Source organism: Pinus tabuliformis, chromosome X, assembly GCF_031772625.1.
Source record: "Pinus tabuliformis cultivar Carrire ecotype Pingquan chromosome X, CPIR1, whole genome shotgun sequence".
Lineage (NCBI taxonomy): Eukaryota > Viridiplantae > Streptophyta > Pinopsida > Pinales > Pinaceae > Pinus > Pinus tabuliformis.
This window is the reverse complement of record NC_142308.1, coordinates 318487543-318559631: the sequence shown is the minus strand read 5'-3', so window position 1 is coordinate 318559631 and position 72089 is coordinate 318487543. Positions and strand designations below refer to the sequence as shown.

Sequence of the window (72089 nt, the reverse complement as noted above, 5' to 3'; positions counted from 1 at the left end):
TGAAATAAGCATTTGTAAATTCATAAATTCATTTACTAAAATCTCATTTGAATATAATTTTTTTTTTTTAAATATATCATGTGAAACATTATTGATGGAATTTTAAATCTATAAATTTACAATCTTTTAATGTATGATATATTTCAAAAATTGATAATTAAATTTAATATATATATAGTTCATCTATTTTACTTATAATCAATTTACAATATAACACATTTCAAATTTTAAAAATAAAAATACATTTCAAAACATCAAACATAATTTCTAAATTTCATAATTTGTTAATCATGGAGGAACTTATCAGGGAAATTCTTAATATAAACAACGTACTTCATAAGTAAAATATTTCAATGCCATATTAAATAAAATATTTCAATGTCAACTAATATGTACACTGAGTCGAACTTTTAACGGGATTCCAAGAATACCTGGAAAGAAAGAATCACGAGTTAAATGTTTTCCTTTAGAGAGAAATCTGAACTTGAAACTGATTGAACCACCAGAGTATTGAGAATCCATACTTGCAAGCATCTGTAAGCCAATGGAATCTCATTAAACTATCTATGTTCCCTCAAACTTTCGACTCCTTAACACCATAAGAAGTTCCTTAAAATCAGCTAAAGACCTTGGGACCCTAAGGATATGAAAGGCATTTATGTAATCCCATGCTCCTGTGGAACATTGTACATTGGTGAAATAGGCCGATCCATTAATCAAAGGATTAAGGAACATGTTTCCGATATCAGGCATGGAAGGACCCACTCTTCGGCCTTAGCAAAACATGCTGAGAAGACCAATCATCATATATGCATTGAGGAGGTGAAGGTCATTGCGAAGATTTCTCTCTTTCATCACCATAAATTTAGGGAAGCCATAGAAATTTAAAGGCGACCTAGTAATCTTAATAGGGACGACGGTTGGAATATCCGTAGTTGTTGGATTGCAGCCCTTTCCTCTCAGCTTCCTTCATTTTTTTCCTTCTCCTCCCTTCGGTTTTTATTTTTCTTAATTGGATTTATCCCTCTTTTTATTTTTATTTTTATTTTTATTTTTTTCTATTATTATTATCTAATAACTAAAAACATTATAATAATAAACCACTAAAATTAAATAAAATTTGATTATACATATTTAAATTTATTGTATAACCAATTTAATTATTTTTTCCCTTTTTATAACTAATTAATTCCTCCATATTCCATTTAAATTTAATGTTTGTCTGCCTGGGGTAGTTCAAGTGGTGATGGTCGTGCAATGAAGTCTCACCGAACCGGAGATCTTGGGTTCGAATCTTGTGCTACGCTCCCCTCGTAGCAGGGTGAATAATGGACATGTAAACTCGAAAATCGGAGAGTCCTACAAAGCTTACAAAAAGTTTGCATGGGTTAGCTCAAGTGGCGATGGTCGTGGAATGAAGTGTCACCGACCGGAGATCTTGGGTTCAAATCTTGTACTACCCTCCCCGTAGCGGGGTGAATAATGGACATGTAAACTCGAAAATCAGAAAGTCCTACCAAACTTACAAAAACAATAAATTTATGTTTAACCTTTTTAATTATATTTTTTCTCTTTTTATTACTGGTTAGTAATATTATTTCCTTCTTATCTATATTTTTCCTTTGACTTATTGTTGTTTTATTTGATTATTTTCCTTTATCCTATTATTTTAAGGTTCAACTTAGTTAGATATTATTATATAAAATATTTATTATTGATTCAGTTATAAAATAAAATAAATATATAAATAAGTATATATACTAATATTAATAATAATAATAATAAATTAATAAATAATATTATATAAATCAGTGTTTCGTCCTTTTTTCTCATCCAGCGAAAATTAGTCGTTTACTAACTGTTTTTTACCATAGTTGTTAGAAGGCCCTCACTCCCTATTTATCTTATCACTAAAATCTGATTTTTTATCTTATCTTGATGATGAACCACACTGGTTGGTTCGAAATGGATTGGCCTAAATATACCAATGTGATTTCTTCCAATATTGTTTTCAAATTGCAATAAAACCTCAAGCAAAAAGCATAATGGGTAATAGGACGAAAAATACCTATGGAAAAGTTGCTTGGTCCTTGACACAACCAAAACCTGTGAATGAGGAAAAACACCTCTTAATTTCACATTTAAACAAAAGAAAACATAAGTTGCAGGCATTCATGGCTACAACAATCAACCTGCAAATAATAATATTAGATTCCATGGCTATTCGAGTAGTCATGCACGATAACCTGTCAATGGTGCAAAGACAAAACTCAGTGACAACAATTTAATAAGAATCCTCAGTTCTGGTGGAAGACAAACTACAGAACCCTAGTTGAGACTGGTAGTTGAGTGTTTGACACTGGATGTGAGGCTTCTGTGTGCATGAAGGTGAAAGAACAGAGCTTGTTGCATTGCGGCGCCATCACCCGAAACAACAGAATAAACACTTCCGCAAGGGTTTGGGGCGGGGTTGTGATACACTAACCATCCTCCTAGCCATAAAGATCATAGGATTATTTGCAAATCAATGGTGTGGAGTACCCCCAAATGTTCATCGCTCAAGCAGCTAGAAGGTGTTTTAGAAGCTTCTGATAGACTTTGACACATGTTAAATTGTTCACAGAATAATGAAATGTCACCGCTTATTAATTGGATGTTAGTTATGATAATGATAATAAACCTTAGCCAAAGTTTAACATAACACATGTTAATCCTCCTCGAGCGTGTAAAAGGTTGGTACCTAAGTAGGCTAGTTAAATTGAATATGGAACTAGATCTAATGCGAGGTGGAATTTAATATCGTGTTCCCCATCTTAATTTAATGAATTTCATGAATGCCTAATAGAAGTCAAAACCATTTTTTCTAAAACTTTAAACCCGGAGTGCCATGAAACTGCTAGGCTTCACCACATCTTTGGGGCCATGTGGAACCATGAAGGAGGAACATACTTGTGGGTAGGAAGAAAACAAAGGTTCTCTAAAACAAGTTGAGCACCTATTGTTTAAGAGGATGTCGTTTCCACTCTAAGTGGAACAAAGTGTCTAGGTTTGGCTCTTAAAACTAAGAAGTTTGTTAGTTACCATCATTGTCCATCTGCTACATCTGGTATAATTACTTCTATCTGAGAGAAAAATGATTTCAAAAGAACATTTGCTCAGTTTTTCCTAGGTTGCTTACCCACTATTTTCTCAGCAAGTACCACTTGGAAAAATATGATAGTATGCTAAAGTGAAGCATTGGGTGAGAGTTTTGTTATATCTTGCCCAATTATGAACTATAAAAACCAAATCATTATTTGAAATTTCCTAAAAAATCAAGTAAGGCCCGACTAATTTGGATTTATTTTCAAAATCTGTTTACAAGCTTCCCTCCTTAAAGGGGCCAACATTCTTCGTAAAACAATGTTGTTCAAAGGGACAAATATTTTCCACCTCGCATATCAATATTCAATGTTTTCAAACTGACCATGTAGGTCATACAAATTGGAAGTCATCACTTACTATCATGGCTAATTGAAGTTAGTGAAGACATCTGTAACTTTTGATATACTCTGTAAACCTTGAAGCAGCCATTACATTCTCAGCCTGTTAACAACATAAGGTAGAATCTTATAATCATATCAATCCAAAATAATCAACTAACACATGAGTCGATCACATATGTAACTCATTATATTAATAACATAACAAAATACAATAAAGTACATAATAGATATGGGTCATTTGACAAGTAAACCTGCTCCTGCGCAAGACGTTACAAACAATAATAATTAATTACAACGCTGCAACTTGACTTCAATTACCATACTTTCTAGTGTGATGTCTACGATTAATTTTCAGTAGTGTGAATAACTGGATGGCTAATTGGATTTAATTGTATAGGAGAGGCATCATAGCTCTCTTTATAATTAATTGAAATTTGTTGTGTTGTTGAAAATAGTTGACTTGTGTTGTTGAGTTGTAGAACTAAATTAAAGATAAGGTTATCTTTTATTTGTTTTTCATATTAACGTATCATGAAGAATTTATGTTTTGTTTCTCAAATTAAGCTAGCTTGAGGAATTTTTTATTTAATTGTTTGGGAAATATTAGTATGTAAAATTGTGAAAATCTTGATTACTATTTAAAAAATTCTATATTTTGAATGTAAGATTTAGAGTTTTTTTTAATTACAAATTTTGTATGCTAAGAATGAATATTTTTTTTGTAAATCATTACTTTGAATTTATTGATTTCTAAAATTTCTAAATAAAAAATTATGAGTATTTGTGTTATTAAAAAGTTTTTGAAATTATGTAGTCTATTTCCAATTCTAAAATTTAGTTGGGTTTATAATTTAGTTATGAGCATGCATTCAACAATGGGATTTATTTTTTACAAGATGATGACTCTACTTAAGTAACAAGTGGTTTTAATTGAAATTGGAAGCAATTTAAGGAAGTTTCTTGTTTTTCAAATTTTTCCTTGTTCTTATACATTAGAATGAACATATAAGATAATACAAATCATGAAAGTTATAAAATTGAATTACTTATTATTCCACAATAAGCTTTTCGTCCACAATTTATCTTTTTTTCAATGTTATCATTCTAATTGAGTTTTTGATGAAGATATATTCTAAAATAATTTAAGGAAGTTTCTTGTTTTTCAAATTTTGCCTTGTTCTTATACATTACCACGAACATATAAGATAATACAAATAATGAAAGTTACAAAGATGAATTACTTACTATTCCAATGTTATCATTCTAATTGAGTTTTTGATAAAGATAGATTCTAAAATATTTATATTTACTTTCTCTGAGTCATTATTCTCATACAAATTTAGTATATTTAATATTTTTAAATTTAATTATTATAATCTTTACTTTGTTAGTGTTAACAAATAAAAATTTAAACATCTTTTTAAAAATATTATTACTTATTAACATAAAGCGTTTTCAGAAAATAAAAATAGAAAATATTTAAAAAACACTTAAATGATATATATATATATATATATATATATACCCCTCCCCTTTTTCAATTATGGTGGATCTAGGGTGAGGGATCTTCTCAATGTTGGATGTAAATATGGTTTATCGAAAAGTGAGTGTGTGAGCATGTTAAGACTAATGGGAAATAAAATAGTTTTTAGTGTTTTAAATGGCTTACTTTCAACTCCTCTTTATACCCCTAAAATGTAACCGATCAATTTATATAAAATTTATTCTTCAACTTAAGGATTCAATTTAATATAATATTTTTTTTAATTAAGTCCTTATTACTTCACAATTTCAAAATACATCATCAAGTACATCACAATTTATATAATGTTTATAGTATTTGGTCTAAATATGCCTCAAGGAAAAACATATGTATTGATTATAGGCTAAAATTCAAATATAACAAAAATATAAACATTTGTTGTTGAGAACTACTAGAAATACCATGTACTAAGCTACATAAAGAAGAGAAACAACTACAAAAATATATATCATGATATCAAGAGTGTTAAGAGGTCATTGGAGTTGGGTCATGGGTACTTGCACTTGTAGGAGGAAGAGGCTCAAGTTCACACTCAAGGTGACTTTTCAGGTGACCTAGCCAGCCATTAAAATTAGCCAAACAAGAATGTTGAGATCATTGAACCCACTTAATTTCATTGAAGGATGAGATGATATTAGTCAGTCATTATGCTTTTATTTCAAGACACCACCCAAAAGAGTTTTCATCTACCATTGTAAGGTGTTGGAGTTTAGGTATTGGCTCTATTTTCCCCTCGTGTGACTAGGGTTAGGAATCTAATTAGCTACCTCTTCTAGGATTTCAGAGTCAAAATAAACTTGACATTCACAAGTAGTAAGGGCCTTGAGATAGTGGATTTCTTCTCAAATTTCAGGGGCGAGCAATATAATGAAAGACAGTTGGATCTTCTTGGGCATGGGCTTGGACACATAGCCTCCCCTAGGGACCTCTACCACTAGCTTCCTGATGATTGTGAATACATTTCTAGGGCATATTGTACCAAAACAAGAAGAACCAGTAAAGATGGCCATCCCACAATAGCCCACGAATTAGAGGAATGAGTCTGAAGAGGCTGAAAAGAAAGAAAAGCCAAGAGTTATTGGGGATTCTGGGCATCCCAAACTAGCAAGTAAAGGAGGACCAATAAATCAAATAGATGTAGAAAATCCTATAGATTCACAAGCTAATGCAATTTTCTAAAGAAAGAGACAAGAACCTACTTCTACACTTTACAGCAGAAGCCCATGAACATCGAGCAAACAATAATCAATAGAGGAAGGGAATCAAAGGCACATAACATAATAAATATCCGGGGAAAGCCACAACTCAAAAACCCACTATCTATTTTGTATTAATTAGAAAAATCAATATGAAATTACAATGTTTGTTCTCTCTAGAACAGTCCAAACACTCAACAAATTCAATCTCCAACTCATAAGCAAGCTCAAGGAAAAATTTTAGCCTCTTCACAAGCTCTCCAAGTCTCTATTCCAATGTGTAATTCCTATGGAGAATAGCTTGTACTTAAAGGGAAATAAAGCCTATAAAAATAGCGCAATCCCTCAAGGATCAGTTCCTGAATGCATGCGCTATCAATGCAACTTAGAAAAATCTAAAACAAATAGTACATTGTCCCTGCACTCTAGTCTCAACTGGGTCTTTCTAAGAATCAACATGCATGAGTTTCTGATGGTGGAATCTTCAGTAAACTAGAGTAGCACCAATTAGGTCACTAGTGTCCCAACTCACTGTTAGTTCCTGAAACTAATTGGAACTAATTTAACTGGGCTTACCTCAATAAACTGAGCTAACTAATTACAACTCATTCATAACGCATCCTTAACTCCTATAAGTTAGGGAGAACATATACATGTCTTCTAAAAGACTTCCAATTCGAATTTCCTAAATTAATTAAGTTAATTAAACTTAATTAATTATTTTCAAATTTCTATGAGAAAAGAATTCTATTTTAATTCACAGTTTAATTCAAGGAAAAATTAAACTCGATATTATTGTTGTCATTTCTCAACACTCCCTCTCAACAAGAAAGGGATTATCCACTACCCCAATCCTTTCTCTGTGAAACTCAAATTTACATCTTGGCAATGCCTTTGTTAAGATGTCAACATCTTTCTCCTCCCTTGGAATGTAATCTAACAACACGATCTGCCTCAATACGCAATCTCTGAGATGATGATACCAAATATCTATATGATTGGACCGATCATGGAAAACTTGATTTTCAAAGAGTTTGATACAACTATGATTATCACAATAAATCACTGTCAGATCCATCTGCTGACCAAACAAACCAACCAGGATCTTCCTCATCCAGATAGCCTCACATTCTGTTTGACTTGCAGCCATGTACTCTGCCTCTGCTGAAACTGAGTGCAACTGTTCTTTGTTTCCTGCTATACCAAGAAACTGCAGCTGGCCCAATACTATAGATCCCTCCTGATGTGCTCTTTTCGTGAGATGGACTCCCTGCCCAATCTGCATCGGTAAATCCTTGAAGCTTCACTCCCTCTGTCTGTCTGTACCACAACCCAAACTGAGTATTCCCTCTGAGGTATCTCAATACATGCTTTGCCGACTTCCAATACAGCTTGGTAGGCCTAACCATCGCTTGACTAAGCTGGCTAAATGCATAACACATATCTGGTCGTGTGTTCATCAAATACATGAGTGAACCCACAAGCTACCTCTAAACAATAGCTTCCACTACTTCTCCTTAAGTAGCATCCTCCTTCCTCCAGTTACTAGCTAGAGGAGTCTCCATGGGTTTACTCTCTCCATGTGAAATCTCTTGATTATCGCATTGGCATACTTTCCTTGACAAAACAAACAACTCCCCATCTCACATCCATACCTCCATGCCAAGAAATTAATGCACGAGCCCCATGTCCTTCATCTCAAACTCTCTTGTAAGGTCCTCCTTGCAAGGTTTGATGAGCTTCGTATCACCTATCAGTATGAGATCATCTACATAAAGTACAATGATCAAAATCTTACCTTCCACCACTATGTGATACCGTTTCACATCTTCTTCACTCTTCATGAAGCCCAACCTAGTGAAGTAGCTATCTATCCTGGTGTACCAAGCACGGGGTGTTTGCTTCAGCCCATACAATGCTCTCTTGAGTCGACACACATGCGACTCACGGTCCAATGTTTCAAAACCTTTGGGATGATCTATGTACACCTCTTCCTCATTGATGACATTGAGGAAGGTAGTGTTCACATCCATCTGATGGATCTTCCAACTCATTTGTGTTGATAGTGCCAAAATAGATCTGATTGACAAGTACCCTGCAATAGGAGCAAAGGTCTCATCATAGTCAATCCCCTCTACTTGTGAAAAGCCACGAGCCACAAATCTAGCCTTATGCTTCTCAACACTACCATCTATAACTTGCTTTACCTTGTAAATCCAATGAGAGCTCACAACTGACTTGTCCTCCGATCTTTGGACCACATAACACTATTTCGAGCTATGGAGTCATACTCCTCCACCATCACATCAACCCAAATTGACTGTTGCACTGATTCCTGAAAGGAAGATGGCTCTATCACAACACATGCACTAATAAGTTCCATGTATCCAGTGTACTTCTTTGGTGACCTCCTTTATTTGCGCTTAGAAGCAAGTGCTCCCACATTCTCCCGTGCATCATCCAACAATCTGTTAGCCTCTCTAGTGCGCTTTCATCCTTCTTTGGAAGACTCTGCCTGAGTGGATGTCTCCACTCCTAGAACCTCTGCATGTGGCTTCTCCACATGAATATGAGGCTCCTCAACCTTAGGAACTAAAATTTCCTCCTCTGCATATGGCTCAAGCTCCCTCTCAAGGGATACTCGCATGGCCTTCTCCTCATCAAACTTGACATCCCTACAAACCACTGTCATCCGACTGGTTTGCATGTACACCCGATAGTTTTGGGGAGTATGAGTGTACCCCATAAATATCCCTAACTCTATTGTTGGCTCAAGCTTCTTCCATGAATCTTTGGTCACATGGCAATAAACCGATGACCGAAAAATCTTGAAGTGACCAACATTTAGCCTCTTACCGGAATATGCTTCCTCTGGTGTTTTACTCTCAAGTATCCGATGTGGGCTACGGTTCTGAACATAAACCATTGTGTTGCATGCCTCAGCCCATAAGTGTAGTGGTATGCATTGATCATGCAACATCGCCGTTTCTGCCCCTACTATGCTCTTGCTCTTCCTCTCGGCATCCCCATTTTGTTGAGGGTTATGAGGTGTCGTAAACTCTAGTTTAATCCCTTCTACTGCACAGAAGTTATTAAAATCATTGGAGACATATTCTCCACCATTATCACTCTGTAGAGATTTAACCTTCTTTCCTGACTCTTTCTTGACCAATGATTTGAATTCACAAAACTTTGTGAATGTCAGATCCTTTCTCTGCATGAAAAATATCCAACATTTATGAGAATAATAATCTAAAAATATAACATAATACTTGTGTTTGGCAGTGGATACTACCGATAATGGTCCACACACATTTGAATGGACTCTCTCCATAATAGACTCTGCTCAACTATCTCTATCTCCGAAGGAAGACTTGGTATATTTTCCCAAAGTACAACCCTTGCATGTATCAACTTGCTCAAGTGTACCTTTGGGAAGACTGCTAGAGATTTGATGCAATATCTTCAAAGCCCCATGATGCAAGTGGCCCAATCGCTTGTGCCACAACTCGCTGATGTCTCAGCTCACCATCTTTTCCGCTTTTGAACTCAAATCCCTATCTTTTTTACTTGACCTGTGGCTATGTGTTGAAGGAACACCTTTCCTTTCGAAAATATCACATCATAGCCTCCATTCTCAAGAATAACATTCTTCAAGGTGAGTGGAGCCACATGCACCTTCTGAAAAGTAATAATGCCCACACCAATAACATATACTTAACATCATCACCCATCTCAATATGCATCTTGAGATATTTCTCCTCCAGTTCATTGAATAAATCTTTGTCGCCAGTCATGTGGAAAGAAGCTCCACTGTCTAAGCACCAGACACTTCCGATCATTGAAGACACCATGCATGCAATGAGGGAAAAGTTTAATTTGAATTGGGAGGCCAGAGCCTTACCTGCCACACCTCCTGAAGACTTCTCCTTGGACTTCTTCAATGGACAATTTGTAGCAAAGTGAACCATCTTGTGACAATGAAAGCATTTAAATTTCATTATGTCCTTCTTCTTACCTCCATGATAAGAATATGATTTGGAACGAGAAATTTTACCTTCCCCCTTCCTTGCCTTAATCGCTAAGGCACAGTTATCTTCATCATCAATCTTTGATGAAGAGCCATCCCTGGTGTTCCTCCTGATCTCATCCTGCATCAAATCTGACCATAGTTGTTCCCAATCTGGCAGCTTCTCCCGACCATTGACAGAGTCTTGATAACTATGCCAACTCTTTGGGAGTCCAAGAATAGCAAGGCTCACCATATCCTCCTTGGAAACTGTGATTCTAACACTTCCAAGTTCATCCCAACATTGAGTGAACTTGGTCAAGTACTTTGGAATCGTCTCGCCTTTCTCCATCTTGATTTTATGAATTTTATCCTTTAGTGCCAACTTCCTTTGATCAATACTATTCTGATACAAGTCCGTCAATGTTTTCCACATAGAATGCAGAGTTTCCTTGCCATGGAGACTCGAGACAATGTGGTCTCGAACTCCTTCAAGGATTATCCGCCTTGCCTTCGCCAGACACTTCTTCCATTTGGCCAAGTTCTGTGCATCCATAGCTCCTGGCTTGGGGATTTCTTGATCAACGAATTCCTTCAGGCCATTATCTTCTAACACAGCCTCCATCCTCTCCCTCTAGGATATAAAATTTAAGCTGCCTTCCACGACATACTCAAGCCTCAACCCATGGAATTCCATATGTCAATCCTGGAGTATGTATGCAAATTCGACTTTCACCTGTAACCTAGAAACTCAAAACTTCGAAATCTCCTCTAGAGAGTTGATTTTAAATCATCGATATATCCCTCATCCGAACTCTGATTTGGCCAATTTGTTTTTTGAATTTGGGTAGCTTTTCTAAGGGAATCCAAATCTGCAACTTGTTTTTGAAACTTTTTCACAGAAACTCTAAAAAATTCTTTACAAACTCTTGGCCCAAAAAACAATATTGCTCTGATACCATGTAGAAAATCTTGTAGATTCACAAGCTAATGGAATTTGCTAAAGCAAGAGACAAGAATCTACTTCTACTCTTTACATCGTAAGTCCACAAACACCGAGCAAACAATTATCAATAGAGGAAGAGAATCAAAGGCACATAACACAATAAATATCTGGGGAAAGCCACAACTCAAAACCCCACTATATGTTTTGTATTAATCACGAAAATCAAGATGAAATTACAATGCTTGTTCTCTCTAGAACAATCCCAACACTCAACAAATTCAATCTCCAACTCATAAGCAAGCTCAAGGCCAAAGCTTAACCTCTTCACAAGCTCTCCAAGTCTCTATTCCAATGTGTAATTCCTATGGAGAATAGCTTGTATTTAAAGGGAAATGAAGCCTCTAAAAATAGTGCAATCCCTTAAGGATCAGTCCCTGAATGTATGCATTATAAGTGTAACTCAAAAAAATATAAAACAAACAGTGTAATGTCCCTGCACTCTAGTCTCAACTGGGTCTTTCTCAAAATCAACATACATGAGTTTCTGATGGTGGAATCTTCAGTTAACTAGAGTATCACTAATTAGTTCACTAGTGTCCCAACTGACTGTTTACTCACTATTACTGTTAGCTCTGCTACAAACTTCAGCATTTGGAGGACCAAATATCAGCTCGGTCGTGTGTTTTTGCACAAAAGGGGCTCGTGGCAGTCTGTTTCCTTCTTCCCCCATTTTCCTCATACTCTCTTAGCTCCTCTATCTCTGTTTTTCCTCCTAAAAATCTCTCCATTCCCCGTGTAAACCCCCCCAAATCCCAACAAAGCCCTCTTTAGCCCATTTTCCTTAAGCCCCGGGTGCTTAACCCATGAGACCGTGGTCACGTGACCATGCGCTTTTCCTAAGCCCCTTTTTCCCTCATCACAATCGCAGCTTTCCGCAAGTCTTTCATAAGCCATGTCTTAACATCCGCCGATTTCCAATTACCTATTTCCCCTTCGGACGCGATATGGCTTTAAACGATGGCTAATTCTTTTATCGGGTCCGCAGTCTCGTCGCTATCGGCGATCGCATCTGTAAAAAGGCTTCCACTCCCCTTGTCTTCCCGATGCGATGTTGGAATCATTTCTCCGTCGTCTGAACAGTCCTGACAATCCAACGGCCCATGTCTGTTCGCGCCCGCTTCCGAACTGCCGATGCGATATTCATCGGCGATCGCAAGTCGCAGGGTCAGGGCTTGTTGTTAACATAAACCACTCCACTCCGCCGATGCGATATCAGGTTCCGGACCCGATTCAACTCGCTGCTCCCTTGTATAAAATTTCAAGTCCGCTTTTCCGCCTCCGACAGTGTATTTGCGTGTAACTCAATCTTTCTGCCTTTTGCGCTTCCCGATAGTGTATCCCTTCATCCGCCGATCATTCATTTTATCCAACGATAATCGCTGATCCCACTTCCACCTGTTTCCTCCCGCTGAGCTATATCTGTCGTCCGTCTGTTTCATCCAACGGCTCAGTTTCGTTGTTCCCGTTTCTTCCCGGTAGCCATTGCAAAGCGATCTCCGCCGCCGATCCACGATATTCAACGGTGGATCTTCCTCCATGTTGCCCGTGTCCATAGCCTGTCCTGTGCTCCCGAAGGCGGCCAGCGTTTACCACTCAACGCAGTTATTTTGCAACCACCGCATTTAACTAACAGAGTGGCCGAAGATTGAAAAGGATAGCCTCGAGCAGATCACTACATTTATCAGTTATGGGGCGTCTTTCAGTTAATACTCCAGCTGCCAGAGGGGGTCAAATCCATTTACAACACGGCCATATTTGTATCAGTGGCCCATATCTAATTGTAAATGTGGTTGGTGATCATTTATTGACTCCTCCACGCATAGCTTAGCAGAGCAATTTTGTAAACAAATTGTATATATACCCAGAACAGAGATGTAATAGGGGGATGAGTGTTAGATGAAGAGAACCCTGTTGTAAGGTTCAACTTCTGGAGACTGTAACTACTTTGTAACCTGCAGCGTCTGGTCTTCATTTCCAGCTAATGCAAGCTTCTTTTGCTGTTTATTGCTCACTTTCCACTTCTCTTTCTTGTTCCAGGCTGTGCCTGTTTGCATTTGTTCTATTGCTGTGAATGTTTAGCATCAGAGGGGCTGTCATCCCACCTCTGTGTTAGGATTTAGCAAGTATCATAGAACATGTGTGCAGGTTTTTGTTGTTTAATGCATAGAGAGCTGTCATCCTGTCTGTGCATTAGAAACTAGATTTACAAACCTCTTAACTGGTTGCAGCCGGCCATCACAGGGTCCTGTGCATCTGCTGGTGTGGTTAGTCTTCTCCATTATCACCTTATCCTCAAACTGTGAGTAATAGGTGGTTAAAAGCCTTGTAGTCTGGGGGTGTTCACCCATGTCTGGGGTCAATCATAGTAGAAGTGGTTATCTGGCTTGAATATGCAGCATTTGTTCCATTCATCCACCATTTATCCAACTATATTTGGTTGAATTTGTAATGTTCCTGAGCATCACCGATTTACAACCTAGGTGAGTTTCTTGGGGTGATAACATTAATTGGCGCTGTTGCCGGGGAGAATAGAATCGAAGCTCAGCTTCCCCGGGAGACGACACAACTTCAAGCTTTGATGACAGACAAGGTTTGAGCACAGATTTTGGTTGTAATCATCTGTCTGGCGACTCCACTGGAGGAAGGCCGTCCTTTGGCGACTCCACATTGAAGTTCTGGCGCAGTTTGTGAGGCATACTAGAAGAAATCCGCAGAAGTCTCCAGCTGTTCCAGTGCCTGACCCTGAAAAGATTGTTAACTCAAAGAAAACATTGCAGAAAGGAGCATCAGGATCAGGTAAGCCTTAAAGAATTTTTATGTGTCTCTGTTAGTGAAGTTCACCTTCAGAGATTCATACCGCTCCTGGTTATTCATTTCCTTTTCAAACCTCAGTAGAAAAAGTATCCCATACTGTCCGTCAATTTCCTCTGTTTCTATTATCCATTGCATCACTTCATACCACTCAGTCTACCAGTACCCTTTCATTTAGGCTCAGTCATGGCAGGCCAGCAAGCTCTCACAAAGATAGAACGAATAGTTGCTGCCAGGTATGGACCTTTGGTCTTGCCTTCTCCTCTAAATACCATGCCTGCAGGAGATTTTCGAGAATACATGCCTAAGTTTACTAGTGCAGAGGGAATATCAGCTCAAGAACATTTAGAGTCCTTTTATAGCTATGCTGATAACCTGGATATCTATGAAGAGGATGTGTGGATGAGGGTTTTTGTCCAAAGCCTAGATGGGGACGCTAGAAATTGGTTCAGATAGATACCCCCTAGGTCTATTGCACACATTGAGGCTCTAGATGATGTATTCCTAAAGCACTGGGGGAATAACTCAGTAATCAGTAAGGGAGAGGAAAACTCTCCATCATCTTTTGTTTCTTTGTATGCTCAAGTGACAAGCCCTCTAAGTTGCCCCATGAACACTAAGGCAGGAAATAGCTCAATGCCCAAGCTTGAGACTGATCACCTCAATCTTGATACTCTAATGCCTGCTCAAATGGCCCCCACAAAAAATGAAAAGGCAGCTTGCTAGATAACAGAGGGAGAGGACGTGCAGTTTTGGGAATCCTCCTTGGAAGAGGACTGTCCTAAAGAAGATGCTGGAGCAGGTGATGTCTGTGTGTCCTCCACACGAGAGCACATTGGTTTTCCATTCATGTTAACGGTGCAGGCCACAGATAGCACAAAGAAGTACACGGCATTCATTTTTATCCAGCAGGTGTACAAAGGCTCCCATGAGGAACATCCAAGGAGGAAAATACGTAGAGGGGAAATGAAATGTGATCCCTATCTACCTATCAAGCTCAAATGTCCCAAACTATTTGAGGTAGGGGATCAAATAAATCCAATCCTGTTGATATATGATGAACCGGGCTGAGAGCAGGAGAAACAATTTTGGTGGCCCAGCAAATGGGCAAATTTTGAAGTTTATGTTTTCAGGGTTTAATGTTTGTGATTAAGTTCTTTTACAGTTTTATGTTGTATGCTTAGTTGACTCCATGCCCAATGGAGACTAGGCAAGTGTTTTTAAGCTTAATTTTGTATGAAGGCATTGGTCTGCAGTTCTTGAGACCTCACAGGGAGGATCTCATCCCCAGAAGGAGCCAGTGTTAGCTCTGCTACAAACTTCAGCATTTGGAGGACCAAATATCAGCTCGGTCGTGTGTTTTTGCACAAAAGGGGCTCGTGGCAGTCTGTTTCCTTCTTCCCCCATTTTCCTCATACTCTCTTAGCTCCTCTATCTCTGTTTTTCCCCCTAAAAATCTCTCCATTCCCCGTGTAAACCCCCCCAAATCCCAACAAAGCCCTCTTTAGCCCCTTTTCCTTAAGCCCCGGGTGCTTAACCCATGAGACCGTGGTCACGTGACCATGCACTTTTCCTAAGCCCCTTTTTCCCTCATCGCAATCGCAGCTTTCCGCAAGTCTTTCGTAAGCCATGTCTTAACAATCGCCAATTTCCAATTACCTATTTCCCCTTCGGACGCGATATGGCTTTAAACGGTGGCTAATTCTTTTATCGGGTCCGCAGTCTCGTCGCTATCGGCGATCGCATCTGTAAAAAGGTTTCCGCTCCCCTTGTCTTCCCGATGCGATGTTGGAATCATTTCTCCGTCGTCCGAACAGTCCTGACAATCCAACGGCCCATGTCTGTTCGCGCCCGCTTCCGAACTGCCGATGCGATATTCATCGGCGATCGCAAGTCGCAGGGTCAGGGCTTGTTGTTAACGTAAACCACTCCACTCTGCCGATGCGATATCAGGTTCCGGACCCGATTCAACTCGCTGCTCCCTTGTATAAAATTTCAAGTCCCCTTTTCCGCCTCCGACAGTGTATTTGCGTGTAACTCAATCTTTCTGCCTTTTGCGCTTCCCGATAGTGTATTCCTTCATCTGCCGATCATTCATTTTATCCAACGATAATCGCTGATCCCACTTCCACCTGTTTCCTCCCGCTGAGCTATATCTGTCGTCCGTCTGTTTCATCCAACGGCTCAGTTTCGTTGTTCCCGTTTCTTCCCGGTAGCCATTGCAAAGCGATCTCCGCCGCCGATCCACGATATTCAACGGTGGATCTTCCTCCATGTTGCCCGTGTCCATAGCCTGTCCTGTGCTCCCGAAGGCGGCCAGCGTTTACCACTCACGCAGTTATTTTGCAACCACCGCATTTAACTAACAGAGTGGTCGAAGATTGAAAAGGATAGCCTCGAGCAGATCACTAGATTTATCAGTTATGGGGCGTCTTTCAGTTAATACTCCAGCTGCCAGAGGGGGTCAAATCCATTTACAACACGGCCATATTTGTATCAGTGGCCCATATCTAATTGTAAATGTGGTTGGTGATCATTTATTGACTCCTCCACGCATAGCTTAGCAGAGCAATTTTGTAAACAAATTGTATATATACCCATAACAGAGATGTAATAGGGGGATGAGTGTTAGATGAAGAGAACCCTGTTGTAAGGTTCAACTTCTGGAGACTGTAACTACTTTGTAACCTGCAGCGTCTGGTCTTCATTTCCAGCTAATGCAAGCTTCTTTTGCTGTTTATTGCTCACTTTCCACTTCTCTTTCTTGTTCCAGGCTGTGCCTGTTTGCATTTGTTCTATTGCTGTGAATGTTTAGCATCAAAGGGGCTGTCATCCCACCTCTGTGTTAGGATTTAGCAAGTATCATAGAACATGTGTGCAGGTTTCTGTTGTTTAATGCATAGAGAGCTGTCATCCTGTCTGTGTATTAGAAACTAGATTTACAGACCTCTTAACTGGTTGCAGCCGGCCATCACAGGGTCCTGTGCATCTGCTGGTGTGGTCGGTCTTCTCCATTATCACCTTATCCTCAAACTGTGAGTAATAGGTGGTTAAAAGCCTTGTAGTCTGGGGGTGTTCACCCATGTCTGGGGTCAATCATAGTAGAAGTGGTTATCTGGCTTGAATATGCAGCATTTGTTCCATTCATCCACCATTTATCCAACTATATTTGGTTGAATTTGTAATGTTCCTGAGCATCACCGATTTACAACCTAGGTGAGTTTCTTGGGGTGATAACATTAATTGGCGCCGTTGCCGGGGAGAAGAGAATCGAAGCTCAGCTTCCCTGGGAGACGACACAACTTCAAGCTTTGATGATAGACAAGGTTTGAGCACAGATTTTGGTTGTAATCATCTGTCTGGCGACTCCACTGGAGGAAGGCCGTCCTTTGGCGACTCCACATTGAAGTTCTGGCGCAGTTTGTGAGGCATACTAGAAGAAATCCGCAGAAGTCTCCAGCTGTTCCAGTGCCTGACCCTGAAAAGATTGTTAACTCAAAGAAAACATTGCAGAAAGGAGCATCAGGATCAGGTAAGCCTTAAAGAATTTTTATGTGTCCCTGTTAGTGAAGTTCACCTTCAGAGATTCATACCGCTCTTGGTTATTCATTTCCTTTTCAAACCTCAGTAGAAAAAGTATCCCATACTGTCCGTCAATTTCCTTTGTTTCTATTATCCATTGCATCACTTCATACCACTCAGTCTACCAGTACCCTTTCATTTAGGCTCATTCATGGCAGGCCAGCAAGCTCTCACAAAGATAGAACGAATAGTTGCTGCCAGGTATGGACCTTTGGTCTTGCCTTCTCCTCTAAATACCATGCCTGCAGGAGATTTTCGAGAATACATGCCTAAGTTTACTGGTGCAGAGGGAATATCAGCTCAAGAACATTTAGAGTCCTTTTATAGCTATGCTGATAACCTGGATATCTATAAAGAGGATGTGTGGATGAGGGTTTTTGTCCAAAGCCTAGATGGGGACGCTAGAAATTGGTTCAGACAGATACCCCCTAGGTCTATTGCACACATTGAGGCTCTAGATGATGTATTCCTAAAGCACTGGGGGAAGAACTCAATAATCAGTAAGGGAGAGGAAAACTCTCCATCATCTTTTGTTTCTTTGTATGCTCAAGTGACAAGCCCTCTAAGTTGCCCCATGAACACTAAGGCAGGAAATAGCTCAATGCCCAAGCTTGAGACTGATCACCTCAATCTTGATACTCTAATGCCTGCTCAAATGGACCCCACAAAAAATGAAAAGGCAGCTTGCCAGATAACAGAGGGAGAGGACGTGCAGTTTTGGGAATCCTCCTTGGAAGAGGACTGTCCTAAAGAAGATGTTGGAGCAGGTGATGTCTATGTGTCCTCCACACGAGAGCACATTGGTTTTCCATTCATGTTAACGGTGCAGGCCACAGATAGCACAAAGAAGTACACGGCATTCATTTTTATCCAGCAGGTGTACAAAGGCTCCCATGAGGAACATCCAAGGAGGAAACTACGCAGAGGGGAAATGAAATGTGATCCCTATCTACCTATCAAGCTCAAATGTCCCAAACTATTTGAGGTAGGGGATCAAATAAATCCAATCTTGCTGATATATGATGAACCGGGCTGAGAGAAGGAGAAACAATTTTGGTGGCCCAGCAAATGGGCAAATTTTGAAGTTTATGTTTTCAGGCTTTAATGTTTGTGATTAAGTTCTTTTACAGTTTTATGTTGTATGCTTAGTTGACTCCATGCCCAATGGACACTAGGCAAGTGTTTTTAAGCTTAATTTTGTATGAAGGCATTGGTCTGCAGTTCTTGAGACCTCACAGGGAGGATCTCATCCCCAGAAGGAGCCAGTGTTAGCTCTGCTACAAACTTCAGCATTTGGAGGACCAAATATCAGCTCGGTCGTGTGTTTTTGCACAAAAGGGGCTCGTGGCAGTCTGTTTCCTTCTTCCCCCATTTTCCTCATACTCTCTTAGCTCCTCTATCTCTGTTTTTCCTCCTAAAAATCTCTCCATTCCCCGTGTAAACCCCCCCAAATCCCAACAAAGCCCTCTTTAGCCCCTTTTCCTTAAGCCCCGGGTGCTTAACCCATGAGACCGTGGTCACGTGACCATGCGCTTTTCCTAAGCCCCTTTTTCCCTCATCGCAATCGCAGCTTTCCGCAAGTCTTTCATAAGCCATGTCTTAACAATCGCCGATTTCCAATTACCTATTTCCCCTTCGGACGCGATATGGCTTTAAACGGTGGCTAATTCTTTTATCGGGTCCGCAGTCTCGTCGCTATCGGCGATCGCATCTGTAAAAAGGCTTCCGCTCCCCTTGTCTTCCCGATGCGATGTTGGAATCATTTCTCCGTCGTCCGAACAGTCCTGACAATCCAACGGCCCATGTCTGTTTGTGCCCGCTTCTGAACTGCCGATGCGATATTCATCGGCGATCGCAAGTCGCAGGGTCAGGGCTTGTTGTTAATGTAAACCACTCCACTCCGCCGATGCGATATCAGGTTCCGGACCCGATTCAACTCGCTGCTCCCTTGTATAAAATTTCAAGTCCGCTTTTCCGCCTCCGACAGTGTATTTGCGTGTAACTCAATCTTTCTGCCTTTTGCGCTTCCCGATAGTGTATCCCTTCATCCGCCGATCATTCATTTTATCCAACGATAATCGCTGATCCCACTTCCACCTGTTTCCTCCCGCTGAGCTATATCTGTCGTCCGTCTGTTTCATCCAACGGCTCAGTTTCGTTGTTCCCGTTTCTTCCCGGTAGCCATTGCAAAGCGCTCTCCGCCGTCGATCCACGATATTCAACGGTGGATCTTCCTCCATGCTGCCTGTGTCCATAGCCTGTCCTGTGCTCCCGAAGGCGGCCAGCGTTTACCACTCAACGCAGTTATTTTGCAACCACCGCATTTAACTAACAGAGTGGCCGAAGATTGAAAAGGATAGCCTCGAGCAGATCACTACATTTATCAGTTATGGGGCGTCTTTCAGTTAATACTCCAGCTGCCAGAGGGGGTCAAATCCATTTACAACACGGCCATATTTGTATCAGTGGCCCATATCTAATTGTAAATGTGGTTGGTGATCATTTATTGACTCCTCCACGCATAGCTTAGCAGAGCAATTTTGTAAACAAATTGTATATATACCCATAACAGAGATGTAATAGGGGGATGAGTGTTAGATGAAGAGAACCCTGTTGTAAGGTTCAACTTCTGGAGACTGTAACTACTTTGTAACCTGCAGCGTCTGGTCTTCATTTCCAGCTAATGCAAGCTTCTTTTGCTGTTTATTGCTCACTTTCCACTTCTCTTTCTTGTTCCAGGCTGTGCCTGTTTGCATTTGTTCTATTGCTGTGAATGTTTAGCATCAGAGGGGCTGTCATCCCACCTCTGTGTTAGGATTTAGCATGTATCATAAAACATGTGTGCAGGTTTCTGTTGTTTAATGCATAGAGAGCTGTCATCCTGTCTGTGCATTAGAAACTAGATTTACAGACCTCTTAACTGATTGCAGCCGGCCATCACAGGGTCCTGTGCATCTGCTGGTGTGGTCAGTCTTCTCCATTATCACCTTATCCTCAAACTGTGAGTAATAGGTGGTTAAAAGCCTTGTAGTCTGGGGGTGTTCACCCATGTCTGGGGTCAATCATAGTAGAAGTGGTTATCTGGCTTGAATATGCAGCATTTGTTCCATTCATCCACCATTTATCCAACTATATTTGGTTGAATTTGTAATGTTCCTGAGCATCACCGATTTACAACCTAGGTGAGTTTCTTGGGGTAATAACATTAATTGGCGCCGTTGCCGGGGAGAAGAGAATCGAAGCTCAGCTTCCCTGGGAGACGACACAACTTCAAGCTTTGATGACAGACAAGGTTTGAGCACAGATTTTGGTTGTAATCATCTGTCTGGCGACTCCACTGGAGGAAGGCCGTCCTTTGGCGACTCCACATTGAAGTTCTGGTGCAGTTTGTGAGGCATACTAGAAGAAATCCGCAGAAGTCTCCAGCTGTTCCAGTGCCTGACCCTGAAAAGATTGTTAACTCAAAGAAAACATTGCAGAAAGGAGCATCAGGATCAAGTAAGCCTTAAAGAATTTTTATGTGTCTCTGTTAGTGAAGTTCACCTTCAGAGATTCATACTGCTCCTGGTTATTCATTTCCTTTTCAAACCTCAGTAGAAAATGTATCGCATACTGTCCGTCAATTTCCTTTGTTTCTATTATCCATTGCATCACTTCATACCACTCAGTCTACCAGTACCCTTTCATTTAGGCTCATTCATGGCAGGCCAGCAAGCTCTCACAAAGATAGAACGAATAGTTGCTGCCAGGTATGGACCTTTGGTCTTGCCTTCTCCTCTAAATACCATGCCTGCAGGAGATTTTCGAGAATACATGCCTAAGTTTACTGGTGCAGAGGGAATATCAGCTCAAGAACATTTAGAGTCCTTTTATAGCTATGCTGATAACCTGGATATCTATGAAGAGGATGTGTGGATGAGGGTTTTTGTCCAAAGCCTAGATGGGGACGCTAGAAATTGGTTCAGACAGATACCCCCTAGGTCTATTGCACACATTGAGGCTCTAGATGATGTATTCCTAAAGCACTGGGGGAATAACTCAGTAATCAGTAAGGGAGAGGAAAACTCTCCATCATCTTTTGTTTCTTTGTATGCTCAAGTGACAAGCCCTCTAAGTTGCCCCATGAACACTAAGGCAGGAAATAGCTCAATGCCCAAGCTTGAGACTGATCACCTCAATCTTGATACTCTAATGCCTGCTCAAATGGCCCCCACAAAAAATGAAAAGGCAGCTTGCTAGATAACAGAGGGAGAGGACGTGCAGTTTTGGGAATCCTCCTTGGAAGAGGACTGTCCTAAAGAAGATGCTGGAGCAGGTGATGTCTGTGTGTCCTCCACACGAGAGAACATTGGTTTTCCATTCATGTTAACGGTGCAGGCCACAGATAGCACAAAGAAGTACACGGCATTCATTTTTATCCAGCAAGTGTACAAAGGCTCCCATGAGGAACATCCAAGGAGGAAAATACGCAGAGGGGAAATGAAATGTGATCCCTATCTACCTATCAAGCTCAAATGTCCCAAACTATTTGAGGTAGGGGTCAAATAAATCCAATCCTGCTGATATATGATGAACCGGGCTGAGAGCAGGAGAAACAATTTTGGTGGCCCAGCAAATGGGCAAATTTTGAAGTTTATGTTTTCAGGGTTTAATGTTTGTGATTAAGTTCTTTTACAGTTTTATGTTGTATGCTTAGTTGAGTCCATGCCCAATGGACACTAGGCAAGTGTTTTTAAGCTTAATTTTGTATGAAGGCATTGGTCTACAGTTCTTGAGACCTCACAGGGAGGATCTCATCCCCAGAAGGAGCCAGTGTTAGCTCTGCTACAAACTTCAGCATTTGGAGGACCAAATATCAGCTCGATCGTGTTTTTTTGCACAAAAGGGGCTCGTGGCAGTCTGTTTCCTTCTTCCCCCATTTTCCTCATACTCTCTTAGCTCCTCTATCTCTGTTTTTCCTCCTAAAAATCTCTCCATTCCCCGTGTAAACCCCCCCAAATCCCAACAAAGCCCTCTTTAGCCCCTTTTCCTTAAGCCCCGGGTGCTTAACCCATGAGACCGTGGTCACGTGACCATGCGCTTTTCCTAAGCCCCTTTTTCCCTCATCGCAATCGCAGCTTTCCGCAAGTCTTTCATAAGCCATGTCTTAACAATCGCCGATTTCCAATTACCTATTTCCCCTTCGGACGCTATATGGCTTTAAACGGTGGCTAATTCTTTTATCGGGTCCGCAGTCTCGTCGCTATCGGCGATCGCATCTGTAAAAAGGCTTCCGCTCCCCTTGTCTTCCCGATGCGATGTTGGAATCATTTCTCCGTCGTCCGAACAGTCCTGACAATCCAACGGCCCATGTCTGTTCGCGCCCGCTTCCGAACTGCCGATGCGATATTCATCGGCGATCGCAAGTCGCAGGGTCAGGGCTTGTTGTTAACGTAAACCACTCCACTCCGCCGATGCGATATCAGGTTCCGGACCCGATTCAACTCGCTGCTCCCTTGTATAAAATTTCAAGTCCGCTTTTCCGCCTCCGACAGTGTATTTGTGTGTAACTCAATCTTTCTGCCTTTTGCGCTTCCCGATAGTGTATCCCTTCATCCGCCGATCATTCATTTTATCCAACGATAATCGTTGATCCCACTTCCACCTGTTTCCTCCCGCTGAGCTATATCTGTCGTCCGTCTGTTTCATCCAACGGCTCAGTTTCGTTGTTCCCGTTTCTTCCCGGTATCCATTGCAAAGCGATCTCCGCCGCCGATCCACGATATTCAACGGTGGATCTTCCTCCATGTTGCCCGTGTCCATAACCTGTCCTGTGCTCCCGAAGGCGGCCAGCGTTTACCACTCACGCAGTTATTTTGCAACCACCGCATTTAACTAACAGAGTGGCCGAAGATTGAAAAGGATAGCCTCGAGCAGATCACTAGATTTATCAGTTATGGGGCGTCTTTCAGTTAATACTCCAGCTGCCAGAGGGGGTCAAATCCATTTACAACACGGCCATATTTGTATCAGTGCCCCATATCTAATTGTAAATGTGGTTGGTGATCATTTATTGACTCCTCCACGCATAGCTTAGCAGAGCAATTTTGTAAACAAATTGTATATATACCCAGAACAGAGATGTAATAGGGGGATGAGTGTTAGATGAAGAGAACCCTGTTGTAAGGTTCAACTTCTGGAGACTGTAACTACTTTGTAACCTGCAGCGTCTGGTCTTCATTTCCAGCTAATGCAAGATTCTTTTGTTGTTTATTGCTCACTTTCCACTTCTCTTTCTTGTTCCAGGCTGTGCTTGTTTGCATTTGTTCTATTGCTGTGAATGTTTAGCATCAGAGGGGCTGTCATCCCACCTCTGTGTTAGGATTTAGCATGTATCATAGAACATGTGTGCAGGTTTCTGTTGTTTAATGCATAGAGAGCTGTCATCCTGTCTGTGCATTAGAAACTAGATTTACAGACCTCTTAACTGGTTGCAGCCGGCCATCACAGGGTCCCGTGCATCTGCTGGTGTGGTCAGTCTTCTCCATTATCACCTTATCCTCAAACTGTGAGTAATAGGTGGTTAAAAGCCTCGTAGTCTGGGGGTGTTCACCCATGTCTGGGGTCAATCATAGTAGAAGTGGTTATCTGGCTTGAATATGCAGCATTTGTTCCATTCATCCACCATTTATCCAACTATATTTGGTTGAATTTGTAATGTTCCTGAGCATCACCGATTTACAACCTAGGTGAGTTTCTTGGGGTGATAACAATTACTTCCTAAAACTGATTGGAACTAATTTAATTAGACTTAACTCAATAAACTGAGTTAACTAATTACAACTCATTCATAACTCATCCTTAACTCCTATAAGTTAGGGATAACATATACATGTCTTCTAAAAGACTTCCAATTCTAATTTCCTAAATTAATTAAGTTAATTAAACTTAATTAATTATTTTCAAATTTCTATGAGAAAATAATTCTATTTTGATTCACAGTTTAATTCAAGGACAAATTAAACTGGAATTTCTTGTTGTCATTTCTCAACAAGAGATAGATGAAAAACTCTAGGAAGGGTCACACACTTACCAAAAGACAACCCTTTTAGAATTTAAGGGAAATCAACCAAGCTTACACCAAAGATACACAGAATCAGAGAAGAGAAAATTGAGCCAAGAGAATACAACAATACCCTAATATATCTAGCTAACTTTACTCGAGCCAATGAATTCACTTGCACTGAGGATAGGATGACGCCACCTACAACTACAACCTCTAGCTCCATTGGAATCCACATAGTCTTGCAGTATGTAGCCTATGTGTGCCCAGAACCAATCTCTAGTACGATATCCATCAACCCATGCAAGTAGTAGGTCGCTCGAGACATTGAAGCCAAATTGGCTTGCATGGAGACATAGGTCACTTCAAATCCATTTCTAGAGGCAAGAAACCTCGACACAGTAAATTAAGGTCATGAGTTATGCCATTCCTATACAATATTCTCACAACACATAGGCCTGTCACTTCTAGACAACCAAGAGAATATCCCCACTTATGATCAGGGAGGATCCGAAGCACACCATAAAATCTAGAATTTAAGATCTCTCCTCGCAGAACAATTGAATAGGGAAAGGATTGACATGGTAATGAATGATGTAGGAATGCTTTGCATGTATAATTCATGTGGTGGGTTGGCCACACCACCCCTCCTCCCCCATTCCCCTCTCCTAAATGTTGTGGGAGGCAACAAGGTGGATTTGCACAACACCCCCCTCGAAAAAAAGAAAAAAAAAAACCTTCAACATCACTTTTCCCAACACCCCATTTGGGGGAACATAATACTTATCCTTGAAAACAATAGCATCAGATACCAAATTGGATAACTCGAAAAATTTGTAATCCATCAGTAGTCATAAAAAGTTGTAATCCATCAGTAATCATATTTAATATTAAATGCTAGTAGAGATTGTCGGAGATTTAACTCCTATTTCCCTTGTTCATATTGAGCGATATTTCTTTCTTATCATAAAATTTATTTGTTTTGTGAATTGTTTGAATGTTAATTAGTTGGATTTAGGAGATTTAGTCAAAGTAAAATAACTCATAGTTTAATTTTTTGTTGAGATATTTTCTCAACTAGTTAACTATGTGGTTAAGATAGTATTTCTATCTCAAATCAATACTTGATATATTTATATGTGTTTCTAAAAATAGGTTTGTGTTCAAATTTTTATAAATTGGTATGTGTAATTTCCTGATGGGAGGCCGAGGAATATTAGAAAATGTGAGAGTTATATGTTGTATGGATAGGTAAGCGTAGATAGATAGGTGTTTTATTTCGTGTGAAGTTTCTTATGTACTTAAATAGATGGGTTTTACACAATAAATATCCATCATGAAGGAAGAACGTTGGAAGAAATTGCTTCCTATCATGATAAGAATGAGTTAGAAGGCCATGCATTCACTCAAGCAACTAACAAAACAAGAAAGCAAGAAGGACTGAGTCTTGACATAGGTTTTATTGAATCTTATCCTCAACAAAGTGAGGTTGCATTTATTTATGTATACTTTTGTGGATCGAACACTAAATCCTCTTTAGGCTCCAAAAGTGAGAACATCTGAACCTCAAGAAAATCCATGATTTTGTTCAAAACCTATTTTTTACTGGGGATGCATTATTACAACTCAGGAATAGGATGGATAATATTTACGAGCATCAGATATGGATCATGAACAGGTCCCAAATTCATTGTCTATGTATGTGTGTCACATTTATGTGCAACTAATAGAGGTTGAAAGATGCAAAATCAGAAGTGTCAATGCATGCATTTTCTTTCGATAGTTGATTTGATTGTGTGATTCTTTGTTGTTGAAATAAAAACATAAAATAAAAAAGAACTTAATCACATTCAAAGAGTCAATTTGACACACTTTCATGACTGGTTGAAATGAGTGCTAGTTGAACTTGTCTTTTAGATTACTATCGATTGTGCCTACATATTTAAATGTGATTGCTATTGCAAAAAAAATCATCTTCTCAAGTACTGACCTCTTATGTTTACATTCAAACATTAAAAATGACCAGATCCCAAACCCACCTTCGAATATGTCTATATATATTCTCCACTAAAATTTACGGATGAGGGCATATGAAACCCTCATGACACTTCATGACAATTACAGAAAATAATATGGAAATGAGCACTGGCTAAAGACTCTGCAATACTTACTCTAAATTGACATTATTATATATTCTAGCATTAGGACTCTCTTGCTTCATTGAGAATTACTTGTAAGAACTATCAATGATATAACGTCCAAGATTGATAGAGATTTTTCCATCCACTACAAGTTTATGCCTGCTCACACATTTAGCCTCATCGTTGGCCAATTAAAGCCCCTCCCGTTGGACATTGGATAAACCAACTCTACCTGTGTGTTTTGCGACATGTACTAATTGCCTATGGTGGATCCTTATCTTTGGAGATGCGATCGTTGACTAAGACCTGCAGGTTCTGGTCTAACGATAATCATGATTCCAACCAAGTGGTATCAAAGAATAAGTCACGAGTTTGATACACACCTGGCTCATGTTGGGGGTGATATTGTTGGACATTGGATAAACTAACGCTCCCTGGGTGTTTTGTGACATGGACTAATCGTCTCTCGTCGATCCTTATCTCTGGCAATGCGATCGTTGACTAAGGCCTACACGTTTTGGTCTAACGACAATCATGATGCCCAACACCACCTCTGTAACATCCTCATCTTTAGGAGTCATTCCCTGTAAATTGGCACCACTATTGGTCAATGCCTCCATGACAGCCTTATCCTCCTCTGACACAGTTGAATCATTTCCTTGTTTTAGGTACTTGTTTACAAGGGTACTGACCACAACATAAGGAGAGACAACATTGAATCTGATCCCATATTTCCCAAGCTCAGCTGCTCCGTTCTTAGTCAGCCCTATCAATCTACACAACAAAAGAGTGAGATCCCCTTCGCTACTCCATAATCCATAGTCCCTCAAGGAACCCCCCTTTAAATGCTTCCCGTGAACCCAACAAGGCCCCGAATCCATTGTCCCACGTTCCAGCAAACCAGAGACTTCCCATGTGATTTCTAAAGGCTCAAATCATAGGTTTATCATTGGTTTAACTCAACCAAGAGCTTAACTAGCATTGAGTTTTCCCATAGCTCTCCTCTACATGTAGAACTTGCATCTCTGCTCACACATTGCAAGTTTCTCCTTTTTCCCATGCAGGTTTGGGTTGTTCAATATTTCCCATGGATGTACTTGCATATTCATAACATTTTATGTTGAGAAGACTCTCTCAACAACCAATCCATGCTCAATAAGTGTCCTCACTTCAACCAACCAAGTTTTCCCATTTAATGATTTTGACTAGAGGGAAAAAATTGAGTGGGATACTTTCAAATTCAAATATCAAGCAAAGGGTTTTGCCTCAGTCAAATGTTAAGGTGAACCCTCAAAGCACCATTATTATTCCCCACTCATGGTATCATGGTCCCTATAAGCACTTAGACACTCATGCCTCAGTCAAATGTTTGACATCTTCATTAATTAAAATGAATACATATATATTGTTTTTTATATTTTCAATTCAACTTGGAATGCCAAAAAAGCAATGCTAAGCAGAATTAATTACAAATCATCAAGAGGTCAAAATGGGGACATTACCAGAAGCCAACCCATATTTATGAATGCTCCTATACATTTAGTTATTGTAAAGTCAGCCTGCTTTTATTTCAGCAGTTGACCTATAACTAATAGCAAGCCACCCCTTATTTAAGACTGAGCTGATCTTCGGTGAAGTTGTACAGAGTCTGGACCAGTACAAATAGGGAGAATGGAAGTCACTTTCCCTCATAGAATAAAGCCGTTATATCTTCTGATAAATGCAGATATCTTCTTCTAATAGAATATATTTTAGTCATTGATAATAATAAATAATGGAATATCTGAAATTGGGCTCATTGGCACATATAACCTGAAAACATTCCCTGGAAATTTTCCACATCATCATTTCTAAAATAGTAAGTTTATTTTGAGGAATAATCATTGGGGCATCACTCTACTACAATGATCCATCATCATTTTCATGAAACATGTTAGCATAAGGCCAATACACTAAAAATCTTGTGATTTCCATGTATGCATCTATGTATTAGGCTCATAATCTCTCTCTTGAATTCTCTTTATTGATAAGTATATTAATCTTCATTAGCATGAGCCTTAGTTTTGGCCTTATAATTAGTGATCATAGCCTGGTAACAGTTTCACTTTCATTTTGAAGCAGTATCCAGGAAGAAAATCCAAATGGAATCAATAATTGTTTTGAACTAATAACGAGACACCAAATTTGACAGATCGTATCTACTTTGGTTGTACACCAAAACTTGCAATATTATATATATCTAGACAAAATTCTAGATCTGCACTTTTCAATGGCGTTGGTTCGAACAAATTTGGTTGTTTGTCAAGATTCGAAAGGTTACATTAATCGAAACCTAAACTGTTATATTTCATCCATATTTGATTTAGTTATGAAGCCACTCTCATAGAATTTGGTCGTGCCAATGAAAAGCTTTTCTCCTTAGAACTAGACTTGGTTTTTTCTCTTGACTGGACTGATTCCAAAGCTTAAATTGCTTGTACTTGTTGAACTGAGAGGCTCATTCTACAACCCAGTATGATGTGTAATATGTTGTCTAAGGGTGTCCATCCATCATTGAGTTGAGAGGCTCATTCTACAACCTATATAGCCTAGTATGATGTTTAAGGGTGTTCATCGGTCATCAAAGTTGAAATTTTTCTCACATCGGACAAAATAAAAATTTTAAAAAATATAAAAATTAAAAAAATTAAATAATTACACAAAACATTTAAATAATGTTAGCTCATATAAATATTAAAGGGTGAAGAAATTGGATCCCTCTCGGCTCATGTTAGATCTGTATTTAAGATGGATCTATGCTGGTATGCATACACCTATGACAGAGGGAAGGTATATCATATATCATTGCCAATTTCCTTAAGTCTACTTTACAGGGGAATAGTTGCATTCGGATTGGATGTCCTTTGTAGAAAGATATGACTTTGACAAGATGTTGTTATATTTCACTTTGATCTACAACTCATTTAGAAGCTAAAATTCCATTGGTTGTCACTTCCTGGTTGCATCTCCAATATATGTAAAATTATACATGCAAGGAAATATCTCCAAGTCAAATTTCCAACACAAAAAGTCTCACTCAAATCTGTAGTTTGTAGCAAACGTTATAGCACCAGAAGGCCATGTACTATTTTTAAGAACCTAGTCCTGATCACCATGGTTGTAATAACACTTGTAGAGCTCCAAATAGCACAAGAAAAAAAATCATAGAAACATTTATATCAGAAAACAACATCAAAAATTATTCAGTAACCACACAAATTATTAGAATTATTCTCCTACATATGTGTTGGTTTGGGTCTATATGCTTTCATTTTCCATCGTTTTCAGTATTACTCATCCTATAGTCACTATGAACGACCACTCTTGCTAACCACATGGCAGAATCTAGGCCTGAAGTTGTGTTTAGCGATCTAACAAACACTCTTGTTATCTATCATAACACTACATCCACCAATTGCAAGCAGGACACTTCCAAAGGCCCCTTAAAAGCTTTTCTTGAGAATATTTCACAAAGTAATAAATTTCCCTCTCATGAAAACACTATCGATATTTTTGTTAATGAGTATTCTTGTGTTTGCAATAACCTTAAAAGGCACACACTTCTCTTCTTTATCGGTTGCATTCCATCAGAGGCCATCATAAAGGAAAGTAAGTCTGGGATCCACAATCATGTTATCTCCAAAGGTTGTTAAGCATTTGTCCCAAAAGTATTTCATGAGGTAATTAATGTTAACTAATCCTTTGGGATTGTTATTGCATAATATGTAATTAGTTTTACATTCCGTTTTTACAGTTAATAAGTTACCGAGACAGAATTTTCTCGTGCCTAGATTGCACATGTATAAATAAGTAATTTTATCATTAATACAACGCTCTTTCATTATGTTCTTTCATTGTGGAGTTTATTTGGGCTTGAATAGTGGTATCAGAGCCCCGATTGAGTTGTTTTTAAACTCCTTGTATTTGAAGTCTATGGCGTAAAGGAGACATGGAGCATGAAGGTTGTGAGGATAGATGAATGCAGCAGAAGGTTAGCCTAGTGGGACACCCAAACTATTGGCTCTTTGTAAGTTTTATAACTTTCGGTCATAATGAAAGACAATTCGAGAAATTCAGTGGTATAAAGATTTTTTTTTTTAAGAATCCATTGGTAAAATAAAATTTTTGGGGGCTAATAAGATTTGAACCTCGCTCTTTGCTAGGCTATTTTTGAAACCTACCATTAAACCACAAATCCAACTTTGTTTGAAACATAAGGAGAAACACATCTATATCGTTTTAGAAGTATTGCATATATTTTGAATTTGAAAGGATTTGAAGAATATTTGGCTGCATAACAATTATGACTTTAATAGTTTCCATAGTTGGAGTTGTTCTTAATGGATAGGAAAATGATCAAGAGTGGTTTAGAAAGCTTAAAAGTGCCCTTGTTTTTAATGATTTGTGGGAAGTTCTTCAAGGCAAGAAGGATAGTGATGGAAAAGAAATTGCACCGGAGCCACCTAATAATGAGAAGCATCATGCAATTTGGGAAACAAAAGACAATAAGGCATATGCATTAATAACTGCATCGGTGACAAAAGAGGTAAGCTGGTATATCGTTTCTTCTGGTACTGCATTTGAAGCATTAAAGAAGTTGAAACAATTGTATGCTTCATACTCAGAACTCGAAATTCTTCAATTATTGTTAAAGTTGTTTAATTTGGAGATAAAGAATAATGATCCTTTGAAATAAAATCCATTTTTCATGATATAGAAGCCACTTGAATTAAAGTAGATTTACAACTTACAACTTTTATAAAATTCCTTCACCCTCTCTATTCACACTATTTGGAATCTCTCCAAGCTAGTGGGTAGTTAAAGACATTGCATTTGATAAACTAGTAAGAAAAATAACTGAGAGAGAAGAAGCATTTAGCAAGAAAGAGGCTCCACCTAACTCTAATGTAGAAAATTTGTGCCTTGCACAAAAGGATCAGAAGTCTCATGCTGAAACTTCTAGAGGTGATAAAAGTTGTAGAGGTCGTGGTAGGAGGAATTATAGAGGTGGGGGGGTGGGGGGGGGGGGCAAAAATAATTAGGGAGACAAAAAACAAAATGATAGACAACAAAGGAATTTTAATGATAGACCAGTTATCAAATGTTTTAGATGTGGTAAAATTGGTAATACTACTACTAACTGTAAAATTCCTTGGGAGAAAGTCAGTGAAATGAGAGAACAATTTAATGAAAAGAAAGATCGACCACCACCAAATAAGGGAAAATCATCAGAGTTTTCACATTACATTGTTTCTAATTGTAATTTAATATTAATGATGTTTTCAACACTACATTTTCTTCATGGCGAGATAGTTGGATTTTGGATTTAGGATCCACTTGTCATATGACATTTAGGCGAGATTTTTTTTCAAACTTTTAGTGATGATATTGATGGTGTTATTTACTTTACTGACAAGTCTCAAATTAAACCATCTGGCATTGGGTCTATTCGTTTGAAGATACCAAATTTTGCAGATTATGTTCTACAGGATGTACTTTATATTCCACAGTTTCAACGAAATTTGATGTCTCTTATCCATATTCGGTAGCAGGGGCATTCTATTCATATATTTGATGGCATCATCGAGATAAGAAGAGCATCTGATCATGCAGTTGTTATGACCGGTGTGGAAGAAGGTACACTTTTAAAGTTAAATGGAACTTCATCTACTAATTCTTGTGAAAGTTCTATTTGTTTGGTGCAGCAAAGTGATATCCTATCTCCTAGCTTGTTGTGGCATGCTCAATTTGGTCACATCAATTATGACAACATCAAAATTATGAAAAATAAAGCTATTAAAGGTCTTTCGACAGTTCGAAGAAATGTTACACTTTGTGATGCTTGTATTTTGGGAAAAAATTATAAACAACCTTTTCATAGTTCTTCTTTTAGAGCTTCATGAAAATTATGTCTTATACATTCAAATTTATGTGGACCTATGCCTGTTGCAACTGCACATGGAAATAAATATGTGCTGACATTTATTGATGATTACTCGAGAATGTGTTGGGCGTATTTGTTGAAGAATAAGTCACAAGTGTTTGAAGTTTTTAAAACATTTCATTTGATGATTAAAAATGAAACTCAATAGAATATAGGCATTCTCAGAACTGATAATGATGGCGAGTATACTTCCCATGCTTTTGAAAAATATTTGAAGGACAATGGAATCAAACAACAGACTACCATACCTTATAATCCACAACAGAATGGCATTGCAGAACGTATGAATAGAACTTTGCTTAATATGGTTAGATCTATGATGTTCTTTAAGAATGTTAAGTTGATGTTTTGTGGGGAAGCAAGGCTTTGTGCAACTTATATTTGCAATCATTGTCCTTCTTCTATCATCACTAATAAATCTCCTTATGAAATGTGGTATAATCATCTTCCTGTTGTTCAACATTTTAGAGTCTTTGGTTCTCTATGTTATGCATTAATTCATAAACAACAACGCAACAAGTTGGGCATTAGGAGTTGCAAATGTATTTTCTTGGGATATTCTGCTAGTTCCAACGCATATAGGTTGTATGATGACGAAAATAAAAATTTCATTCTTTCTAGAGATGTTATTTTCCTTGAATCAGATAAGGATAATTCCACTATTGAAAGGCAACTAGCTCATTTTGAGAAATTTGCATCTAAAATGTTCTATTTTGAATCTGGTAATGATGTTCCACATACTGAAGGGGGGAGGGGTTCCCATTCTGGATGAGTCCATGGTTTCTCCATCTTTGACTCATGAGGATGTTTCTGCTAAAGAAAACTTGGAGGATAGTGTTGTTTCTGCAGGGTCATAAAGTGTTCTTGAAGAACCTGTACTTCAAGACGAACAACCATAACAACCACTTTAGCAACCTTTACAAAGATCTACATGTGCTCGAAAAGTTCCAAGCAAGTGTGATGATTTTGAAACAGGAATTTCTTCTAAAGGTGATTCAGGTAATGTTTCTCATGATTGTGAATTCAATCATTGTATAATTAGCGAACCTAGTTTTTTTGTAGAAGATGCTAATTGTGATGAATGGAAGGATGCAAGGCAAAAGGAATATGATGCACTTATTAAGAATGTAACTTGGAGGTCAGTGGATCCTCTTGAAGGTGTCAAACCCATTGGTTGCAAATGGGTGTATAAGATCAAATACAAGGCAGATGGTTCGCTTGATAAATACAAGGAAAGGCTTGTAGCAAAAGGCTATGCTCAGAAGGAAGGTGTTGACTACATAAAGACATTTTCTCCAATAGAAAAATAGGGCACAATTAGAAATTTGTTTGTTCTTGCGGCTCAGAATAGCTGGAAGATACATCATATGGATGTTAAAACAACTTTTTTCAATAGTGATTTGAAGGAGGATGTTTATATGTTTCAGCCCAAAGGTTTTACTATTAAAGGAAAATAGAGAAAGGTATGTAAGTTGGTTAAGGCTTTGTATGGACTGAAACAAGCATCTTGTCCATAGTATGAAAAATTAACTAACCACCTTCTAAAGTTGAATTATAAGTTATTTGATCTAGATGATGCAACTCTTTTTGTTAAGAAAATTGGAAACTCGGTTGTATATTTGTTTGTGTATGTAGATGATTTGATGATCACAGGAAACAATGATGACTATATAACGTCCGTTAAAAGAGAATTATTGAAATTTTTTGACATGTAAGATTTGAGTTTATTACATTATTATTTAGGGATTGAAGTTGATTAGAAACCCAAATATATTTTCATTTCTCAGAAAAAGTATATTGGATAAATTTCAGATGCAGGATTGTAATCCTGTGGCTACTCCTATGGAACGGAATTTGAAGCTTACTTCCACTGAAGGAAGTATGTTTGAAGATCCAACAAAGAACATGAAACTTGTTGGAAGTTTGAATTTTCTAACTACTACTTGACCTCACATAGCTTTTGTTGTAGGGATACTCTCCAAGTTCATGCATAGGCCATGTGAAGGTCATTGGAATGCAGCAAAGTGAGTGCTCCAGTATTTGAAAGGCACTCGAACATATGGCATCAAATACTCCAAAGTTGTATATTTCCATTTCACCGGTTATTCAGATTATGATTTTGATGGAGATGAGTAGAATGGAGTCTCTACTTCTAGTTATTTGATGAGTCTTGGATCAGCAACCATCAGTTAGAGATCACGCAAGAAATTTTTTCCTGCCGATTCTACAAAATACTTGAAGACTTGCAGGAGAAACAAAAGGCTTCAACTCCACTACTCGTCGACAACTCTTTTGCAATTCAGTTGGCCAAGAATCCCAAGTTTCATGATGGAAGCAAGCATATTAACACCAAATATCACTTGATTCGACATTATGTAGAGGTCAAAGTTATTCATCTGACACATTGTCCTACTTCAGAGCAGAGCGCAGACATATTTACAAAGCCAATGGAACGTGAAAAGATTGAAAAGTTCAGAATTCTACTTCGCATATTAGATGTCCCTTTGGATTAAGGGGGGAATGTTAACTAATCCTTCAAAATTGTTATTGTATAATATGTAATTAGTTTTATATTCCGTTTTTACAGTTAATAAGTTAGTGAGACACCACTTTCACGTACCTAGATTGTGCATGTATAAATAAGTAATTTTATCATTAATACAATACTCTTTCATTGTGGATTTTATTTGGGTTTCTACAGTTAATTTCCCAGTTATGAAACTCCTATGGATAATTTTGTTGATGAGTATTTTGGAGTTTGTGATAAGCTCAAAAGGCATACTTTGATACTTTGTTTGGCAGATTCCACCAATGGCCATTATAAAGGCCTGGGCCAAGTAAGTATGGAAGCCACATGAATTGCACTATGTGATCACCCAAAGTGTCACAAAAGGATTTTGGTTCTTTTTTCAAGAAGAGTGACATTGTACTGCAACCAAAGAACATTTGCCTCTGTTTTCCAAAAGAAAGATTTTCCATTCAAAGCTCATATACACAACATGAAATGTACTCACAAATGATCCCTCATAAAGAAAGAGAAAAGGTATTTGAAAGTAACTAACCTTGTACTCTTTTATTCCAAAATGGAAAATGTTATGCTCTTAACCTGCAAAGTAACACCCAAACACAGAATATGCGAAGAAAAGATACCCAAAACACAGAATAGCAATGATTTTATTATTCAGAGAGAAATGTTCACATGCCTCTTCGAGGGGGCAACCTCCAATAGAGCAGAGCTCGATTACAAAAACAAGACACAATGCTCCTCGCAGGGAGTCTCTATCCTTTATATATGACTCATACATGCGATACCACGGGTCAAAACCGTGAGTTTTATTAATACCATCTATCTAATACTACGGCTACGGCCCATTTGCAACTAACTGTGGTCCCGTCATTAATTTCGGGTTAACCACTTACAAAATATATGGGCTTTATTGACTCTTTGACTATGACGTGATCCCAAGACATAAATAAGGGGGTTAGGGTGGGACCCTAACATGCCCTCCCCCTTAAGACTAGCCTTGTCCTCAAGGCTGGAGCTGCGGAAACTGCTGAAGAATAGTAGCTAGTTCCCAAGTTGCATCTTCCGGAGAGGTGTCTTTCCATTTGACGAGGACTTCCTTAATCATGCGGCCGCGCAGGTGCTTGTCTCTTGTGGCGAGGACCTGTTCGGGTTGAAGCCAGATTGACCCTTCATCGTCCAGTTCAGGTAGACTTGTTTGAACTCAGTAATTGTTCCCAATTACTTTCTTGAGGCATGATACATGGAAAACTGGATGGATTTTTGTAGTAGGTGGCAAGGCCAACTTGTAAGCCACTTCTCCAATGCGCTGAAGTACTTGGTAGGGTCCGTAGAATTTTGGAGATAACTTCTGAAAACCCTTGTCTTTGAGTGATGTTTGCTTATATGGTTGCAGCTTCAAAAAGACTTGGTCCTCTTCTTGAAACTGGTGCTTTGAGCGATGCTGGTCGACCTGTTGCTTCATGCGGTTCTGAGCTTGATGAAGATTCTCTCTAAGATAGGTGAGCATGGTGGCGCGGTGTTGTAGGAGTTGATCCACTGCTTGTACTTTGGAGCATCCCTGGAGATAAGAAATAGGGGAAGGCGGAAGTTGACCATATACTGCTTCATAAGGAGTCACTTTAGTAGTGGCATGATAGTTGGTGTTATACCACCATTCCGCCAGAGGTAACCACTGTACCCAAAGGTGTTGCTTTTCTGAAGTGAAACACCTGAGGTAGGTTTCTAGACATTTGTTGACGGCTTCGGTTTGACCATCCAATTGCGGATGATAGGAAGTGCTGAGTTTTAGTTGAGTGCCCTGTATCCTGAAGAGTTCTTGCCAAAAATTACTGGTGAAGATCGGGTCACGATCAGACACAATAGAAGTGGGCATGCCATGTAGGTTGAATATCTGATCCATGAAAGTTTGCGCAACCAAAGTTGGAGTAAACGGGTGGGGTAGGGCACAAAAAAGAGCATACTTTGACAAGCGGTCCACCACCACCATGATGACTGACTTGTTCCCTGATTTTGGAAGACCTGTAATGAAATCCATGGAAACCTTCGTCCAAATTGATGTCAGAATGGGCAATGGTTGTAATGTGCCTGGTGTGTTGACGGTTTCTCCTTTGTGGCGTTGACAGACATCACATTCTGCGACAAAAGTAAGGATGTCCTTTTTCATGCCGGTCCAAAAAAATGATCTTCTGGTGCGAGCATAAGTTTTCTGAAAGCCCGAATGTCCTGCAATGGGAGATGAGTGCAATTCGGCCAATATGCGACTTTTGAGGGTTGATGTTGGTGATATTACTACTCTGTCCCGGTAGCGAAGAATATCATCCTGCCAGGAGTAGCCCTTGATGGAATTTGGATCGACCTGCAATTGAGCAATGAGTTGGGATAGCCCTGGGTGTGAAAACCATTCTCTGCGAGCTTCTTCAATCCATTCTGGAATGGGGAGGGAAATTGCTAGCAGAGTAATTTCTTCCTCAAATTGGCGAGATAATGCATCTGCTACCCTATTATCTTTCCCTTTCTTGTAAATGATCTCATAATCATATCCCAGCATTTTAGCTAGCCATTTATTTTGTTGTGGGGAAGATAGGCGTTGCTCCAGAAAATATTTAAGACTGTGATGATCTGTGCGGATTTGGAAACGTCGCCCCAATAAGTAAGGGCGCTAGGTGTCGACTGCATGTAAGATGGCCATCATTTCTTTTTCATAGGTAGATTGGCCCAGATTCTCCCACTTAGTTGTTGGCTTGTGAAGGCCAAGGGTCGCCCTTCCTGTATTAAGACTGCCCCAATACCTGTCCCTGAAGCATCACATTCAATGACAAAAGATTTGTTGAAGTCAGGTAGTGCTAAGACTGGAGTAGAACACAGGGCATTTTTGAGGGCTGTAAATGCCTATTGGGCTTCCTCATTCCAGAAGAAGGAATTTTTCTTTAGGAGTTGAGTGAGGGGCTTCGCTATGCGGCCATAGTTGCGGACAAATTTACGATAATAGCCGGTGAGTCCCAAAAATCCTCTCAAGCTCTTCAAGGTCTTAGGTTGAGGCCATTCTTGCATTGCCTGGATCTTTTTGGGGTCCACCTTGACACCTTCCCGCCCCACAATGTGGCCCAAATACTCAACTTCTTCCATGCCAAACGAACACTAGGACAATTTGACAAATAATTTATGTTGGCGGAGCAGTTGCAAGAGTAGATCTACATGGTGAAGATGTGCAACCCAAGTGCCACTATAGATGAGGATGTCATCAAAGAAGACCAGGACAAATTTCCTGAGATATGGTTTAAGAAGGTGATTCATAAGGCTCTGAAAAGTAGAAGGGGCATTACAAAGAACAAATGGCATGACTAGGAACTCATAATGGCCTTCATGAGTTCGAAACGCCGTCTTGGGAATGTCGACTTCCTTCATGCGAATTTGGTGGTAGCCTGAGCGAAGATCCAACTTAGTGAAGAATTGAGCCCCATTGAGTTCGTCCAGCAAATCGTCAACCACCGGGATGGGAAATTTATCTTTGACTGTCAACTTATTGAGGGCCCTGAAGTCGGGACACATCCGCCACTCTCCGTCTTTCTTGAGCACCATGACCACTGGGGATGAATAAGGACTAACGCTGGGACGAATGACACCTGCTTCCAAAAGTTCCTTGATTATCTTTTCTATTTCATTCTTTTGGGTGAATGGATATCTGTATGGCCGCACGTTTGGGGGTTGGGCCCCTGGAACCAATGTCATGCTATGATCATGTTCCCCTTGCGATGGTGGAAGCTCCTTAGGCTTGTCAAAGACCTGTCGATGTTTATTTAAAATTTGTTGCATCTCAGGATGAATTTGCAGGGACTGGGTTTCAACGACCTGGATGGCATTGAATTGAGCTACCACGCCATGATTGCCCTTTTTTAACAATTTTTCCATCCTATGCGAACTGATGATCGAGGGGGCTCCCGCCTGGAGGCCACGGAGGGTATATGTGGAGTTGTTTTGCTTAAAACTCATATATAACTCCTGGAAATCCATTGTGATTGGCCCAAGAGTGCGAAGCCATTCAGCGCCGAGGACAATGTCGCATCCGCCCATGTGGATGGCAAACATGTGTGTTTTCAACTGATAATCCCCCATTTGAAGTTTGACATTTTCGCAGCGGCCTTCACATTTCATTGTGCCCCCATCCGCGATTTGGACTTGGAAGTTAGAGACTGCGTGTACAAAACAATGCACTGCGTCGGCGACTTTTTGATGGATGAAATTATGGGTACTTCCACTATCAATCAAGACTACTACTGGGCGATGTTTAAGAAAACCCCTGATTTTGAGAGTTTGAGGTGAAGAAATTCCTGCCAACGCATTTAGCGAAATAACTGGTTCGTCAGATACCATCTCCTTTTGGTTGTCTTCTTCTATCGCCTTAGGTTCCTCAAGTGGTGGATCTTCCTCGGTTGAGCTGTAGTTAGTGGCATCTATTTGAAAAAACTTGGGCTCCTTGCATTTATGACCAGGGGAATATTTTTCATCACAGTAGTAACATAGTCATTGTTTCCTTCTTGCGGCCATTTCCTCAGGTGACACCTTTTGGACCTTAAGTGTCCGAGTCGTGTTGTGAGCTTGTGGGGGACGACCTTTAGTGGGGAAATTGGGGCGGCTGTATTGGGCTGTTATGGCACGTTCCACCTTACGAGCTACCTGGCAAGCCTCCGTCCACGTGGGAGGGTGGTGGAGTAGAACTTGAGCTTTGATGGCTTCTTTAAGACCACTGATAAAACATTCCGTGTAGAACTCATCTGAGAGACTCTGAGTGCGGAAGGCTAAGGCTTCAAAAGCGGTGATATATTCATCCACTGTACCCGTCTGTCGGAGCTTAGTGAGACGTCCCAAAAAGGAGTCTCCCTGTTCATAGCGATCTCGAAGAGCTTTGGTAAATTGGGCCCAACTCTGAAAAGGTCCATTGCGACGTTGATGCCATTCCGCCCATTGCCATCGTTCATTGTCCAAGTACATGGTCCCCACCATAAGCTTAGTCCAATCATCTAGGAGACGATTCAATTTGAAATACTGGTCCATTCGTGCTAGCCATGCGGACGTGTGAGAACCGTCAAATTTCTGCATATCCAACTTGGGAGGTCGCTGACTGGGTGGTGAATGGGTGTGCCAAATGTGAGGAGAGTGGCTAGACTCACCCTCATGGTGTTCATGGCCATTATACGGTTCCTCGAGGGCTGGCTCCTTGCCCTTATTGAGTGCTTGCCGTACCTGGCTAGTTAGTCCGCTAATCATATTTTTGAGGTCGTTCATATCTGCTTCAATTTTGTCTAGCCTTTCATTGGCCATCGCTTGAGCTCTAGTTTCTACCATACACCAACTTGATGAAAAATTGGGACCGCCAATTTTTTTTTTTTAAATTGAATGGTACCACCGTGCTCAGCTCGTCGTCCTGATGCTGATGGGCTAGATCACAAATAAGCGCTTCGGAAGATCTCAAACTCTTTCTTTTTTTTTGGAAAACTCCTAACAGAGTTTTACTCCTTCTTCATCAATACTGCAGTCGCCAAATCCTCAAAATGTCAATGCTGCCAAAAGTCCTGCGAAAAGTATACCTCGTCACAGGAACCCTTCACAACAACTCCGATCTGGTGGATCTGAGAGATCTGAATGGTGGAACAACTGCTGCTGCTGATCTGATTGAGTTGCGGGACTGATGTCTGCTGCTGCGGCACTTCTTTGCACACGCGGATCTGGAATAGATGATGTGTGATCCCCTGATAGAAAAGGGAACTATGGTCTAGAGGAGTGTCAGGTGCTACAGATCGCAATATACATAAGGGTCTGACAGTAGTACTCGGCCCAATGTTTCAGGGCTCTAACTAAGGAGGATCGACCGTACCCTTAGCTGTACAACCCGACTACCCTATCGTACGGGCGAGTAATCTCTCCGAGTGCTGTTCTCGGTGTACTGTAGCCACAAGGCGGCCGAAGGTTTATCTATGGCGAGGTTTCAAGGAGCCTAGGGGGCTTCCTATATACCCAGAGGGTACGTGGAAGACAGTCCGTGCGCGGTTCTGTCTAATGCGCTACTACTCGAAGGGGTACCCACAGGGGTTACAAGGGAGTCCAACAGGCGTGACCACCTCTTGTATTTCCTGCATGCATGCCTCCCCAAATCCGCAGGTTTATGCGCTTAACGACAGATCCCGTGGTTTAAAGACGCCGGAACACGTCTCTAGCCAAAAAAAAAATTGCTAAAAATTGGAGATCCCACCGAGCCCTGGAAAGTGCTCTGATACCACTTGTTATGCTCTTAACCTGCAAAGTAATACCCAAACACAGAATATGCGAAGAAAAGATACCCAGAACACAGAATAGCAATGATTTTATTATTCAGAGAGAAATGTTCGCATGCCTCTTCGAGGGGGCAACCTCCAATAGAGCAGAGCTCGATTACAAAAACAAGACACAATGCTCCTCGCAGGGAGTCTCTATCCTTTATATATGACTCATACATGCGATACGACGAGTCAAAACCATGAGTTTTATTAATACCATCTATCTAATACTACGGCTACGGCCCATTTGCAATTAACTGTGGTCCCGTCATTAATTTCGGGTTAACCACTTACAAAATATATGGGCTTTATTGACTCTTTGACTATGACGTGATCCCAAGACATAAATAAGGGGGTTAGGGTGGGACCCTAACAGAAAAATCAAATTTCTTCAGCTCTTAGAATCTCCATATTAACTCCTAGATAAGGCTGGGGGGGAGCGAACTAACATTCATTCAATGTAGACAAATTCATTATCATATTACTCCATATTTTGTCAATTATCAATATGCATACATTTTCTCCATCGTCACATTAAAAAGAAATATAACCTCCATGATAACCTCCATGAAACACAAATGCCTACTTCATTTAAGATAAATCATATGGAAACAAATAAACCATCAAAGGAATGGAAAAGAATCAATAAAGTCAAAATTGGAGGATTAAAAAAATTCCACATCTTGCCATGATTGATTGTATCGATCTATAGAAATTGCACAAGAATACAACCAACACATCTTATTTATCCCCATCTTTTATAATGCCTGAATTGCCACACTTATTCTTCAAATCAATTCTTTTCCCCTCTGAATTGCCGCACTTATTCTTCAAATCAATTCCAAAGAGAGAAAGAACATTCTTCACTATTCTCATAAACAATTAACAACAATATCTCCAAGCAATGTCAACACCCTTCACTGAAACTGATCCTGAAATTGATATGAATAAAGCACTTTCAGTTCAACCCATACTACTTACATTATAGAACGAATCTTTAAGGCCTTCAGAAATGGAAAGTTTGCATGGTTGGGGAAACCTGATCCATAAACCCCCTTGTCTAGCATTGCAAAATTCAATGGAGGAACAAAGCTAGCAATGCTTCCTTGTTGTCGGCATATTAGTTCTGCCTCATTCATCAATCGAGATCTACCTGCAGCCACTCCATCGCTTCGTTTCAACTGCAATTTCATACTAGATGGCATCTTCACACAATTTCAGTTCATGGGTAACATAATTTCTAGCTATTGTTCCACCCACTATCCATTGATTCCCCAAAACTGATATTTTCATTTACCTGCAGATAAAGAGTATTACATACAAATCCACCATGATCCCCTTCTCTGAGGGAGGAGGATGCCCTTGGGCTCTGCTGCACCCTGTTGACATTGTAGTGATGGGGGATCATGGATTCCGTTTAAACCAAATATACTGAAAATTTATAACTCAACTAAGATCGAGACTCAACGAAAGTGAAGAAGTTATATTTAATATTAAACAGTAGATTACAAGTTACGTTCCACCCTGCACAATGTACCATTCATGTAGAAATTGAAACTGGCGGATGAGTGCATACGAAGCCCTCATGACATTTGATGACACCTACAGACCCATACTGGCTGAAGACTCTGCGATACTTACTCTAAATTGACATTACTATATATTCTAGTACTAGGACTCTTTTGCTTCACTAAGAATTACCTGTAAGAACTATCAACGGTAGAGCTTCCAAGAATGGTTAACAACGGTGAATCCGCCATCCACTACAAGGTTATGCCCGCTCACATATTTAGCCTCATCGCTGGCCAAGTACAGCCCCGCCTTCGCTACATCCTCTGCTTTAAGAGTCGCTCCCTGTAAATTGGCTACACTGTTTGCCAATGCCTCCACGGCGGCCTTCTCCTCTTCTGAAACAGCCGAAGCGTTGCCTTGTTTTAGGTACATGTTTACAAGGGCAGTGGCCACGGCATAAGGAGAAACAGCGTTCACTCTGATCCCGTATTTCCCGAGCTCAGCTGCTCCGTTCTTAGTCAGCCCTATGATCGCATGCTTCGAAGCTGTGTATGCGTATGGACAATGTCCTCCTATAACACTTGCAACGCTGGCAGTATTGATTATGGTTCCCTTCTTCCGCGGGATCATCACGCGGGCCGCGTGCTTAATGCCCAACATCACTCCTCTCACGTTTACCCTCATTACTCGATCGAATCGCTCCATTTTGTACTCTGCCACGCTTTCAGGCGCGAGGAATTCGATAGTTCCTGCGTTGTTATACATGATATCGAGTCGACCGTGTTTCTCCATGGCCAAATCCACCGCAGCGCTAATGTCTTCCTCTTTGGTCACATCACAGTGCACGTATGTTGCCGGAGGAGAAATGGATTCGGCCAAATTTTTGCCGGCTTCGTCTGCAATGTCTGCGATTATGACTTTGGCTCCATGCTTTGTGAAGAGCCGAACTATAGCATCTCCTATGCCCGCTGCTCCACCTGTTATTATTGCTACCTTGCCCTCCAATCTGGATTCAAACATCATTGCCGAGAATCACTGAGCAACATTCCCACTCTCCCCCAGCCACAAAATTAAAAAAAAAAATGCACACACAAAGTTTCAATAATTCTGAGACAAATAGATTTGAAACAAAAACCGAAAGAGCATTTCTGCTATGCTGTGATTACCGTCGCTCTGGACCATTAAATATTGGACTGCCAACATTAGAAGCCGCTGCACCAAGTTCTTCGTCAGACATGGCTGGGGAGCGAAATGGGCAGATCGATTACAGGGAGAAGTAATGTTTACTGATACTCAACTCAGCTATCCAAACTTAACCAAACTATGGTCAATTTTTTTATGATTAAAGTTTGCGATCTGAGAACTTAATGAGAACACGTATCCAACTGATTCACCACCCGTTCCAATTTTTGAATTAATCAAAAAGATAATTAAGAACCATATCCATGTGAATCAACCTCATTATTAACTTTTATGTAAAAGACAAATATGTTTGATTCTCTTTTATAATATTTTATTGGGAAGCAAAATAATGATTATAACTTTTTATTTTTATTTATGTAAAAGACAAATATGTTTGATTCTCTTTTATAATATTTTATTGGGAAGGAAAATAATGATTATAACTTTTTATTTTTATTTTCCTAGCTCCTGGAAATTTATTATAATTAAGTTGTAATTAAGTTGTTATATCAGCGGTGAGCACTGTTATCTTTGTTTGGTAATTGTGAATGTAGAATGACTCATCATTTTTAATAATAATAATATGTATTTTTAAGGTCACACTTATTCAAAGAAAATCATCACCTGAAATAACTCACTGTTACTCCTGTACTGGCAAGCTTTCATTCCTCGATGCCTTTGGGTTTTAAGTTGTTAACTTGTTTCCTTAGGGTTTCACTCTTGCTAAATGCCTTTGAGTTTTGGGTTGTTAACTTATTTCCCTACTTTCCAAAAAAATGAACACTTAACCCAGCAAAACAATTTTAAAATATATTTTAAAATATACTCCAAACCCATAAGTATAACTTTTTCTATACAATATTTTTTTTTACAAATTATTTTTTAAATAACAAATTTTATAAATTTAACTAAGAAATTAACCCATAAGTATAACTTTTTCTATACAGTTTTTTTTTTACAAATTATTTTTTAAATAATAAATTTTATAAATTTAACTAAAAGAATTTATGAGTATAACTTTTTCCATACAGATTTTTTTTTACAAATTATTTTTTAAATAATAAATTTTATAAACTTAATTTAAAAATTTATGAGTATAACTTTTTATAGACAATCATTTTTTTAATTATTTTTTAAGTAATAAATTTAAGAGAAATTTTTAATTATCAAATAAAATTTAATTTTTATAAATTATTTTATTGCAAAACAATCTTCTCATTAATCTTAAAAATTTATATTTAGTTTCCATTTCCAAAAAGCATTAAAATCTAAGAGGTACTTGACACTAACAGGTTGCTCTCTTTCCTCTCCTAACGTAGCTTCCAACCTTTCTTTATCTAACCCTAACGCACATGCGAATCCTTATTTGTCGCCTTCCAAGTCTATTTTTCATAATTCGTTTCTCTTCTTCCTCTCATTATAATAAAAGTCATAACATATCAACTTTTTATAAGAATATTTTATCAATCCCAATAAAATTCAGGTTTCTATTATTCAAGTTTTCAAGTTTTCATTATGTTTGGTAAAATTCTTTTTAGTAATATTATTATTATTATTATTCATTTTATTAATAATATTATATTTATAATAATAGAAATTTTATTATAATCAATTTTAATAATAATATTATTTATAATAACAGAAATTTTATTAATATTATTTATAATAAATTTATTTTGAATTATTTATACTAATAAATTATTTCTTTTTATTTTATTAATATTAATAATAGTTTTTGAGTTAAATTAATTATTATAATTTAACAATTAGTCAGCTTTTCTCTACATCTATTTATTTTGATGCCTAGATCAGGTTCATCATCTTGTCTTAAAGATGAATCACACTAGTTGGTTCGAAACACATTGACTAAATTTTCTCCTATGTGATTTTTATTAAAAGATTTTTTTTATCAAAAATAATAACTCTTAATTTTCATAATTTTTTGTTTTTAAAAAAAAATTGACTCTCCTCCTCAATTTAACAAAAGATACAAAGTAGCGTATCGTGACCACTTAGTTAAAATAGAGTGAATTTAACCAAATTCATGATAATAGAAATTACAAAACAACCAACTGTTTTGAAACACAAATCCTAAATCTCTTTGCTTTTGCTCGGATCTCAATATTTGCAAATTGCATAAGATTGCTTTTTTTTCAAAGTAAAAATACATTCTATAACTTTATATTCTACTTAAAATTTTAAGGGTAACATTTTTATATATTAAAAAATATGTAATTGATTTTTTAAATATCTCATTTAATTTTGTGTTAGGTATGGATTTTCATATATATTAATGTAGCCATATATAATTAAATCATTTTATATTATTGATTAATTGTAAATTAATTTTATATTATTTTTTAATTTAATATAATAATTATATTATTAAATTTTTAATTTAAAGAAAAATAACTTAAAAATATATCTAACAAGATATATATGTGCAGGAATATTAGCTACCTTCAAACATTATATACATTTATAAATCAGTTGTAACACTAAGAGTAATTTAATATTGGTTTACTAATTCCAAATTCCAAAGGTTTTGTGTCTTCAAAGATTATATAAATTTATAAATTAGTTGCAACACTAAGAGTAATTTAATATTAGTTTACTATTCCAAATTCCAAAGGTTTTGTCAATTGTAAATATAAAAAAAATAAGATAAAAAACTGTAAAAAATTGTCTAAAAATTTGTAAAAATTTGTCTAAATTTTTTTAGTCATTTAAAAAACTTTATATGAATTAAATTGGACATTATGCAAAATTTTTATATAATAATTCAGAATATGGATTTCATTTTTGCAAATCAAATATAATTTTTCATAATTTATATATTCATATAAAAATATTTTTTTTTAAATTATTTATTTATTTGGTAGTAAATACATGATCATCATATTAAATTTTTTAGTAAATGTAATATTAAATTTTTTATTAAATGTAATATTAAATTGTTAATTATTCACATAATTTTCCATATTAATTATTAATCTAAAATATTTGAATTAAATTTTAAATCAAAATTCACTTCTCCTGAAAAAAGACATTTATAAAACATTTAAATAATAATTAACATTAAAATTATAATAATTCCATTAAATGCATTGGTTTTTAATATTTTGACCCCAAACTTCAAACATATATTACTTTATGTTTTGAAAATGAACATTGACCAAGCTTTCATGGATAAATGGATAAATTGTTAATATTGATCGTGGCCCTTTCCGTTGTGGTTCTCAATCCTAGCCACTGTTAAGTGCAGAAAGTATGCCCATTTCATAAGACAAGACCATAACCCTCATGCCATTTTAGGTAATTATTCATTTGGATTTTTTTTTAAGACATTAACATTATATATATATATATATATATATATATTTATTTATTTATTTATAGTTTTATTTATTGATAGTTTTTTTATAAATTTTATGATTGAAATTTTATTAGTCTTTATAAAATAATTACGAAAATTTTCTTGCTAGAATATTTCTAGCTGTTGTAATATATGTTGGCATTTTTTTTTTTGCATTTGGCTTGAAAATGGAGCCGATATTTTAGATCACTTAACGGTGTATTTGGTCTCAGCTCTCTCCAAAGACAACAAAGTCTTTTGTTTGTTTTCATAGGTGACCTTAGTTTGTCATATGGTACGGCTTATCGATATATAGATTGAAGGTTTACAACAATGAATAATAATTATGAAAAAAACATGTGAAAACCTTGGGAATACTATGAAATGTAGTTGAGTATGATAGTTGAGTATGATTCCTGAATAGCCCTATTTTCCCCTTCCCTAGTGCCTTCCTATTCTCACTCTCTCTAACGAGGGAAAGGTTGTGGATTAGACTTTGTTGTATTCCCTACACTTTTCTCTGGTACTTTTTTAGCATTTTTCTATTGATTAAGGGGAAGGGGAATCTCTGCAATGGATGCTCTTGGTTGGATGATAAGTCTAAAGCCCCCATCTGCTTTCTCCCCTACATTTCCTTGATCTAGCGCTTCTTGTCCATATTTCTTTGGTCTAAAAATATCTGAGAGATCCCCACCTTTGAGAGCTTCAAAAGACCGTGAGACCAGTTACGTTTCAGATCATAATTATTTTACAAACCTAGTTGTTTTAACATCAAACCCTTGGCTCTGTAAGGTACTAGTGTGTAGCAAACACTATAAGATTGTAGCCAAGAGAGAAATATTGCTGCTTCCAAAATTTCGGTATTATTTCTTCATTTTTTTGTTCTTAGCTACCTCCACGAGGTTTTCTATCACATGCAACCCACCCATATTCTGTAGGTACTTCTAGTTGTGGGAAAAAATTCCAACTGTTAGGAAAAATATGAGAGGGGGTGTGAATTAGTATTTTTAATTCGCTTTGGTGTGAATCAGTATTTTTAACTCACTTTAACTTTTCATTTTCATATTTTGAATTATGTACACTATTGTTCTTTATGCAACTACCATATGTACACGACTTCAATGAAAATCACTTTAACTTTTCACTATTGTTCTTTATGCAACTACCATATGTACACGACTTCAATGAAAACAATGTTTAGCCAGTGCATTATTAATTTCATCAGACATATAGTATAAAGTAAAGAGCATAATAAACAATCACACATAAGTAGCACAACAACACATGATAACACCCGGATTTTTAGGTGGAAACGCAATGTGGGAGTAAATCGCCATTGCCATCATCTTTGTCTTCTTCCTTTATGATTAAGAAAACTTCATTACATCTTGTATGAGCACTCTTACCATCACGCAAACACCCACCTGCAGAAGGCTACAACCTCCACTCGTTTTCTAGCACCTCCTAGGAGGGAGCTGCAACCCCCTAATTTCGTTTAGCAACTCCTACTACAAGGGAGCACCTACCCCATGAAAATTTTTACTAATTTCCACTCAAAGGAAGCTCCAACTCCCTCACTGAAGTCTCCAACCCTTAACACCCTTCGTGGACCATATTTCATAATATTTCATACTAGATCTACCTGGCTGGCTGAACATCAAAACCTGTAGGCCACTTTTCACCATATTTTCAAACTAGACCCACTTCCATCATTGAGCCCAATACCAAGTAACAACTCTGAAACCAAAATAGTGAATCAAATAATTCAATCACTGAACCAACTGAATCATTGTAACATCAACAAACCAATCACTGAGCTAACTGAATCATTGTAATATCAACAAAATAATCACTGAACCAAATTAAACCAATCCATAATATATATAAACTATCCAAATCAAGTTATCATAACAAGTACACAGAACCCATCAACTATCAACACTACAAACCCTCACCAGATTTAACTTCAATTTTTATATGTTATTGTTGAGAATAAAACCTGCTTATATACATGCTTCCTCGGTATCTCAGAATACTTGAACATTAAATTACTGGATCACTGTAACACTATATGAACCACTGAACCATATAGAAATCATTGAGTCAATCACAGATCACTGAACCAATCATAGATTACTATAATGTCATTACTAACCAATATTCTAATCATAAAAACCCAACCTAATTAACATTGTCAGACATAGATTAGCATGAATAAGAGTTTACATATAGAAAACAAGAAACAAAACATAATTCAGCCAAAGTGATCATCAACACTGTCAGACATAAATTAGCATGAATAAGAGTTTACCGATAGAAAACAAGAAACAAAACATAATTTAGCCAAAGTGATCATCAAGTCATACTGCAAACCCTAGAACATATAAGCATAATATTGTATTTACGTGATTACCATGCATAACACGCACGTACAAATCTCAAAACATTGAATACCATATCTCAAAATATATACGCGACCCTATAGAGATAACATGCTTGTGGATCCGAGACAAAAGGTCTAGGATCCACAAGCATGTTATCTACGAAGGTGGTTGAGTTTTTGTCCCGAAAGTATTTCATGAGGTAATTAGTTTCTCCCTTATTAAACTCCTATGGATATTTTTGTTGATCAGTATTTTGGAGTTTGTGATAAGCTCAAAAGGCACACTTTCTAGCTTGGGAAGATTCCACCAGCAGTCATTATAAAGCCTTGGGTCAAGTAAGTCTCGAAGCCACATGGATTGCACTATTTGATCAACCAAAGCGTCACAAAAGGCTTTTGGTTGTTCTCTTTTCAAGAAGAGTCACATTGTACTGCAACCGAACAACATTTTCCTGTTCTTTCTTAAAAAAAAAATTTACATTCAAAGCTCATATACACCACATGAAAATGTACTCACAAATGATCCCTTCCGTTAAAAAAAGAAAAAGTATTTGAAAGTAACTGCCCTTGTAATATTTTATTCCAAAATAGAAAAACAGAAAAATTGAATTTCTTGAGCTCTTAACTTCTGGATAAGGCTCGTGAACTGACATTCATTCAATGTAGACAAATTCGTTAGCATTTTACTCCATATTTTGTCAATTATCTTTATGCATGCGTTTTCTACATCTTCACAAAAAAAAAAGAATGGTAACCGCCATGTAATACAAATGTATACATCATTCAAAATAAATATGATGAAACAAATAAACCATCAAAGGAATGGAGAAGAATCAATAAAGTCAAAATTGGAACATAAAAAGTGATGGCCCAGCCCCCAACGTTTACGAATGTGTGGAACTTTAACGTGTGTAGCTGGAATCACGTCAATAATTACAGGCCCTCTCGACCCTTCGGTGATTAACCCTCGGTTAGGTTAGCTGTCGTGTCTATGTGCAATGATATCAATCCTCCGTATTTTCTATGGGTTTTGATTGCTGTCCCTCCTCTCCGGTTGAGGGTTGCCACCTGTCGGTTTTTCCAGTCTAGCCGCTCCCGCCTTTTGTTAAACCCTATTCCTCGTTTTTGTGTCACTTTGTTACTTCTCCGTGCTCGACTCTGAGCTCTGCTCCGCTGTGGTTTGTTGGTGGTTCACCGTGTTCGGCTCTGAGCTCTGCTCCGTTGTGGTTCTGCTGGAGGTTCACTGTGCTCGATTCCTGAGCGCCGCTCCGTTGTGGGTTACTGGTGATTTACTGTGCTCATCTCTGAACTCTGCTCCGTTGTGGTTTGCCGGTGCCTTCGGGCTTTCTCTGCTCTGTGCATGAACTTTCTATGCACGCGATAACCCTGCTGGTTCCCTGCTCTGTGTGATGGTAGGTTGGTTGTTTTTGTGGGCGATTTCTGTCACATGGGTTGTTTCTCGGCTCTGATAATTAGTTGCTTGTAACTGTGACAGGGTATCCTCAACTTCGGCGCTTCCGGTTCGGTGTGTTCGTCCTCGCCTCCAAAGGTAAGCAACGGTTCTATGCTTTACTCTGCCTCCACTTCTGTTACAGTTTCTTACGGTTCCGCTCCTTGTCTCAGGCTTGGCTTGTTGGGTTCGGTTCCGCTGAGTCGCCTTGTCAACTACTGGTAAGTACTGTGGGGTTTCATGGTTTCATTCTTCCGTTGTGATAACTTGTCTTTCGTTTCCCGTGCTCTGCACTAACCCTCGTCCACTTTCACTTGCAGGTTGCTAAGGTGGCTGGCCGCCGAGGGTTTGCTCACTCCCAATCTTCGGTCATCAGCTCGAACCCAACCAGTCTCATAAAACGGGTAGGGTCTTTCCGACCATAGTTCAGTTGTTAGGTTATGGAGGGTTCGGAAGTCTTGGTTCTGGTTCTGTTATGGTTGCAACTTTTGAGTCGTAGTTTACTGTGCTCCCTTCTGCGTTTCTGTGGCTCGTATAGCCCTGCTCTGTTGTATTAATTTAAAATGGCTACGTTTGAAAGAGCTTGTTCTTCGGCGGGTGCTATCCGCTCAAAAAATGTTGTAGTGTGCTTTGTTTGAACAGACGGTGATTATGTGGTGAATCACATTAAACTATTTTTCCCCACTGTGTTCTGTATTTGCATTAACTTATAAATGAAATGAAAAAAATATTGTATTCTCGGTACCTGGTTGTTGTCGGCGACAGTTGAATGGTTCTTCACTTTTGTTTGCTGGGTATGGCTATCTGTAGCAACACCTTTTGGTCTTCTCGTGTCCTGTTACAGCTTGGTAGCTTGTCGTTTCAAATGCGTTTTAAAACATACAGAAAGAAATATGAATGCGTATAGAATAATAAATAGTGGATCATTTTTTGGCAAAGCAAATATTTGATTGTTTGTATTACAGAGGATTCATTTCACTGTGCGTTTCTTGTGCCAGAGGTTCTCTCTTCACTATTCTTTTCCTCCGTTTTTAATACCTGAAAAGCATAACTGCTTCCATTTTCGGTTGAACTGTCCAACCAGAACTTGTACAACTGCCAACCAGTTTCTTTTTACAAAAATGTTAATTAACTGTTGTTTATCTCCTAAACTAAAACAACTCACAATTGTAATTCTATGGTCTCTAACGACATTCTGGGAAAATGAAACAAATAATAAAGAAAATCGAAAACAATGACAAGTCTAATAACCTGTCCAGCTATGCATGTAGTCTTTGGCTTGTTCTTGTTCTCTCTACGAGACAGTCAACCGCCTTCTGTCTCCTCGGAGCTGGATGCTCCTGCATCAGGCTCCCGGGGTGGCAAAAAGTCATGGCTCCGTTCCATGAGGTCGTCGACAGAATAGCCTGCTTTCTGTATCTGCGTTGCGTTGAGCCACGAACTGTCCTCTATCGGACGGTCCTTCCACTTGATCAAGTATCGCAGATATTCTTTCCTGCGCGTGCGCCTAGCTACCTGTGTATCAATAATCCTGTCGATCTCAAGGGGTTGTGCCGTTGGCATCTGTCTCATCCATGAACTTTCCTCACAACTGGTGTCCCACGGTGGCTTTGCTGTTGTATTGTCTTCCGGATCAGCGACATAAGCGAACAGATCTGCCACATTAAAAATGGGAGAAATACCGATCCCCGGTGGCCACTGTAGCTCATATGCATTTGCAGAAAATTTGCGAATGATTTTGTAGGGACTGATCTTTTTAAATTTTAACTTGCTGTACTCCCGTTTTGGAAACCGCTCCTTACGTAAATACGCAAGGACTTCATCTCCAACGTTGAACTGAACTTCCCGACGCTTTGAATCAGCTCGCTGTTTATACTTTTGACTGCTGTCTTGTAATTTCAGCTTTACCTGCTCATGTAAGTTGCTCATTGCTTGGGCGAAATCTTCCCCATCAGCACTTCGTTTTTCGAGCTTCCCCAAATCTTGTAACTCATGCACTCCGCGTGGATGCATGCCGTACAAAATCTGAAAAGGACTATAACCGGTGCTGCGATTTGGTGAATCGTTATATGCGAATTCCGCCTGCGCTAGTACACGGTCCCACGTCCGTGAATTCTCGCCTATTAAACTCCGGAGCAAATTTCCCAAACTCCTGTTTACCACTTCAGTTTGGCCATCAGTCTGCGGGTGATAAGCGGAGCTGAACTGTAATTGGGTGTTCAACTTTTTCCACAGGGTTCGCCAAAAATGACCGGTGAACTTTACGTCCCTGTCGGAGATGATGGACCTTGGAAGTCCATGCAGTCGAACGATCTCAGTGAAAAACAAATGGGCTACATAAGTAGCATCACTGGTCTTCTTGCAAGGTACAAAGTGTGCCATCTTTGAAAATCGATCTACCACAACCATTACTGAATCGAAACCCCGTTGTGTCTTAGGCAAGCCCAGAACAAAATCCAAGCTGACGGAGTCCCATGGTCGGCTCGGAATGGGTAATGGTAAATAAAGACCTGTATTTTGACTGTGACCCTTTGCCAGTTGACAAACCTTGCACCTACTCACGTACCTTTGTACATCCCGTTGCAATTTTGGCCAAAAATAGAAATGCCGTACTTGTGCAATTGTCTTGTCTATACCAAAGTGTCCAGCCAGACCCCCACTGTGTTTTTCCTGAATAATGTTCTCTCGCATAGAGCAGTTGGGAATACATAACTGTCCTCCTTTAAACAGCAACCCTTCCTGTAAATTGTAGTCCAACCACAGGCTACTGTTTCTCAACAGAGGGTTTTGGCAAGCCTCATAGGCCTCCTTAAAATCTGCATCTGTTTGATACAGTTCCCTCAGGTGCTCAAAGCCCAAAACCTGCATCGTACTTTCCTGTAAGAGTAGGGTCCTCCTACTCAGCGCATCTGCCACCTTGTTCGCTTGCCCACTAATATGTTTTAGTACAAATGTGAAATTCTGCAGGTACTCAACCCATGCTGCATGCTTATGGTTCAATTTATGTTGCTGCATAATGTACTGTAACGCAGAGTTATCCGTAAATAAAACAAACTCATTACCTAACAGATAATGCCTCCAATGCTTTAACGCTTGTATAATTGTGTAGAACTCTTTGTCATAGGTTGAGTATTTCTGTCTACTCTCGTTCAGCTTTTCACTGAAATATGCGACTGGTCTGTCCTCCTGACTAAGTACTGCCCCAATGGCTGTACCACTGGCATCACAACGAACTTGAAAGAGTTTGTTGAAGTCAGGCAGCCTCAATATCGGCCTTTCAGTAATCTTCCTTTTCAAAATCTGAAAACCACTTTCCGCTGCTTCGGTCCAGTGAAAAGGCTGATTTGCCTTCTTGATCGTATCCAGCATAGGTGCGCAGATCTCACTGAAATTCTTGATGAATTTCCTGTAAAAACTTGCTAGTCCGTGGAAACTTCGGACTTCAAATAAACTTCTTGGAGAAGGCCAGCTAACTATAGCTGCCACCTTTTCTGGGTCCATCTTCAGTTCATTTTCTGCAATTACGAAAACCAGGTACACTAACTCCCGCTGGAAAAAAGTACGCTTTTTCAGGTTGATCAACAGCTTGTTTTGCTGCAGCTTCCTCAACACACTTCGAACATGCCTGAAATGTTCTTCCTTAGTCTTACTAAAAATCAGAATGTCATCCAGGTAAACTATTACGAACTTCCCAATGAATTCCTTCAGCACCTCATTCATCAGGCGCATGAACGTACTGGGAGCATTGCTCAACCCAAATGGCATCACCAGCCACTCATATAGGCCTTCATTCGTCTTGAAAGCAGTCTTCCACTCATCTCCTTCCCGAATTCGGATCTGGTGATATCCACTCTTCAAGTCAATCTTCGAAAAATAAGCCGCCCCACTCAAACAATCCATCATATCGTCCATTCTCGGTAAGGGAAACCTGTACCTAACAGTAATTTTGTTAATGGCTCTGGAATCCGTGCACATTCGCCATTCTCCTCCTTTTTTTGGAGCCAAAACGGTTGGTACTGCACAGGGGCTCATGCTCTCTCTAATCAATCCTTTGTCTAACAACTCCTGGACCTGTTTCCTGATTTCTTCATGGTCCTTAGGGCTCATACGATAAGCTGCTTTATTTGGCAGACTTGCCCCTGGTATAAAGTCAATACAGTGACTAATACCTCTCCTGGGTGGTAGTTCATCCGGAAGGTCATCCACCACGATGTCTCCAAATTCCTGCAACATCTTTTGGATTTCCTCGGGCAAATCTGAAATCTGTGTATGCAATATCACTGCCTTTGGTCTTCTTATGACAGCGAAATTTACATCACTGTCCTCAATCTGTTTTATAAATTCTTTTCCGCCCATCAACAATGCTTTCACCCCACTGGTTTCAGTTGCACTTTCCTCTTTGATGGGTACAAGCGTGTGCTTGATCCCATCTTTGACAAACTTATAACAATTTGTTTTTCCGTCATGAACTGCGCTTCTGTCAAACTGCCAGGGTCGTCCTAGCAGTATATGACAGACATCCATTGGCATAACATCGCAGATAATTTTATCCTTATACCTGCCTATCTGAAACTCCACCTCACACTGTTCATCAACTAACAGTTGATGTCCTTTCTGCAGCCATGACACTTTGTAGGGAGTGGGGTGCTTCAACTTTTTCAATCCCAGTTTCTCCACCATCTCTACAGCCACTAAATTGTCGGTACTTCCACTGTCGATGATCAGCTTGCAGCACTTACCCTGTGACTTGCAAACAGTTCGGAACAAAGCCTTTCGCTGGTCTGGTTCTGCAATTTCTTTTGCTGGTTTTAACAGCACCTTATTCAACACCAAAGCTTCACCCGTCTCTGGTGTGTTCTCCACTTCCTGAGGTGCTGCCTCAGCATCCTCTGTCTAAGCAACATAAGCTCCTCTTCCACCTACCGGTTCACCTTCAGGACAGTCATACGACTTGTGTCCCAACTTGTGGCAACGATAGCACTGGACAGTTCCCCTGCCCCGACCATTTCCTCGCCCTCGCTGAGCTGGTCGTCCTCCTCTAGTGCTATTGTCCTTCTCTGCTGTGCCAGCAGACTTAGAACTACTGCCTTCCTCACTTGAACCTGTACCTCTACCTCTGCCAAAAACCTTACCTTTCCCTCTGCCAGTTCCGCCTCCTCTCCTGGCATTTTGTTTTCTGTTAATTTTCTCCTCCGCCTTTAGTGCAAACTGGTAAGCTTCATCCAAAGTTCTGGGCGAGAGGATACCGATTTCATCCAGTATTTCCCCCCTCAACCCATTCACAAATCTGGCTGTCTTTTCTGGGGTATCTTCCACATACCCTGCTCGCAGATTCAACTTATAGAATTCTTCTGTAAATTCCTTAACAGTCATCCCTCTTTGTTTCAAGTTCTGCACCTGTCTATACAACATGATCTGATAGTCTTTCGGCAGAAACTTCTCCTTCAGTTTTGCCTCCATCCTGGCCCACTTCTTTATAGGCTGTTTGTGTAGCCTTTTCCTTTCCGCCTGAATGCTGTCCCACCACAAGGACGCATGTCCTTTCAGCTTTGTGGCGGCGAACTTCACTTGTTTGTCCTCACTGGTTTCCTCAAACTCAAAATATTTATTTACTTCACTCAACCAATCCAGTAACACATCTGCAGACAAACTTCCGTCATAAGTGGGTAGCTCATGCTTTGGCTTATGACTGGACAGCAAAACTGACTTTAATAACCGGAATTCCGGTGTCACCCCTTCAAACTCGTCTTCTGGTTCTGCCACATCTTCATCACTATCATCTGCTGGGTCTCTCCTTCCCCCAGCTTCTACTACTGCCAATCTTTCACGCAAAACGCGAATCTCCTCACGGAGTCCCTCTTCTGCTATCCTCCGGACCACTCTTCCTCTTCCTCTTCCTCTTCCTCTTCTGCCAACCTCCATTTGCTCCTACTCGACAACCTGCTCTGATACCACTTTTGATGGCCCAGCCCCCAACGTTTACAAACGTGTGGAACTTTAACGTGTGTAGCTGGAATCACGTCAATAATTACAGGCCCTCTCGACCCTTCGGTGATTAACCCTGGGTTAGGTTAGCTGTCGTGTCTATGTGCAATGATATCAATCCTCCGTATGTTTTGACTCGTTTGCAATCTGTGGGTTTTGATTGCTGTCCCTCCTCTCCGGTTGAGGGTCGCCACCTGTCGGTTTTTCTAGTCTAGCCACTCCCGCCTTTTGTTAAACCCTATTCCTCGTTTTTGTGTCACTTTGTTACTTCTCCATGCTCGACTCTGAGCTCTGCTCCGCTGTGGTTTGTTGGTGGTTCACCGTGTTCGGCTCTGAACTCTGCTCCGTTGTGGTTCTGCTGGAGGTTCACTGTGCTCGATTCCTGAACGCCGCTCCGTTGTGGGTTACTGGTGGTTTACTGTGCTCGTCTCTGAGCTCTGCTCCGTTGTGGTTTGCCGGTGCCTTCGGGCTTTCTCTGCTCTGTGCATGAACTTTCTATGCACGCGATAACCCTGCTGGTTCCCTGCTCTGTGTGATGGTAGGTTGGTTGTTTTTGTGGGCGATTTCTGTCACATGGGTTGTTTCTCGGCTCTGATAATTAGTTGCTTGTAACTGTGACAGGGTATCCTCAACTTCGGCGCTTCCGGTTCGGTGCGTTCGTCCTCGCCTCCAAAGGTAAGCAACGGTTTTATGCTTTACTCTGCCTCCACTTCTGTTACAGTTTCTTACGGTTCCGCTCCGTGTCTCAGGCTTGGCTTGTTGGGTTCGGTTCCGCTGAGTCGCCTTGTCAACTACTGGTAAGTACTGTGGGGTTTCATGGTTTCATTCTTCCATTGTGATAACTTGTCTTTCGTTTCTCGTGCCCTGCACTAACCCTCGTTCTCTCTCACTTACAGGTTGCTAAGGTGGCTGGCCGCCGAGGGTTTGCTCACTCCCAATCTTCAGTCATCAGCTCGAACCCAACCAGTCTCATAAAACGGGTAGGGTCTTTCCGACCATAGTTCAGTTGTTAGGTTATGGAGGGTTCGGAAGTCTTGGTTCTGGTTCTGTTATGGTTGCAACTTTTGAGTCGTAGTTTACTGTGCTCCCTTCTGCGTTTCTGTGGCTCGTATAGCCCTACTCTGTTGTATTAATTTAAAATGGCTACGTTTGAAAGAGCTTGTTCTTCGGCGGGTGCTATCCACTCAGAAAATGTTGTAGTGTGCTTTGTTTGAACAGACGGTGGTTATGTGGTGAATCACATTAAACTATTTTTGCCCACTGTGTTCTGTATTTGCATTAACTTATAAATGAAATGAAAAGAATATTGTATTCTCGGAACCTGGTTGTTATCGGCGACAGTTGAATGGTTCTTCACTTTTTGTTTGCTAGGTATGGCTGTTTGTAGCAACGCCTTTTGGGTCTTCTCGTGTCCTGTTACAGCTTGGTAGCTTGTCGTTTCAAATGCGTTTTAAAACATACAGAAAGAAATATGAATGCGTATAGAATAATAAACAGTGGATCATTTGTTGGCAAAGCAAATATTTGATTGTTTGTATTACAGAGGATTTATTTCACTGTGCGTTTCTTGTGCCGGAGGTTCTCTCCTCACTATTTTTTTCCTCTGTTTTTAACACCTGAAAAGCATAACTGCTTCCATTTTCGGTTGAACTGTCCAACCAGAACTTGTACAACTGCCAACCAGTTTCTTTTTACAAAAATGTTAATTAACTGTTGTTTATCTCCTAAACTAAAACAACTCACAATTGTAATTCTATGGTCTCTAACGACATTCTGGGAAAATGAAACAAATAATAAAGAAAATCGAAAACAATGACAAGTCTAATAATCTATCCAGCTATGCATGTAGTCTTTGGCTTGTTCTTGTTCTCTCTACGAGACAGTCAACCGCCTTCTGTCTCCTCGGAGCTGGATGCTCCTACATCAAAAAGATTCCACATCTTGCCATGATTGTATGGATGTCCAGAAATTGCACAAGAATACAACGAGTACATCATAGTTATCCCCATCTTTTATAATGTCTGAATTGCCGCACTTATTCTTCAAATCAATTCTTTTATAATGTCTGAATTGCCTTACTTATTCTTCAAATCAATTCCAAACAGAGACGGAACATTCTTCAATATTAGCATAAACAATTAAGAGCAATATCCCAAGCAATGTCAAAACCCTTCACTGAAATTGATATTATGAATAAAGCACTTTCAGTTCAACCCATACTAACATTATAGAACAAAGCTTTAAGGTCTTCAGAAACGGAAAGTTTGCATGGTTGGGGAAACCTGATCTATAAACCCCCTTGTCTAGCATTGCAAAATTCAATGGAGGGACAAAGCTAGCAATGCTTCCTTGTTGTCCGCATATTAGTACTGCCTCATTCATCAATCGGGATCTGCTTGCAGCTACTCCATCACTTCGTTTCAGCACAAGATGGCCTCTTCACACAATTGCAGTTCCTGGGTAACATAATTTCTAGCTATTGTTCCACCCACTATCCCTTGATTCCCCAAAACTGATATTTTCATTTACCTGCAGATAAAGAGTGTTACATAAAAAGCCACCATGATCCCCTTCTCTGACGGAGGAGGATGCCCTGGGGCTCTGCTACACCCTGTTGAGATTGTAGTGATTGGGGATCATGGATTCCGTTTAAACCAAATATACTGAAAATTTATAACTCAACCAAGATCGAGACTCCACGAAAGTGAACAAGTTATATTTAATATTAAACAGTAGATTACAAGTCACGTTCCACCCTGCACAATGTACCGTTCATGTAGAAACTGAAACTGACGGATGAGTGCATACGAAGCCCTCATGACATTTGATGACACCTACAGACCCATACTGGCTGTGTGGAGGTTTGCCGTTACACCAAAACCCGCAGGTGATTGGTAAACATTACAAGCCCAGTAACTAGGATCCCCAGGGTGGAAATTACGGATTCTATAGAGGTGCGGTGATTCTTCCAACACCCCCCAGTAACTAGGATTCCCAGGGTGGAAATTATGGATTCACCCCCCATTAACTAGGATCCCCAGGGTGGAAATTACGGATTCTATAGAGGTGCGGTGATTCTTCCAACACCCCCCCTCAAACGCAACTTGGGGGAATCGAACCTGGGTCCAAGCTCTGATACCATGTGGAGGTTTGCCGTTACACCAAAACCCGAATCGAACCTGGGTCCAAGCTCTAATACCATGTGGAGGTTTGCCGTTACACCAAAACCCGAATCGAACCTGGGTCCAAGCTCTGATACCATGTGGAGGTTTGCCGTTACACCAAAACCCGCAGGTTGTTGGTAAACATTACAAGCCAGTAACTAGGATCCCCAGGATGGAAATTACGGATTCTATAGAGGTGCGGTGATTCTTCCAACAAACTAAAGACTCTGCGATACTCACTCTAAATTGACATTACTATATATTCTATTACTAGGACTCTCTTGCTTCACTGAGAATTACCTGTAAGAACTATCAACGGTAGAGCTTCCAAGAATGGTTAACAACTGAGATTCCGCGATCAACTACAAGGTTATGCCCGCTAACATATTTAGCCTCATCGCTCGCCAAGTACAGCCCCGCCTCCGCAACATCCTCTGCTTTAAGAGTCGTTCCCTGTAAATTGGCAACACTATTTGCCAATGCCTCCACGGCGGCCTTCTCCTGTTCTGAAACAGCCGAAGCATTGCCTTGTTTTAGGTACATGTTTACAAGGGCAGTGGCCACGGCATAAGGAGAAATAGCGTTCGCTCTGATCCAGTATTTCCCGAGCTCAGCTGTTCCGTTCTTAGTTAGCCCTATGATCGCATGCTTCGAAGCTGTGTATGCGTATGGACAATGTCCTCCTATAACACTTGCAACGCTGGCAGTATTGATTATGGTTCCCTTCTTCCGCGGGATCATCACGCGGGCCGCGTGCTTAATGCCCAACATCACTCCTCTCACGTTTACCCTCATTACTCGATCGAATTGCTCCATTTTGTACTCTGCCACGCTCTCAGGTCAAATGATAAATCCACCGCAGCGCTAATGTCTTCCTCTTTGGTCACATCACAGTGCATGTAAGTTGCCGGAGGAGAAAGGGATTCGACCAAATTTTTGCCGGCTACGTCTGCAATGTCTGCGATTATGACTTTGGCTCCATCCTTTGTGAAGAGCCGAACGATAGCATCTCCTATGCCCGCTGCTCCACCTGTTATTATTGCTACCTTGCCCTCCAATCTGCATTCAAACATCATTGCCCAGAATCACTGAGCAACATTCCCACTCTCCCCCACCCACAAATTAAAAAAAAAATATGCACACACAAAGTTTCAAGAATTCTGAGACAAATAGATTTGAAAGAAAAACCGAAAGAGCATTTCTGCTCTGCTGTGATTACCGTCGCTCTGGTCCATTAAATCTTGGATTGCCATCACAAGAAGCCGCTGCACCAAGTTCTTCGTTAGACATGGCTGGGGGGCGAAATGGGCAGATCGATTACAGGGAGAAGTAATGTTTACTGATACTCAACTCAGCTATCCAAACTTAACCAAACTATGGTCAATTTTTTTATGATCAAAGTTTGCGATCTGAGACCTTAATGAGAACACGTATCCAACTGATTCACTTCCCGTTGCAATTTTTGAATTAATCAAAAAGATAATTAAGAACCATATCCATGTGAATCAACCTCATTATTAACTTTTATGTAAAAGACAAATATGCTTGATTCTCATTTATAAAAAAAAATGGGAAGCAAAATAAACGATTATAACTTTTTATTTTTACAGCTTGGTAAAATCTAAAATCTGTTATAATTAAGTTGCCAAAATTTTATTGGGAAGCAAAATAAATGATTATAATTTTTTATTTTTATAGGCTGGAGAAATCTAAAATTTATTATAATTAAGTTGTCAAATCAGCTGTGAATATTGTTATTTGTTTGGTAATAGTGAATGCAAATTAATTTATTATTCTTATTTAAGGAAAACTATCACCTGAAATAACTCAGTGGTAATTGGTAAGGGGTAGGTTTTCATTTTTGCTAGATGACTTTGGGCTTTAGGCTGTTAACTTGTTTCTTTAGGCTTTCATTCTTGCTAGATGCCTTTGAATTTTGCACTGTTAAATCGTTTCCTTACTTTCTAAAAAAATAAACTCTTAACCCAACAAAACAATTTTAAAATATAAAATATAACTTTTTCTATGAATTTTTTTTTTTACAAATAAATTTTTAAATAATAAATTTTATAAATTTAACTAAGAAATTTTTATGAATATAATTTTGTATAGAAAATATTTTTTTTTTACAATTTTTTTTTTTAAATAATAAATTTTAAAAGAAAATTTCTTAATTATCGAATTAAATTTAATTTTTATAATTTTTTTTTATAAAACCATCATTTCGTTAATCATAAAAAATTTATATTTAATTTCAATTTCCAGAAAGCATTAAAATCTAAAAGGTACTGGAAACTAACAGGTTGCTCTCTTTCCTCTCCTCGTGTAGCTTCCAACCAACCTTTATCTAACCCTAACGCACATGCGAATCCTTATTTGTCGCCGAACAAATCAATTTTTTATGAGAATATTTTATCAATCCCAATAAATCTTTAAATTCAGGTTATTATGTTTGGAAAAAAAAAAAATAGTAATATTATTATTATAATCCATTTTATTAATAATATTATTTATAATAATATAAATTTTATTAATGATTATTTTTAATAATATTATATGTAATAAATTTATTTTGAATTATTTATAGTAATAAATTATTTTTTATTATAGAATAATTTTTATTTTATTAATATTAATAATCGTTTTTGAGTTAAATAGGCAATTATAGATAGTTAGCTTTTCTCTATATCTATTTATTTTTATACCTAGATCAGGTTCCTCATCTTGTGCTAGCCGTTATAATCTAACGCTAGTTAGGTTTTCTCTACATCTATTTATTTCGATGCTTAGATGAGGTTGCTCATCTTGGTCCTGAAGATGAACCACATTAGCTGGTTCGAAACACATAGACAAAATTTTCTCCTATGTGATTTTTACTAAAAGATTTTTTATCAAAAATAATAAATCTATTAATTTTCATAATTCGTTTGTTTTTCAAAAAAAATTGACTCTCTTCTTCAATTTAACAAAGACTACATAGTAGAGTGTCGTGAACCCTTAGTTAAAAAATAGTGAATTTATTTGATCACTATTACTATATTTTAAAAGAATTAATTACTATGCTTTGTAAATGTAGTTATAAAATGTATATTTGCTCTCAGTTAGACAATAGAGATAAAGACACTTACATTGTATTGGCTAAAAACCAAATTCATGATAATAGAAATTACACAACAACCAACTGTTTTGAAACACAAATCTTAAGTCTTAGTTAAAAAATAGTGAATTTATCTCATCACTATTACTATATATCAAAAGAATTAATTACTATGGTTTGTAATTGTAGTGTATTGGCTAAAAACCAAATTTATGGTAATAGAAATTACACAATAACCAACTCTTTTGAAACACAAATCCTAAGTCTTAGTTGAAAAATTGTGAATTTATCAAATTACTATTACTATATATTAAAAAAATTAATTACTATGTTTTGTAAATATAGTTGTAAAATGTATATTTGCTCTCATGTTAGACAATAGAGATAAAAACAGTTGCATTATATTAACTAAAGATCAAATTCATAGTAATAGAAATTACACAATAACTAACTATTTTGAAACACAAATCCTAAATCAGTTGCAACACTAAGAGTAATTTAATATTAGTTTATTATACTAAATTCCAAAGGTTTTGTCAATTATAAATATAAAAAATAAGATAAAAGATTGTAAAAAAATTGTCTAAAATTGTTTACTCATTTAAAATTTGATTTAAAAAACATTTATATGAATTAAATTAAATGCTATATAATAATTTTATATAATAATTAAGAATATAAATTGAATTTATGCAAATTATATCTAAATGTTCATAATTTATATGAAATTTTCATAATTTATATATCCATATAAAAATAGTTTTCTTTTAAAATTATTTATTTATTTTGTAGTAAATACATGATCATCATTTTAAATTTTTTATTAAATGTAATATTAAATTGTTAATTTCTCACATATTATATTATGATTTTATCATATTAATTATTAATCTAAAATATTTGAATTAAATTTTAAATCAAAATTAATTTTAATTTTCTAAATTATTAGAAAAAAGATATTTAGAAAAATATTTAAATAATAATTAACAAAAATTATGATAATTCCATTAAATACATAGGTTTTTAATATTTTGACCCAAACTTCAAAAATATATATTACTTAATGTTTTGAAAATGAACATTGACCCAGCTTTCATGGATAAATGGTTAATATTGATGGTGGCCCTTTCCGTTGTGGTTGTCAATCCTCGCCAATCTGTTAAGTGCAGAAAGTATGCCCATTTGATAAGACAAGATAATAACCCTCATGCCATTTTAGGTAATTGATAATAAAATATATGTTTTTTTTTTATATCTTTTATAAATTTTATGATTGAAATTTTATAGTCTTTATAAAAGAATTATGAAAAATTTCTGGCTAGATACTAAATCTTGAGATTTGTAGTTGTTGTAATATATATTGGCAGTGTTTCTTTTTACATGTGGCTTGAAAATGAAGTCGACATTTTAGATCACTTAATGGTGTATTTGGTTTCATCTCTCTAAAGATAGTAGAGTATTTTGTTTGTTTTCATACGTGACCTTAGTTTGTCATAGGGTACACTTATGGACATCTAGATTGAAGGTTTACAACAACGAATGATTGTCATTTTTTTCCATCAAGCGGCAGGATAATAATTATGAAAAAAACATGTGAAAACCTGGGAATATTATGAAATGTAGTTGAGTATGATGCCTGAAGAGCCCTATTTTCCCCTTCCCTAGTTCCTTCCTATTCTCATCTTGCTTACGACTCTCTCTAAGTAGGGAAAGGTTGTGGATTAACCTTTGTTGTATTCCCTACACTTTCCTTTGGTAATTTTGTAACATTTTTCTCTTGATTAGGGGGGATCTCTACAATGGATGCTCTTGGTTGGATGGTAAGGCTAAAGCCCCCATCTGCTTTCTCCCCTACCTTTCCTTGATCTATCACTTTCTGTCCATATTTATTTGGTCCAAAAATATCTGAGAGATCCCCACCTTTCGAAGCTTCAAAAGACCCTGAGACCAGATAGGGTTCAGATCAAAATTCTTTAACAAACCTAGCTGTTTCAACATCAAGATCTTGATTGTGTAAGGTACTAGTGTGTAGCAAACACTGCAAAATTCCTGCCAAGATAGAAATATTGTTGCTTCCAAAATTTCAGTATTACTCCTACCTTTTTTTGTTCTTAGCTACCTCCACTAGGTTTTCCATAATGCAAGCCATATTATGTAGGTACTTCTAGTTGTGGTAAAATATTCCAACTGTTAGGAAAAATATTGAGAGGGGGGTGTGAATCAATATTTTTAACTCACTTTAAATTTTCATTTTCTTATTCTGAATTACGTACACTATTGTTCTTTATGCAACCAGTGTATGTACGCAACTTGAATGAAAGAAAACAACATATATCGAGTTAACCTATTCTTCATAAGTTCCATCAGATCTTTATGTTTAGCCAGTGCATTATTAATTTCATCAGACATATAGTATACAGTAAAGAGCATAATAAACAATCACACATAAGCAACACAACAACACATGAAAACACTAGGTTTTTTAGGTGGAAAACCAATGTGGGAGAAAACCACCATTGTCGTCATCTTTGTCTTCTTATTTTATTATTATGAAAAATTCATTCATATTGTTCTAGCATAGACTCTTACCAGCACGAAGACAACCACCCGCAGAAGGCTACAACCTTCACTCATTTTCCAGCACCCACTGGAAGGGAACTCCAACCCCCTAATCTCGTTTACTGGCTCCTACTGAAGGGAGCACATACCCCATTAAAATTTTTACCCCACTCAAAGGAAGCTCTAACTCCCTCACTAAAGGCTCCAACCCTTAGCACCCTTCGTGGACCACGTTTCATAATATTTCATACTAGATCCACTTGACTCGTTGAACATCAAAACCTGTAGGCGACTTTCCATCATATTTTCAAACTAGACCCACTTCCATCATTGAGTCCAATACCAAGTAGCAACTATGAAATCAAATATTGAATCAAATCATTCAATCACCAAACCAACTGAATCATTGTAACATCAACAAACCAATCAATGAGCTAACTGAATCATTGTAACATCAACAAACCAATCAATGAGCTAACTGAATCATTGTAACATCAACAAACCAATCAATGAGCTAACTGAATCATTGTAACATCAACAAACCAATCAATGAACCAAATTAAACCAATCCATAATAGATATAAACTATCCAAATCAAGTCATCATAACAAGTACAAAGAACCCATCAACTATCAACACTACAAACCCTGACCAGATTTAACTTCAAATTTTATATGTTATTTTTCAGAATAAAACTTGATTATATACGTGCTTCTTATGTATCATACCTGCATACATATCTCAAAATACTTGAACATTAAATTACTGGATCACTGTAACATTATATCAACCACTGAACCATACAAAATCATTGAGTCAATCATAGATCACTGAACCAATCATAGATTACTATAACATCATTACTAACCAATATTCTAATCATGAAAACCCAACCTAATTAACACAGTGAGACATAGATTAGCATGAATAAGAATTTATTGATAGATAATAACAAACAAAACATAATTCATCCAAGATGATCATCAAGTCATACTGCAAACCCTAGAACATATGCATGACATCAATGAAGCATAACATTGTATATATGTGACTACCATGCACAACACGCACATAAAAATCTCAAAATACTGAATACCATATCTCAGAATATATACATGACCCTATAGAGATAGATTTGCGTATGTACGCAACCATCCAAAGACAAACCTTTGCACAAATCTGAAAACGTTTGCTGCAAACATAACTTCACTCTCTGCAACCTTCACTGTCAAAGCTACAAACTTCTAAATAATTCATTTAGATCACATCATCATTGTAACCACAGATATATCATTGTTAGTTACTTAGACATTCTCAATAAGTAAAGAAATCAAGCATATATGTCAAAATACTTCATATCTTTTAGATTTGATTCTTCTCCTTGCTCCTTGGTGCACACTTGTTTCGGATCATATCACACATGAATAACCCATTTTTGCACACTTAACACCTTTATCTCCATTTTCCTATACAGTTTGTAGCCTTATCCAATACCTTAGGTAAATCCTTTGGTAATGTCCTTAGTATTCTTTAACGGAATCAAATATACATTTCCACTCCAATTGCTATTGTCCAATACCATGGTAAGGACCCCTTGTATCTAGAATTTCATGGTTCAGATTCTGTAGGACCTGCATATGTACATGATTCTTCTTTACAAGAATCACTTTTACTTTCTCAAACTTTTACTTTTGTCATCCAACTTTCACTGAACCATAATTCCTACGTCCATGTCCTCTGTAGTATCTGTACCAAGCTACACTTGATCATGTTATCACAATGTTAACATCAAGTAAATATTTATTAATCAGGTTTCCATCAAGTACAACACATTACCCATAATGCCAACCATCCCCCCCCTTTGGACTTGATGGTAACCAATTTAGTATCTGGACACCACCTAAAAATATACCTACAAACACCAACACTAGGTTTTCTCTCAAAATACAGCAAAGTTCTCTCCAAGCACTGTTCTCCAAACATCAAGCTTCTCTCCCACTGTGACATCAAGGGAAAAGGTTTGATCGAGGTTGAATGAAGTGTTTCCCTTGTAGTACTGATTGTTGTAGGTATGATCTGTTGAACATGAAATTTTCATATTGACCATGCTCCCCTGAGCCTATGTTAGACCTTCTAAATATATACAATAAAAGTACAAGGCTTTATGACTTAACCAAATATGATAGTTCCTATCACCAACGACTCTATGTTCCCATGATTACATCAATCACCCAACATAGTGGGTTTACATATTTGACCCAAATTTACATCAATTTCCCAAAATAATGGGATTACATACATAGCATGACTTGATCCCAATAGCCCATTCCTGACTAAATTTTACAGTGATTACAAAATGGGTCTTTTTTGTGACCTTTACATCAAGATACATATATGACACTTATAACCAAAGACAAGAACCTCCACCATGAGGTATCAAGACAATAATAGTCATTAGAAACCATCATTTACCATAGAGGAATCTGCAACATAAACATCTGATAGTAGAAACATGGACAACAACATGAACATCCTCATCATCAACATGTAAGATAAGACAATGTAGTACCAATCTCTCTAATATCATCAATATGTGACCAAATGTACAGTACTTCCAAGCATCACCAAGAAAATATAACAAATGCATAAGATAGTCAAATAAATCGTTGTTAGCAACTCATCTTCTTGACCTTATGTCATTAAAGTCAACATGCTCTCTCCTCATATAGGAGGGTCCACAATCATCAGGTACCAATGACATATCAATCTCTTGTATCACACCACCATAAACAACATATACATATTATTTCCATACACCAACATCATATGTGAGAACCAAGAGTACCTCCAACATCATAAGACATAGAACTGATCAACAATATCATCAAACAACATCTTCAATGAACATAACATATGTATCTTTCTTATCAATGTTTACAACAACAAATTTCTCAAATGTAGCTCAACCAACATATAGATATCATCCACAACTTCACCACATGAAACCCATGCATCATTGATAACCCATGACATAATGGCAGCAACATATATATATCAATGAGAGATGCCAACAATCAGTGAGTAAATCATGAACTAATAATCATCAATCAATGTCAGATAAACAGGACCTAATAAGAGACCATAATGCCAACATTGAAATATTAGAAGCATAGCAGATGCTCCCCCTGAACCTGTGCCAATTCTTCATCATCAATTCTAATCACATCCATCTCATTAACCAACAAACACATCCAAGAAGCAATGGAAATATAAGATCAACTTATAGTATTATCATGAATCAACATCATTTCCAAGCATCATAAGAGAACCAATAATAGTTTTCAATAAATCAAAATCAGAACCAAAATGTCAATAATAATTGATGGAATCATATGAGGAGCTCCCCCTGAATCTGTTCCATTTCTCTTTCATTACTGATAAGAATATGTGGCTGTCTAGATCAAAACTCGTGTATATATGCAACTGTCTTTTATAAGATTCACATACATAAAGTAAATTGCTAATTTCTCATCTCTCCCTGAACCTGTCTTGTCATTTCATGTTCATTGTTACTTCACGAGATGCAATGCCAGTAATATACACATCATCAAAAGAATATCAAACCATCATAGGGAATCATATCAACATACACATGCATAGCTCACCCTGTGATCAGACACTTCTGATCCTGTGGACTTGTTAATCATTACCTGCTCTCATGAGGTTAAGTACCTCTCATTCACTTCTACATTCATTGTTAGAACAATGCATAAAAATAAAATAAAAAAATCCTGCAATGGGGACCATCTTCTTTTATTCTGAATCTGAAGAAGAGGAACTATACCTCTTATTTCTGCCTGAATTCTTCTTTACTAGCACATATAATTTGTTTGAATTTTGGTATCCTCCTGCTATAATATTTCTAGTTTCTTCATATATAACCTTGGATTTAGTTGATGTAAACACAATTATATGTCCTTTGTCAGCTAATTGAACTACACTTAGAATATTTTTCTTTAGCCCTTGAACTAATAATGCATTAGCTACATACTAATCAAGTTTGGCTCTACCTTTTCCTAGAACTTTTGTTGGAGCACAATTTCCAGGAATAACCTTACCATCTTTGTTTTCCTTGAGAGACTCAAACTTTTATTATCTCCATTCATTTGATGAGAGCATTCATTGTCTATGTATCATTCATCTTCATCTTCAAATGAGAAAAGAGCACGATCGCACCTTATTTTTTCTTCTTCCTTTTGCTTAATATAAGAAGTGATGATGGATCCATATTTCTTAGGTCCTTTTGTAACAATATTCTTATCTAGCTTCTCTCCTTGTTGTCTGTGAAAATATATTTACTTGTTCCTCCATTCTTTAGCTACATGCCCAAAATTGTTACAAGTATAACATCTTACATGACTAGAAAAAGGGAGTAGAGGAATCATAATATTTTAGTTTCATATTCCTCTTATTGCAATCAATAGCTTTCTAAACAAATATGTTGCAAGAAAAACAATATCCCTTAAAGAAACCTATACCTGGGACCTATTGAACTTCTTGTGAACTTTCTTCTGCAATTGGCTACAAAGTGTCCAAAGTTATGACAATAAAACATTCGACATCATTTTTTAAAGGAGAAAATTGATTGATACTTCTATAGTTAGGAGAAAATGATTTCCTTTAAATATTTTGTTTCTTTGGTTCTTGGTTTGATTGATTTCTTATCTCTTTATCAAGAATTTCATATTTTACATTATTATCCTTCAAGTTCCTTGCACAAGCTTGTGAGCTAGATTCTCCTTTTACAGTTTCATGAAAGCCAAGACCAAATTTAATGACAAGAGACCTTTGACTACCAAGAATGTTATCCAAAATCTTAGTACTATATTGAAATCTCAATTTCTTATTCATTTCCGCTAGCTTACCTTTTAGAATGTTTACCGCAACCTCCAATTTTTTACATTGTTCTTCCTTTTCCAAATATTGCTTCCTCATTCCTTGTTCAACCTTTCTTCCTTCTTCCAATTACTTTCTTAAATTGATAATTTATTCCTTCATACCATCTCTTGTTCCTCAAATACTTGAAGTAGCTCTTCATTTCATTTGTTTGACTTTTCAAGGTCAGACTTTAGAGAGATAATCTCAGCTTCAATTCCTCCATAATTTTGATTAGGTTCTATTGTAGTATTTACTGATTGATCACGATCCCTATTCTCATATTCATGTAACTTGTTCTTAAGATTGTTAATTATTTTCAAAGAAAAAATAAATTTTCAGCTAAGATTAAGAACTCTTTTTAACTTGTTGTCTTTTGAATCAGTGACTCCCTCTCACATACAAACAGTTTTTTTATCAACATACTCATATTTTGACATATCATTAGTTCCTTTAGAGACAAGATTACTTGATGAGAGATCTTCCTTTATTTTTCCCTCATGGATTTCCTACAGATTATCCCTTTCGCTTCTACCCATAAGAGAAATTTCAGTTGATTCACTGTCGTCTTCACTATCATAAATATTACACAAATAGGGAAATGCACAACAATTAGAAAAAAATCAATACCTAATAATTCTTTGTCACAATCTTGTTCATTCTTCATCAACAACAAATGGAGTGTTCCTGTAGTTGAATATTTGCTAACATCTATAACTGTAACTACCTCTGATATATCGCTTTCATAATTTTCTTGAACTGATTTATTCCTTTGAACAACCTTCTTCTTTTTCTTCTTTCCCATCGTCCTTGTTCCACTTCAAGAAATTC

General features: G+C 38.2%; 2 protein-coding genes and 1 pseudogene across 4 annotated transcripts; all 3 read right to left on the bottom strand.

The window, feature by feature from the left end:
• Positions 1 to 42365: 42365 nt before the first annotated feature.
• Positions 42366 to 44470, bottom strand: LOC149139719 (zerumbone synthase-like). 2 transcript variants are annotated; one of them, XM_089447849.1, is made up of 3 exons: positions 44315 to 44470; positions 43338 to 44154; positions 42366 to 43015 (listed from the first exon to the last, which is right to left on the bottom strand). In XM_089447849.1, the coding sequence occupies exons 1-2, from the start codon at positions 44383 to 44385 to the stop codon at positions 43350 to 43352; spliced, it is 876 nt and encodes a 291-aa protein (XP_089303975.1). In that variant the 5' UTR covers positions 44386 to 44470; the 3' UTR covers positions 42366 to 43015; positions 43338 to 43349. The 2 variants fall into 2 exon arrangements, with proteins under 2 accessions (XP_089303975.1, XP_089303974.1); XM_089447848.1 differs by lacking the exon at positions 42366 to 43015 and having other exon boundaries at positions 43106 to 44154.
• An 11941-nt stretch (positions 44471 to 56411) lies between these two features.
• On the bottom strand, positions 56412 to 57440 carry LOC149139718 (uncharacterized). Its single transcript, XM_089450800.1, has one exon. It carries the CDS (start codon positions 57438 to 57440, stop codon positions 56412 to 56414), a length of 1029 nt encoding a protein of 342 aa, XP_089306926.1.
• A 2213-nt stretch (positions 57441 to 59653) lies between these two features.
• Positions 59654 to 62045, bottom strand: LOC149139717 (short-chain dehydrogenase reductase 2a-like; annotated as a pseudogene). Its single transcript, XR_016264854.1, has 2 exons — positions 61887 to 62045; positions 59654 to 61726 (listed from the first exon to the last, which is right to left on the bottom strand). The product of XR_016264854.1 is annotated as a short-chain dehydrogenase reductase 2a-like (transcript).
• Between the last annotated feature and the right edge of the window lie 10044 nt (positions 62046 to 72089).

What these genes read in the sequence shown, in the direction of transcription:
- LOC149139718 (XM_089450800.1), bottom strand. Translation starts at nt 57,440, where the DNA reads ATGGAGGTTGGCAGAAGAGGAAGAGGAAGAGGAAGAGGAAGAGTGGTC.
- LOC149139719 (XM_089447849.1), bottom strand. Translation starts at nt 44,385, where the DNA reads ATGTCTGACGAAGAACTTGGTGCAGCGGCTTCTAATGTTGGCAGTCCA. An exon ending in TTTAATGGTCCAGAGCGACG is followed by an intron (nt 44,155 to 44,314) that starts GTAATCACAGCA and finishes GTTTGAATCCAG; the next exon opens with ATTGGAGGGCAAGGTAGCAA.